At 47.2% G+C, this 71,425-nt stretch overlaps 1 protein-coding gene across 2 annotated transcripts; it reads left to right on the top strand.

The window, feature by feature from the left end:
- Window positions 1-21,716: 21,716 nt before the first annotated feature.
- Window positions 21,717-67,219, top strand: STK35 (serine/threonine kinase 35). 2 transcript variants are annotated; one of them, XM_082670303.1, is made up of 4 exons: window positions 21,717-22,241; window positions 22,832-23,432; window positions 36,370-37,119; window positions 62,683-67,219. In XM_082670303.1, the coding sequence occupies exons 1-3, from the start codon at window positions 21,936-21,938 to the stop codon at window positions 37,080-37,082; spliced, it is 1,620 nt and encodes a 539-aa protein (XP_082526429.1). In that variant the 5' UTR covers window positions 21,717-21,935; the 3' UTR covers window positions 37,083-37,119; window positions 62,683-67,219. The 2 variants fall into 2 exon arrangements, with proteins under 2 accessions (XP_082526429.1, XP_082526428.1); XM_082670302.1 differs by lacking the exon at window positions 62,683-67,219 and having other exon boundaries at window positions 36,370-37,308.
- Window positions 67,220-71,425: the final 4,206 nt, after the last annotated feature.

Here is a 71,425-nt window from a genome sequence, read left to right as displayed (position 1 = left end):
TTTAGAGAAGAGCTATCACCTATCCTTCTCAGACTCTTCCAAAATATAGCAGAGGGAGGAACACTCCCCAACTCATTCTACGAGGCCACCATCACCCTGATACCAAAACCAGACAAGGATGTCACAAAGAAAGAAAACTACAGGCCAATATCACTGATGAACATAGATGCAAAGATCCTCAACAAAATACTAGCAAACAGAATCCAACAGCACATTAAACGGATCATACACCATGATCAAGTGGGGTTTATTCCAGGAATGCAAGGATTCTTCAATATACGCAAATCAATCAACGTGATACACCATATTAACAAATTGAAGGAGAAAAACCATATGATCATCTCAATAGATGCAGAGAAAGCTTTTGACAAAATTCAACACCAATTTATGATAAAAACCCTGCAGAAAGTAGGCATAGAGGGAACTTTCCTCAACATAATAAAGGCTATATATGACAAACCCACAGCCAATATCGTCCTCAATGGTGTAAAACTGAAAGCATTTCCACTAAGATCAGGAACAAGACAAGGTTGCCCACTCTCACCACTCTTATTCAACATAGTTTTGGAAGTTTTAGCCACAGCAATCAGAGAAGAAAAGGAAATAAAAGGAATCCAAATCGGAAAAGAAGAAGTAAAGCTGTCACTCTTTGCAGATGACATGATACTATACATAGAGAATCCTAAAGATGCTACCAGAAAACTACTAGAGCTAATCAATGAATTTGGTAAAGTGGCAGGATACAAAATTAATCCACAGAAATCTCTGGCATTCCTATACACTAAGGATGAAAAATCTGAAAGTGAAATCAAGAAAACACTCCCATTTACCATTGCAACAAAAAGAATAAAATACCTAGGAATAAACCTACCTAAGGAGACAAAAGACCTGTATGCAGAAAATTATAAGACACTGATGAAAGAAATTAAAGATGATACAAATAGATGGAGAGATATACCATGTTCTTGGATTGGAAGAATCAACATTGTGAAAATGACTCTACTACCCAAAGCAATCTACAGATTCAATGCAATCCCTATGAAACTACCACTGGCATTTTTCACAGAACTAGAACAAAAAATTTCACAATTTGTATGGAAACACAAAAGACCCCGAATAGCCAAAGCAATCTTGAGAACGAAAAATGGAGCTGGAGGAATCAGGCTTCCTGACTTCAGACTATACTACAAAGCTACAGTAATCAAGACAGTATGGTACTGGCACAAAAACAGAAATATAGATCAATGGAACAGGATAGAAAGCCCAGAGATAAACCCACGCACATATGGTCACCTTATCTTTGACAAAGGAGGCAGAAATGTACAGTGGAGAAAGGACAGCCTATTCAATAAGTGGTGCTGGGAAAACTGGACAGCTACATGTAAAAGTATGAGATTAGATCACTCCCTAACACCATACACAAAAATAAGCTCAAAATGGATTAAAGACCTAAATGTAAGGCCAGAAACTATCAAACTCTTAGAGGAAAACATAGGCAGAACACTCTATGACATAAATCACAGCAAGGTCCTTTTTGACCCACCTCCTAAAGAAATGGAAATAAAAACAAAAGTAAACAAATGGGACCTAATGAAACTTAAAAGCTTTTGCGCAGCAAAGGAAACCATAAACAAGACCAAAAGACAACCCTCAGAATGGGAGAAAATATTTGCAAATGAAGCAACTGACAAAGGATTAATCTCCAAAATTTATAAGCAGCTCATGCAGCTTAATAACAAAAAAACCAAACAACCCAATCCAAAAATGGGCAGAAGACCTAAATAGACATTTCTCCAAAGAAGATATACAGAGTGCCAACAAACACATGAAAGAATGCTCAACATCACTAATCATTAGAGAAATGCAAATCAAAACTACAATGAGATATCATCTCACACCAGTCAGAATGGCCATCATCAAAAAATCCAGAAACAATAAATGCTGGAGAGGGTGTGGAGAAAAGGGAACCCTCTTACACTGTTGGTGGCAATGTAAATTGATACAGCCACTATGGAGAACAGTATGGAGATTCCTTAAAAAGCTACAAATAGAACTACCATATGACCCAGCAATCCCACTACTGGGCATATACCCTGAGAAAACCATAATTCAAAAAGAGTCATGTACCAAAATGTTCATTGCAGCTCTACTTACAATAGCCCAGAGATGGAAACAACCTAAGTGTCCATCATCGGATGAATGGATAAAGAAGATGTGGCACATATATACAATGGAATATTACTCAGCCATAAAAAGAGACGAAATTGAGCTATTTGTAATGAGGTGGATAGACCTAGAGTCTGTCATACAGAGTGAAGTAAGTCAGAAAGAGAGAGACAAATACCGTATGCTAACACATATATATGGAATTTAAGAAAAAAAAATGTCATGAAAAACCTAGGGGTGAAACAGGAATAAAGACACAGACTTACTAGAGAATGGACTTGAGGCTATGGGGAGGGGGAAGGGTAAACGGTGACAAAGCGATAAAGAGGCATGGACATATATACACTACCAAACGTAAGGTAGATAGCTAGTGGGAAGCAGCCGCATAGCACAGGGAGATCAGCTCGGTGCTTTGTGACCGCCTGGAGGGGTGGGATAGGGAGGGTGGGAGGGAGGGAGATGCAGGCGGGAAGAGATATGGGAATATATGTATATATATAACTGATTCATTTTGTTATGGGGCAGAAACTAACATACCATTGTAAAGCAATTATACTCCAATAAAGATGTTAAAAAAAAAAAAACTATATATGTTAGGCTGTAAGATGCTTAGCATTACTTCCAGATCATCCAACCAATTAAATTGGTTGCTAAACGTTTGCTTAGGGTATAGTGACATGGCCTCTCCCTCTGCTACCAACAGCCAAGGTGCACAAACCCTCTGTTATCAGTTGATTTTTTTATTGTATCTTCTTTTATTTGATTCATCTACTGGTACATAATTTTTATCATTTGCTTCATTGGTACATAATTTTTATCATTTGCTTTTAGAAAGAGAGAAATAAAAACAATTGTATAGGGATTGTGTTCGGAAGCATATGGCAGAAAATATGAGAAAAGAGGCATGAACAACTGAAAGGCTTTTATGTCTCATGTAGCAAGGAGCCCTAGGTATGCCTCCTCTTTCCTTCTTTACTCTCTGTCACAGTGCAAAGACTTTCATCTTCAGCTTTGTTGCCTCAGAATTGTTTGATGTTTGCTGTACCTCTAGGCAACACGTCAATGTTCCAGACAGGAAGAATGGACAAGGGACAAAAAGGCCAAACAGGTCAAGAAAGTGGGATCTGTTCCCCTACAAAAGCCTTCCTGGGCGTCTCACACAGTGACTTCTACTGCACTTATCAGCCAGAATCCCTCGGTACTAGAGGGTCTGGGTCACTTGCTTGATTTTTCAATACTTCTACATGTAATTCTGAGCTATCGATTTTATTTGGGATAAAATGTGAGACATTTGTCTCCCAAGTAATTTGGTTTAAAATGTTCTATTGAGTTTTAGGGATGTAAATATAAATGCCTTCCTATACAAACATTTGCCCCCAAAAAGTTGCTATTGAGACACTATCAAGTTTGTGTGTTATAAATGAAGAGTCATTCTACTGGGAAAACATTAACCAGGGAAACATTCTGCAGGATATGCCTTAATACTATGGAGGTTTTCTCTTACATACAACTCTACTTTATTTTTGGCAACAGTTACATAGTAGACATGTCATTGTGTATGCCATAATGGATGTAAACTGTTCTCTATCGTTGGACATTTAGAATGTTTCCAATTTTTCACAATTATAAACAAAACTGCATTGAACATCTTTGTACAAGCATCCTTACACATTTGTCCAGTTACTTCTCTGAGATAAATTAAACCCTTGATATGAAATGGCTGGGCTGAAGTTTCTACAAATTAAAATTTTTTGATCCATATTGCCAAATTGCCCTCCAGAAAGGTTGTACCAACTCCACTATGTCTCCATTGCTGGAGCAATGAACGTGCATTACAGTGGCACGCTGGCCCACTAGATGGGAAGGAGGATGGATGGCTCTGTTAACATTGCGTTTGGAAGCAGAGAGCTTCATAGTTCAGGTGCCAATTACATTTGGAAATGAGATTAGCACATGGAATCTTCCCACTCATCTCTCTGGAGTTTCAAGATTCCATTCCTGGGCAGATGAAACAATAAAACAAAACTGGTGAAATGAAGTTAATGTGGACCCATGACATTTACACTGATAAATGTTCCCATTTAGGACAGACTTTCAGGGTAGCTTGCTCAGCTCTGACTTGAAGGAGTGTCAACATCACACTCAGTCCCCAATTTTTCCCAATCACTGACCCTTTCTTCCTAAAACACACATGTTGATCCCATCAGCTCCCTTCATAAAGTATGTTATGATGCCCCACCCCAAATGTTCTTCAGAATGATGCCTAACATCCTAATAGAACAAGTGCTGTTGTTCACTACATAGTAATAACAACAGCATCACTACATAGTACTACACTACATAGTAACAACACATAGTAATTCACTACAGCATCAAGAATAATATAAAAGTTAGCGCTTACATAATGGGGAGTTATTGCTTAGTGAAAACAGAGTTTCAGTTTGGGATGATGAGAAAGTTCTGAAGATGGATGGTGGTAATGGTTGCACAACAATGTGAATGTACTTAATGCCTCTGAATTGGACACTTAAGGATGGTTCAAATGATAAATTCTATGTTATGTATATTTTACCACAATGGAAAAAAAAAAAATCACTGACTTCCAGTTTCCAGTCCAGCATGTAAGGAACTCAGAAGTTGTCACTCTGTCCTAACAGAAAGTAAAAAGCTGAAAAATCGACTCTTAGGTCTGTAAGAGAAATGAGGTCACAGGGCAAATTTCAGTCCCCATAATTGGAGAAAGAGGTAGATACAGAGAGTCGAACTTACTGGAGCAGAAACCTCCACAGAACCAGTGCCAGGGTAGGAAAACCTGAACCGTAATCGACAGATTGCTGGAAGCTCAGCATGCATAAGACTGAGAGATACAAACGCTAGGGGAGGAGCCCCCACACTTCATGAGTTTCACCGCTGGGAGCTCAGCCAGGCTCTCACAGTGAATATTGGAATTTCAGTGAATATGGGAGAGAAATCCCTTCATGATTCTGGCAGGGGGAGAGGAAATATACTGTATTTTAAAAGATGCCAGAGCATTCTCTTCTTCTTAACAGAAGACCAGCCTTCGAGAGAAAGTATTTTACCAGAGCCTAACCTATTGGGGTTTTATCAGAGGCTATTTGACCTGGGGGAAGGGAAATACCCAACTCCAGCCCTCTCTACACATTCTGCCCCATCTAAGGGAGGGAGGGAAAAACTGAGACGTGCTTATGAAGCTCACAGCCAGAGACATGGGCTCACTAGAAGACTGAGACATAATTGTAGGACTATAGAACGCTTCCTCTCCTGCCACGTTACCACCACTTCGCTAAAAACCTGTTTACCAGGTTCCTTTTATCCAGCCTGACTTTCAACAAAAAAATTACAAGGCATACTAAAAGGCAAAAACACAGTTTGATGAGACAGACAAAATGTCAGAACCCGACTCAGAAAGAGAAGGGATGCTGGAATGGCCAGACTGGGAATATAGAATAACTTTGATCAATATGCTAAGGGCTCTAATGGAAAAAGTAGACCACATGCAAGAACAGATGGGCAATGTAAGCAGAGAGATGGAAATTCTAAGAAATAATGAAAAAGAAATGTTAGAGATTAAAACCTCTGTAACAGAAATGAAGTGGTCTCTGCCTTCCATGAAGACTGAAAACATGAGAAATTCTCCAAATATAGAGAAAGGGTTCAGATGCAGGGTGGCCCCCAAATAAAAATAAAATGTCTATTCCACATATCATGTGGTTTAGGGCTGGAATGACTCAGACACTTCACACCCTTCTCCTGACAGATGTTAGCATCTGGTGCTGAATCAGAGGGGGGAGGTGTTGCCTTGACCTTGATTTCCCTTTACCAAGTTTAAGTTCATGTTCGCAGTATTCAAAACAGCCTCAGTAAGCCTAGCCTTAGTAGGTAACCTAAGGACAGAGGCAAAAAGAGTTTTAATAATTGCCCTATCTTCCCCTGTTTCTTTTTCCAGCCAGCTCACTCTGCCTTCTGCTGAGCTTTAAAGTGTAACTCAAAGACCTGAGCTGATCTACTCCTGAGCACTCATCCAGCCCAGCTCTCAGCTCAATTAACAAGTGCTCTATACTGGGACTGGGCAAGCAGGTGCTGCCGGGATATTATTACTCAGCTCTCCAGCTAGGCTGTTGGGAGAAGAGGGGATTTTGCATCCAGAGGCAGTAGACACATCCCCTTAAAGGAGATGAGGAAGGTGTACAGAGGTCTGAGGATGCACCAAGGGATCACCCAACCCAGAAGGGAGGTTGGGGTCAGGGGAGACTTCCTAGAAAACCCAATGTTTCTGATGAGTCTAGAAGGAAGACTAGGAATTAATTCCACTATAAAGGTAAAGTTGATCCAGTCAAAGTACCTGTGTGGGCAGAGTTCCCGAGGTGTAAGAGGGCAAAATACACTCAAGGAATGAGCGCCACAAGAGAGCTTAGAAATCCAATCAATAAGTGGCGCATCACTTCTTAGTGCATCTCAGACCCCCAGGGGATCTGGTGGGTTCTACCCCAGACTTGAGCCCATATGCACACACTGACACCCGCTGTCCAGGGATACCCAGTTAAGACCCTTTACATAAGTCAATCCTTCATTCACAGATGCCCAAACAGGCCAAGAGAATGTCAAAATGGCAGTCACAGCAAAGCACTGCCTCTCAGGCAGTATTTCCCTTGGTCTCTCTTGTTCATACTGGAAACTTACCTCAAGTGACTAATGATCTTTATTTTAAAGTGAAGCAGGTGAAAGCTGACTAAAAGCTTGGCAAGCATGAAGAGGGCATGAAACTGATGTGATTCACTGTAGGGTAAGTAAGTGGCCAGCCAGATTTTTCCGAGAAGACTCAAATATCACAATAGCCAGTCTTTTCTCTGGGGCAGTTGGGTTTCTTTATAAAGTGAAGCTCAAATCCCCTGCTTGCTGCAGCGGGGTGGGGTGCGCAGGGCTTGTTGCTTAATCAGCCTAGGTGTAAATATTCTGGAGCTCGGCTGGGAACAGACTGGGGGTGTCATCATTCAGGAGGCAGCTTTTTAGTCAACCCATAAGTCTAGTCCAGCCCCCACCATGCCCCTGCCCCCACCTTTTCCCTATACGGTGGCCACTAAATCTGGGACCTCTTGGGTTCAATTTCTCTAGAGCTTCGATCCCAGGTATCCTCTGAAGGGTGAGTGCCTGACTGCAAGGGGTCAAGATACCCCACAACAGAGACTTTGGGTCAATTCTCCTGCTTCATCTCCACCTCCTGCCCTACCTGGTTCTCCCAGCTCCTGAGCCTTCCGGGATTCTGGGGTGAATAGGCTCTTCCTCGATATATGCCCCTCCTTAGACTGGATGGTTTGACCCTCCTCCATTTTGTCAAATCTCTTGCCACTCCCCAACCCAGTTCCTGTCTCCATTTATTGTCTCAGGGTTGGAGCTGTCTCCTGGTTTCATCAAAGATAGAGAGGGTGTTTGCATGTTCTCCTTGTGTCCGGTGTGGCTTTTATAAGAAGAGAACAGGATAGAAACAAGACTCAGCCACTCTTGAATATGATTAATAGTACAGAACTGCACACTTAAGAACAGTGAAGATGCTAAATTTAATGTTATGTGTTTTTTTGCCGAAATTAAAAACAAAACAAAAGTCAGCCATCTTAAAACCAGAAGTCTCCCCATTGAGTTTTCTGCGAATTTTGAAAAACAAACACAACAAACATTTCCTTGAAAATCTATTTACATATAGAATGTGGATATTTTGGTTCCTTCTATACAGTTTATTGAGACAATTAAAGGGAATATCTAAAGCTGTGGTTCTCAAAGTGTGGTCTTCAGACCAGTAGCATCAGCATCACTTGGAAATTTGTTAGAAATGCAAATTCTCAGGTCCTACGCTAGACCTACTAAATCAGAAATTCTGCAATCTGTGTTTTAAAAGGCTCTCGGTAACTAAATATTGAGTATCAGTTTTGTGACGGTTGATGTATAGTTAAAATTTGAGAATCACTCATCTAGAGCAATATGGGGGGGAAAGAATGAAATTAAGCATAGGCTGAACATCAAAGGAAGGATCTAACTCCATCACATGGAGAAAAGGTAAATGGAATGATGAAAGGGTAGGAGGAGGTAATTAATGGACTGACGACAATGTGCCAGATACCTTGCTTGCCAGTTTACATACATCTCATTTAATCCTCAGTTTCCTTGAAAAGAAAGAATTATCCCCCCATTTTACAGATAAGAAAACTGAGGCTTAGGAAAGGTAACTTAGCTAGTTAAGGAGGATTTCAATCAAGGTCTGCCTGATTTCTTAGGTCCTTCTCTTTATTTTCCATACTTCCCTCTTTTAAAACTCACCCCATCACTGAGAGTATCTCTGGCTATGGGAGACAAAGGAAAGCAACAAGACTTCCCCTCTGCTTGGTAAAATCCTATCCATTCTCCAAAGCAGAACTCAAATGTCATCTCTTCTGGGAAGTCTTCCAGAACTACCTTGCTCAAAGTTAACCTTTCCATAGCACTTTGCACATACCTGTCTTGGAGTACCTCATACACCTTATTGTAGTTCTTGAATCTTTGGTTCCAGGATCCCTTAGAAATTATTGACATTCATAGGCAAATGAACCTTGACCTAAACCTCACAACTTAACAAAAAAATTAATCAAAATGGATTAAAGATTGGATGTAAAATGTTACACTACAAAACTTTTAGAGAAAAAAAATAGGAGAAAATCTTTAGGACCTAGGGCTAGGTGAAGTGTTCTTAGACTTAATACCAAAAGCATGATCCATAAAGGAAAAAAAAAAGATAAATTGTATCATTTAAAAATGAAAACCCTTTGTTCTGAGAAAGAGCCTGTGAAGAGGACAAAAACACTGGGAGAAAATGTTTGCAGACCACATAACTGACAACGGCCTGGTATCTAGAATACATAAAGAACTCTCAAAACTCAAGAGTGAAAACAAACAATCCAATCAGAAAATGGGCAAAAGACATGGACAGACATTGCACTGTAAAGGATATACAGCTGGCAAACAAGCATATGAAAATATTTTCAACATCATTACCATCAGGAAATGCAAATTAAAATCACAATGAGGTATCACTACACAACTATTGGAATGGGTAAAAGAATAAATACTAATAACACCAAATGCTGGTGAGGATGCAGAGAAACCAGAAACTCATAAAGTGCTGGTAGGAATGTAAAATGGTTCAGCCACTCTGGAAGACGTACAGTGACTTCTTACAAAATTAAGCATGTGCTTACCATACTACCCAGCAATTGTACTTTGGGGCACTTATCCCAGAGAAGTAAAAACTTACATTCATACAAAAACCTGTCCATGAATGTTCATAACAACTTTATTCATAATAGCCAGAAATCAGAAACAATCCTAATGTCCTTCCACAGGAGAACAATTAAACAAACGGTGGTGCCTCCATGCCTAGAACACTCCTCAGCCGTTGCAGGGAACACACTAGTGATACATGCAACAACATGGATGGATCGCGAGGGAACTATGCTGAGTGAGAGGGCCAACCTCAAAAGGTTACAGAGTGAATTATTCCACTTATATAATATTCTTGAACTGACAAAATAATAGAGCGGGAGAATAGGGGTTAGGGAGCGGAGAGGGAAGGAGGTGGCTGTGGCTACAGGAAGGCAGCACGAGGGATCCTTGCGAGGGAACTACTGCTCTGTATCTTGACTCTGGTAGAGGTCGCGCAAATGTACACATGCAATAGAGTTGCACAGAATTAAACACACACACACATACATGTAAAACTGGTGATATCTGGATAAGATGGGTGGATTGTATCACTGCCAATTTCCTCTTTGTGATATTGTACTAAAGTTATGCATGATGTTACCACCGGGGGAGACGGGGTGAAGGGTACACAGATCTCTCCATATTATTTCTTATAATTGCACGTGAATCTACAGTGATCTCAAAATGAAAAGTTTAAATAAAGAACTGAGGGCCACAAAGAGATTTTCATTTATGTAGGCTATATCAACTGGTATTTACTATATTTGAAATTAAAATAGAAACTTTTTTTTTTTTTTTTTGCAGTACGCGGGCCTCTCACTGTTGTGGCCTCTCCCGCTGCGGAGCACAGGCTCCAGACGCGCAGGCTCAGCGGCCATGGCTCACGGGCCCAGCCTCTCCGCGGCATGTGGGATCTTCCCGGACTGGGGCACGAACCCGTGTCCCCTGCATCGGCAGGTGGACTCTCAACCACGGTGCCACGAGGGAAGCCCTGTCCGTATTCTTATTAAAATAATACGGCTTCGCTAAAAGTGTCTCTTGAAAGGAAAGAGAAGATTGTTGCCAGGCAAGTGGAGGAACACAGAGCACCTGAAGGCATTGCATTAGGTAAGATGGTCAATTGTGATCATGCAAACCTCAGGTAACACTGAGCTAAATAAAATGGAAGTTTATCTTTTTCTGTTTTCACAGTCTAGGCTAAGTGGTCTTCTGGCTTCTGTGGTCACCCCACAGTGTCAGGGTCCCAGATGCATCCCTCCTGATGCTCCACCACACCTGAGGCCCAGCCCTCACCTGTTTTCGTGGTTCAGAACCACCACGTCTGCCTTCCAGCCGGTGGAAGTAGGCAAGCAGAAGGCTGGGTGGGCATGCTCCTTCCTTCAGAGGGTACAATTCGGAAGTTGCACACTTCATAAACCGTCTGCCAGAACATAGTTTCAAGGGAGTCTGGGAAATGCAATTTTAAAATGCGAGCTTTGGCATTTCCCTGGTGGTCCAGTGGTTAAGACTCCACGCTTCTACTGCAGGGGGCATGGGTTTGATCCCTGGTCAGGGAACTAAGATCCCACATGCCGCGTGGAGCGACCAAAAAGAGAGAGAGAAAAAAAAGAATAAAATGCGAGCTTCTATTGCTCTATAAGAAATTGGGGGACAGCTAGAGGTTTCTGTTCCAAGCACAGAGGTGAGAAAGTGGAGGGAGGTTTGAGAAGCCAGTAGCTAGGTGTGTTTAGAAGTTGTGGGACACAGAAGGAAATATAGTAGGAAAGGTGGGTTGGAGCCACATGGTGGAAAGGGGCCACTTCATTCTGTAAGGCAGTGGTTTCAAACTTGAGTGCACAACAGCATCACCCGAGGGCTTGTTGAAGCTTAGCCCCGCCTGCAGAGTGTCTGATTTAATAGGTCTGCAGAGGAGCCTGAAAATGTACATTCCTAACCAGTTCGAGGGGATGCTGGCACTGCTAGTCCAAGAACTTTGATAAATGTGGAACCACAGAAAGTTTTAGAGAGGAGAGCAAGATGACAAGGCCTGTATTTCAAAAAGCTGATTCTGTTACAACGACAGGGAACAAGCTGTACTAGAGCTTCCCAGAGCACTAGAGCTTCTCACCCTCTTGATCCTTAATGTTCCTGAGAAACTTCACTCAAGAAAACCAGGGATGATAAAGAGCCTGCAAAGCAGAGTTCACAGGAATCCAGTGCCCAAGGGCCACTCTCACACCTGAGTTTTTCCATCAGTAATAATAATGAGGACCATTTACCTATCCAGGGTGCCAGATGGCACAGATTGAAAAGTCGGACCACGTCCCAAGGCTGTGGGGATTCATGGACTCGCCTACACCATGGGTTGGAGAGAAAATTGGTACAACTCCTGAAAGGCAATGTGACAATCAAACCAGAAATCTAAATGCCTATACCCTTTGACCCAATGGTTCCATTTCCAAGAATTGAGTCTACAGATACACTCGTGTTTGTGTGCAAAAGACAGGTTATTCAATGCCCATTGTGCTGGCAAGGGATGGGGAAAAACCTGAATGTCACCCACAGAGGGCTGGTTAAATAAACCATGGTGCATCCAAAAATGGAGAAATGGGCAGCCCTTAAAAATGACAAGTTAGGGGCTTCCCTGGTGGCGCAGTGGCTGAGAGTCCGCCTGCCGATGCAAGGCACACGGGTTCAAGCCCTGGTCTGGGAAGATCCCACATGCCGCAGAGCAACTAAGCCCGTGTGCCACAACTACTGAACCTGTGCTCTAGAGCCCATGAGCCACAACTACTGAGCCCGTGCGCCTAGAGCCTGTGCTCTGCAACAAGAGAAGCCACCTCAACAAGCCCACGCACTGCAACGAAGAGTCGCCCCGCTCGCTGCAACTAGAGAAAGCCCACACGCAGCTACGAGGACCCAACGCAGCCAAAATAAAAATGTGTGTGAGTGTGTGTATATATATAAATACATATATATTTATATATATACACATTTGTGGGACTTCCCTGGTGGTCCAGTGGGTAAGACTACTCCACACTCCCAATGCAGGGGGCCCGGGGTTTGATCCCTGGTCAGGGAACTAGATCCCACATGCGTGCTCCAACTAAAGGTCCCGCATGCCACAACTAAGAGCCAGCACAGCCAAAATTAATTAATTAATTAAAAACAAATATACCTATTAAATATATATATACACATTTGTATACATGTATATATGGTTATATATGCAGAGCACATCTTTGAAAGGATTCTGAGAAACAGTCTGCCTTTCAGGATAGGAATTGGAATGGAAGTCCAGGTTGAGAAGGAAACTTACTTTTTACTGTAAACTTTTTTGTTTGATTTTTTTCAACCTGGTATATGCATTACTTTTCTAAATAAGTAAACATAGAAGCAGTGCCATGTGCTTTACATGCTTTATCTCACTAAGTTTTCAGAAAACCTAGAAGGGAAGTACTTTTGCTATTCACAAGGTACAGGGAGGTTAAATTATTTGGGGGAGGGGCCGAGGGGGGATAGAAGGAACCTTGATTTGTAAGGTTTGCCAGTTTCCATGGTGTAAATACTCCCTACCTGGCTGATTTCCAGCTGCTGCTGTGATGTCACTGAGCAGTGCTGGGGAGAGATGTGCACGAACAGCTCTCAGGAGCCTGGGAGAAGCAGCTTCAGCACAGCCTTGTAGGAGAACTTGCACCCCCAAACAAGCTACCATTGACTCTTCCCACCTCATACCTGAAGGGGTTGTCTTTCAAGAACAAAACAAATGTAAGCAAATATGCCACTTCAGGACCTAAGAGCAGCTTCCAGGGATCTTTATAGACGCTGGGGCATTTGTTTATGGTATAAACAACCTGCCTTGTTTTACAATAAATTTGAAACAGAAACCCAGAAATTAAAATTAAGCATCTGGGTTTTATATTTGCAAATTGCTTTGCCATTCTCTTTATGAAATACTGCACACAGCTATACAAGCATAAGGCAATAGAAGAACAATAAATTAATCAGTGTTAGTGTTCTGTCAACACAGCCCCACATTCTTATCAGGGCCAGCAATCTAAATTAGGAAAGTGGTTTAGAAACTTACCCGGTGCTTTTATGGGAGAGGGTGGGTGAGAGGATCAGACAGACTGGGGTTCAAGTTGTGTTCCAGTTCTGCCACTTGTGAGGTGCCTCGGGCAAGTCACCCCACCTCTGAGTTTCAAGTTACTCATGTGTTAAGTGAGGATAGTGCCCACTATACAGATCTGTACAGGCAAGTTTGCCAAGTTTAACAGATAAGGTTAATGTGTCGTTTACACCTGGATATAAGGCAGGATGGTTTTCCCCAAAAATTATCCCTCAGAAGAAAGTGGGAGTTGCCTTATATTTAAGTTCTTACGAAGCCTCACAGTCTTTCATATTCCCTAGACTCTCTCAATAACTTTAAACAACGAAGTATTGTTTGCAAAAGACCAATTTATAGAAGTCACCTGAAGGAAGGGGTTTAAAAAAAAAAAAAACCCAGTTTTTGACACAGATGTAGTCATTATACTAGGGGCTGATCTCATACCCCTTGTAAAGATGCAAGCCTTATAAAGAGGACTTTAAAAGTAATCCATTAAATGTTAGGATGTTGGGATCACAAATATAAACCAATAGGGCAAACAGAAGAACAACACTGTCCGAAGACTGAGTGAACTGGGACTTTAAGGATAAAATATGTCAATGACAGCATTATATAAAGGCTCAGAAAGTGCTGGATCACAAACAAATTAGGAGTGAAATGTATGTGATCTAGAAAGTGAGTTGGGTGATTCAGAAACTATCCCTAGTGATAATAAAGATATGAGATCAAAGATGCACAGGACAAGATGAAATAAAGCTGTTTCGTAAAGTGTCAGATTAGGAAAAAACCCAATATTTCTAAATTAATATATTAGTTATTAATATATAATATATTTAAATAACAGTATTTAAATAATATATTAATAATCTTGAAAGCATGTGCATACCTAAAATAATAAATTAAATATTATACATAGACATTTGATTATTTCATCTACAGCCTTAAGAATTTATATATTCAAGACGGCCCTCCAAATATTTTCTTTTTTGCAACCTTCTCACTGTGAAATATGGGAGGATATTTTATATCCCCACTTTATATTGGGGATCACCTAACATTGAGACATGTATGTACAAACACTTAAAACCCACAAAGCTCTGTGTGGTTTGTGACAGGTACTGTTACAGTTGTTAATATTATTTTTATCACGATTGCTCTCCCACAAGCTGGGCTATTTGGTTGTGCTGTTCTAAGCATTACCTGGATTGGAATTTCCTGATCATCCACATCCTACCTGTGTGATCTTGGGCAAGTTGCCTAAACTCTCTGTGCCTCAGTTTCCTCATCTATAATACAGAGATAATAATATCAATAGTATCTCAGAGGGTTAAGAATTCAGTAAGTTAGTATATGTAAGAAGTGTATGAATCAGTGCCTAGTAAGTACTTCTTAATTGTTTGTTGGAATCATTATTTTCACCAATGGAAAACTATAACTATTTAGAAACATAGCAGTTTTCCTCACAACACCAGATTTTACCAGCAGAGAACTTGTCTTATTCATCTCTGGATCCCCAACTCACACACAGGGCCTAATGCCCACTAAATGTTGGTTGAACCAATAATAGTAAGTTCTATAGAGGAAGAGAGACAGTGTATAATGTTCAGGCCCTGCATAGCACCTGGTTCCATTAGTTGAAAGAGGAAATTTTGAGTGTTGATACCTATGGCGCAGCCTCATTTCTCTCTGGCCAACCAAAATCTAAAGGAAAGTCACAGTGCAATAGAGCCAGAAAAGACTGAGCACTGGCTGCTTCTTTCTGGTCCTCACAAGACTCTATGTTCCTCCATCACAGGAACTGGGTTTCATTCATCTCAGTCCCTAATCCAGCAAACAGTAGGAACTTAATCAGTACTCACTGAGCAAATGAGCGATGAGATGCAGTCTGCATTATTGCACATTCTTTTTAAACTGAATTTTATTGTTTTTTCATATCTACAAAAAAGTACTTAAAAACTAATACCAAAAATATGTACGTAAAACGTTCAAATAATACAGAAGTGTTGAAAGAATCACCTAAAGAGAATTCTTCTTGGCATCTAGAGTATTATTTATCCAAATATTTCCTTTATGTATGTAGAAACTAACACGTAAGTACATGTAACATGTAAGTACCACGAGCTTTGGAATCAGGTATGCCTTGGTTTGAAACCAAGCTCCATCACTTCTTAGTGCTATGGCCTTGAAAAAGTCACATAACCTCTCTGTGCCTCAGTTTCTATGGAAAATGGAGATAATAATGAAACTTACCCTACAGTGTATTGGAATAAATAAATTAATACGTACAGAGCACTTAGGACAGCTCCCAATACAGAAAAACAACTCAATGAAGGCTAGCAACTATTTATATATATTTAAACAAAATTTGAGGTTATACTATAGATCCTAGTTTACATTTGCTTTTTATATAACAATAAGTTGTGAATACTTGTTCACAACATATACAATATGTTGTGAATACTTGTTCTGTAGCATATACAGAGCTAACTCCTTTTTGATGGCTACATTATATGCAAATATGTGGCTGTATGTAACTAATCCCATCTCTGGCACTTGAGTATTTCTAATATTTTATTATTACAAATGACCACAATAAAAATTCTTGCAGCACATATATTTTCCACTAATGGGTAAGTATTTCTATAGGATAAATCCTAGAAATGAGATTGCTGGTTCAAAGTGTATGGATTTTTAAATATATTAATAGACAAATTTTCAAATTGCCTTCCTAAAAGGCTGTATGCTTCATACTTTGATCAATGAGTGTACTTTGGTGCCTTATGGTTGTGTACCTTTCAACCAGATTCCCCAATAGTTTATTTTGAATGTCCCAGTAGTTATAGAATCAAGGACTTTGCCCTGCTAGCTCACTGTATTCCTTTACCTTTCTAAAAACCATAAACAACTAAGAACTTAGCAACCAATTTTCTGCAGCAAATACTCAGATGATAGCCTGACAAAGAATTTCTATGACATTCCAGAAGGGAGAGGAGGAAAGGTTGGAATTTCGGAGCCCTGAAGTGGCTGATGGGAAGAACATGTGAAATGAGAACAATCCGTTAAGTTTGGGAAACAGGGTGGCTGTATCTGCTTCCATCTTTGTTTTCTGTGACTCAGACCCTTGTTAAATAAACAAGAGGCCCTCTCTGTTGAGTCTCAGTGGGTGCAATATCTCTAGTGTGGTGTCCCCAGGGTGTGATTTGGGTACTTAACTACTTGTTAATCGCTTCTAGGCGATTCAAGGACAAGAGGAGCACCTCATGGCCAGAAGCTGAACAGCGCCACCAAGCTGACAGGCTGTTTCAGTGGTGGCCAAAGCCCACACCCACTCTTATTTTTAATTTCAATTTCAATCCAAGTAATAAATATACATAATGTTTAAGAGTTAATTACTACTACGAGTTAGATACTATTACAAAGCTTATAACAAAAATCCCCTTTCTCACCACTAAGTCCCATCCCATGAAGCAATAACTCATTCTATGTTTACTTCTTTATACCTGACTATGGTGTCACTTCAAGATTTTCAAATTTTAGACCTTTTCTATTAACTTACAGCTATGGAGAATAAAAATTTAGTCTCTCCCTCCCTCTCTCTCTCACACACACACACACACACACACACACACACACACACACACACACACATACCCTCCTGCTCCAATTTTCCCAAAATAATTATATCATAATTTCTGGTTAAATCAATGTACTGTTCTTACATTATAATGACAGTGTAATATTATTTCCAGCTGAGTGTTGTAGTTTATGATGATTACAATGTTCTTCTTACAAATTGTCTTTGTTTTCTTGGCTTTAATAATCACCTTGGCTTATTTGCTTAGTTTTCTGTGAGTAGCTCCAATCCATCCTCAAATTCTTTGCCAGAACTCCAATCCTCTACAATTGCCTCAGCTTTGCGCTCAGTCTAGGGGCAGTATAGTGTAATGCAGTGGTTCTCAAAGTGTGCTTCCCAGACCAACAACGTTAGCATCAGCATCACCTGGGACCTAGTGAGGCATGAAAATAATCAAGCCCTACCCAGGACTTACTGGTTAGCCGCTCTGGGGGTGGGGTCCAGCAATCTAGGTGATGCTGAGGTGCACTTGAGCTGGAGAACCGCGGTTTGTGTAAAAGTTAAGAGTTTGGGCACCAAAACCCAAGGCTGCTGGGGATCAGATTTCAGCGATTCCACTTGCTTGTAATGTGACAGCTTCCAAGTTCAATCTTCCCATTCATAAAATGGGGTCAACCGTATCTCCCTGTAATTGTTGTGAGCTTTGGGCTGTTAGGAAGCATGACAGGCTCCAGTTTTTCTTGCGGACAGCCCTCCTGGAGCCTCTGAAATCCAGTTCTATCATGCGAGGGGAGTTCAAGCCAATGGCATAGCCTCCCCACAGCCCTCCCCAGCGTCCCCCACTCAGAGTACACCCTCCACTGAGGCACCCACCTCAAGCTTCCATCCTTCAGAACATCCACAGCCCCTCTGAGGTCCCCCTCCCATACCCCATATCAGCTTCTCTCCCCTTAACCCCTTCCCATCCTCAGCTCCCCTGCTACAACCGCCATTTCAGACGATTCTCTGCCAGGGCCCGGTGCCACCTCCAGCCCCCAACCCTCAACTCCCAAGCCCCCTCCTCATTCCCACTACCCTCTGACCCAGCCCACTGGAGCAGTCTCAGCCTTCTCCCAGCTTCCATCCCTTCCACACTCCTCCACTCACCCAACCTTTCCTTCCCAGCCCAGAGCCTACTGCTTTCCCAGAGAACCCCTCCCCCCACCTCAGGGCCAGCTGCCCCTTGGGCGTTCTTACCCACTGAAGTAGTGGGGATGGGAAGGGAGCATCACCATTCTGCTTCCACTACTCTTCCCTATTCCCTGCGCTGCAGTCACACTGGCCGCTTTGGGTGCTACATCTCAGGGCCTTTGCACCTGCTCTTCCCCCTGACATGGAATGTTCTTCTAGTTGGTATGCATTACTGCTCCTTAGCAGTAATTCCCACCCAAAGGTGACCACTGATATGATTTCTGCAGCCACAGATCAGTGTAGCTTGCCTTTACATTAATGGAATCAAATAGTATGTACTCTTTTTCCCCATTTTTTTTACAACTTTATTGAGGTAAAGCTGCAAAAATGATGTACAAAAACTGCACTTATTTAAAGTGTACAGTGTACACTCTGAAGTGTTTTGAACATATTCCCCCCTTGAAAGTATCACAAGGTAATTTCAAGATAACGAACATATCCATCCCCTCAAAAAGTTTCTCAAGTCCCTTTGTATTCCATCCCCTCTCCCCCACCCCAACTACTAATCTGCTTTCTGTCACCATAAATTCGTTTGCATTTTCAAGAATTGTATATAGAATCATCCAGTATATACCCTTTTGTTCCTGACTTCTTTCACTTAGCATAATTATTTTGATTCATCCATGTTGTATCAATACTTCATTCCTTTTTTTTTTCCCCCCACTGAACAGCATTTCTTGGTACAAAAATACCACAATTTGGTTATCCCTTCATTTATTGATGAACATTGGAGTGTTTTCCAGTTTGGGACTTATAGAAAAAGCCACTATAAACATCCTTATGCAAGTGTATTAGTGAACACAGGTTTTCATTTATCTTGGGTAAATACCTAGGCATGCAATTACTGGGCTATAGGGTAGATATATATTTAACTTTATAAGAAACCGCCAAACCTTTTTTCTCCAAAGTGGTTGTACCATTTCACATTCTCACCCATTGGCTTAAATTTGACATCAGTCATGTTCCTGACAGCTTCTGTACTTACTCCCTCTGCCTGAAATGCCTTTCCACTAGTTTTAGCATGGCTGGCTTGAGGTCTCAGCTTGTGTCACTGTTATAGATTTAGTTGTTATAGACTGGTATAGACTTAATTCCCCCCTTCCCACCATTGCCAAAATCATATGTGGAATTCACAACCCCCAGTACCTTAGAATGTATCAATAATACATTTGGGGATAAAGTCTTTAAAGGGGTGATTAAGTTAAATGAGCCAGTTAGGGTAGGCCCTAATCCAATACGACTGTGTCCTTATAAGAAGAGGAAAAGATATCCCCACAGAGAAAATGTCTTATGAGGACACAGCCAGAAGGCAAGCCGTCTACAAACTAAGGACAGAGGTCTCAGGAGAAACCAAACCTGCCAACACTCTGATCTTGGACTTCTAGCCTCCACAGCTGTGAGAAAATAAATTCCGTTAAGCCACCCAGTCAGTGGTATTTTGTTATGGCAGCCCTAGCAAACTAATACAGAGGCCTTTCAATCAGCATTTTGTAACCATGGGAGTAACTGACTCAGGCAAGAACCATAAATGAATGCTAAAACCAGTGGGTGAGAGTCTGATGAAGAACAGGGTAGTCTCAAAATATCTTCCCACAAGACACTTAATAATTACAAAGGGAAAAATAGTAACTTTTCAGTGTAGTACCTTGGCAGACACCACCTTAACCAAATGATCAAAGTGAACATCATCAGTATTGGAATAAAAATATGCCATGTGCCTCCTGATGTGGTACACTGAGGACACAACTCCTTTCAGTGCCATTCCTACCAAAAATGCATAACCTAATTCTAATCATGAGAAAATACCAGACAAATCTAAACTTAGGGACATCTACAAAATAACTCACCAGTACTCTTCAAAAATGTTAAGGTCAGGGCTTCCCTGGTGGCGCAGTGGTTGAGAGTCCGCCTGCCGATGCAGGGGACACAGGTTCGTGCCCCGGTCCGGGGAGATCCCACATGCCGCGGAGCGGCTAGGCCCGTGAGCCATGGCCGCTGAGCCTGCGCGTCCGGAGGCTGTGCTCCGCAACGGGAGAGGCCACAACAGTGAGACGCCCGTGTACCGCAAAAAAAAAAAAAAAAAAAAAAGTTAAGGTCATAAAGGACAAAGAAAAGCTGAATAATTAACTGCCTTTCTAGAGTAAAGGAAACTCTGGAGTCATGACAACTAAATGCAAAGTGATCCTGACTGGATCGTAGGAAATAGCTATATTATTGGGACAATTAGCAAAATTTAAATATGGAAGACATATTAAAGAATTGCATTATTGTCAAAATTCTTGATTTTGATAATTGTACTGAGATTTTGCAAGAGAATATCCATGTTCTTAGGAAGAACACACAGAAATATTTAGGAATGAAAGGGGAATGATGTCTGAAATTTAGTCTAAAGTGGTTTTGGGGGAAAAGAAAATACAAAAACATATTATATATAATACATACACAAACAAATACACAAGAGAGAATATGATAATGCAAATGTAGTAAAATATAACAAATTATTATTATGGTTAAAAATATGAGATTCTTTACTATTCTTGTAATTTATATGTAAATTTGAAATTTTATCCAAAAAAAGTTAAGTTTTTAGTGACCACACTAACAAAGTGGCCTGTTCCCAACCCCCAGGCACTCTTTAGCTCATTCTTTTCCTCTATTACACTTACATTGTCAAAAATGATCCTATGTATTTATTTAATAATATCTAACATTTAATGTGTGCAAGGCCCTGTCCTATTCTAAGCGCTTTAACTGTCTAACCTCAGTGAATCCTTCAACTACTGTTCTTCCCATATTACAGATGAGGACAAGAGACACTTAAGAAAGTGTTATTTGCACAAAGTCACCCATATGATTTGACGAGGCACAGAACCTCAACTAAGGTAGAGACTGTCTTGTTCGCCGCTCTTTCCCCAACAATTTAGAACAAAAACGGTGCCTAGCACATTACAGTGCTCAATATCTGTAGATTCAGTTTACAAATATGGAGCACCTACTCGGCACTGAGGTACAAAGCAGTAACAAAATATTTAAAGATTCATGTCTAAATGGAGCTTACATTCAGCACTCTCAGCCCTGCACCCAATTAGCCACTTCAGATTTATATCAAAATCTAAATATTTATATATTAATATTTATTTATATATTAATATTTTATATAATATATATATTTTTTATTTGGGGCTATCAACCCTGGGAGGCAAGGCCGAGTCTACCCATTTTTCAGAAGGGGAAACTGAGGCTCCAAGTGGGGCAATGTTTTGCCCAGGATCAAGCGGCTTAATAGGAGACTGGGCGTGGATTCCATCCCAGTGCGGGCGGTTCCCAGGCAAGACCTATGAATCAATTAAACCGACCAATCCAATCAACCAATCAGTATTTATTAGGGCCTACTGGGTACAGCTCCTCTTCATGCAGCGCAGGCAAGGAAGAGAGGAGGTTGCGGTGCGCAGGCGGCTGCGGAGACCGGAGGCCGCTGCCCGATCGCGGGAATTTGGCGCCAGTTTTTTGTTGGTTGGGTGTTCTCGCCTGTGATTGGGCCCCGGCCCCGCGTGGGCTCACCCGGCTGCTACTGGTCGGCCGACCTTGGCAGGACCCCGGCGGCGCAGTACTCGGCTGGCCTCCCGGCGGATGGGCCACCAGGAGCCCCCGCTGGCCCGAGTGCGGGCGGGACGTGCGGCTTATATAAAAAGGTTACGTAAAGGGCTCAGCTGGCGCGAACACGTGGAGAGCCGCGGGAGCCCTGACGCCCAGTTGTCCCTCGAGAGCACCGCTGCCGTCACCCGTACAGCAACAGGCTCTGTCGCACGCCCGACCCGGGCCACGGTCTCTCGCCCGGCTAGGTACCCGAAGCAGCCCTGGCCCGGAGCGGACCACCCCCAGCTGGGGGCCTTAGAGGGGAAACGCGCTGCCCGGAAGTGGAAGGGCGCAGGCCAGGTAAGGGCGCGGTCCGCGGAGTGAAAGCTAGCACCCAAACTGGAACTACGCCCGCCGCCTCGGGCGTCTGGGGAGGGCAGTTGGGCCCCCGGTTGGGCGCGCTCAGGGACTCCGGACTTTCAAGCCAACCCCTTACACCCGCAGCCCGGCGGGACTTGGGTCGATCCGCTGGGCTCCGCTCCGGCTTAATTCAATGGACTGTTTACACCCGGGAGAACACAGGGCGGGACGCGGGGAGGGGCATCCCAGAGGGAGCCAAGCGGAAAAAAGATCTCCACAGTCCGAATTTCTTCTTAAGGGCGATTTTCATAAGTCACGAAAGCTGCGAGTCCTTGTTTCTCGTATTGCTATACAATAAGTTAACTGAAAAGGCGGGGAGTTTCTGCTTTTCTTTCCGGCCCCCCCTCTGAGCCAGTGCCCCGTGGTTTCGTCTTTCCCGCTTTCCCCTCCCCTCCCCCGTTCAGTCAGCAGCCGTGCCTTCCGTCTTAAAGGGGCCGTGGCGGCCGGAGGAGGTGGTGGGACGCCCTGAGGCCTGCGCTGCTTGCCTCCCGGCCTTGGCCTGGTCGTTTAACCGATTCTTTCGCCCGCAGGTCACAATCCAGGGTCCCGCTCCTCCGCGTCCCGGGGCCGGACGGAGGGATGAGGCAGGGGGGTCCCGGGCAGCGCCGTTGCTGCTCCCCCCGCCGCCCGCAGCCATGGAAACGGGGGAGGAGGACGGCGCCCGCAGAGGTACACAAAGCCCCGAGCGGAAAAGGCGAAGCCCAGTGCCGCGGGCGCTCAGCGCGAAGCTGAGGCCGGCGGCTGTGGCCCAGGCCATGGATCCGGTGGCGGCCGAGGCCCCGGGCGAGGCCTACCTGGCGCGGCGGCGGCCGGAGGGCGGCGGCGGGTCGGCGCGGCCGCGCTACAGCCTTTTGGCGGAGATCGGGCGCGGCAGCTACGGCGTGGTGTACGAGGCAGTGGCCGGGCGCAGCGGGGCCCGGGTGGCGGTCAAGAAGATCCGCTGCGACGCCCCCGAGAACGTGGAGCTGGCGCTAGCCGAATTCTGGGCCCTGACCAGCCTCAAGCGGCGCCACCAAAACGTCGTGCAGTTTGAGGAGTGCGTCCTGCAGCGCAACGGGCTAGCCCAGCGCATGAGCCACGGCAACAAGAGCTCACAGCTTTACCTGCGCCTGGTGGAAACCTCGCTCAAAGGTAGGAATGCCGAGGGCCGCCCTGGCCACGCATGGCCTGGACCCACGAATCTGCTGGGCTCGGCCCAAACTGACCCCTAGACCCTGGTCCCGGTTCTGTCGCCCTGGACCCGACACACCCTCCTTTCCGGGGCAGATATTCGGGCCGCCCTCTCCTCTCCGGATCCATGATTAGTCCCCGGCACTAATGTTAGCTGGTATTTTAATAACAAGGGCTCATTAAGTGCTAACCATTGTCGTAGGAAGTGCTCCATAAGTGTGAACCATTACTATGAAACGTGTAGCACTTTTAAGGTCGGACTTGGGAGTGGAGGGCGTTGGGTTCAGAGTCGGTGGAAGAACTGCCGAGCCCCCTCACACTCTAGGGCCTCTTCTGTTTCCCTCCCAAAGCAAACAAAAAAACTTTGCTGGACCCACCCACACCCGCTCCCTGTCTGGTTCCAAAAATCCTGACACCCTCCGGCTCCACCCGGCTAACGCTTGTTTCCCGGTCTTCCTTTTCCTCTGAGACCCCCCCCCACCCCCCACCAGCCCTTCATCCCAGGGCAGTCAAGCAAACCGGCAGTTTTCAGCCTAGGTCCTCTAGGGGCCTGCAGAATAATAACTCCACAGGTGGGTCGAGAGCTGTCACACAACACACCTAACATCTTTTTCTTCCCTTTTACAGCCACCCTCTGAGGCTGGCTTCCAAGTGGTTTTATTTATAGGGACGATGGGGCTCAGTGAAGCAAGGGGATTTTGCAGTCCTGGGAGGGCTAGTCCTGGTTTCGGGGTTTTAACTGCAGTTAGGGAGTGTGTGCATCCTGAGTGCTCACGTGCCTTGTTCAAACTACAAGTAGCCAAGGGTCTGTTCATAGAAGAGAGAGCCAGTGGACTAGGAAGGCCTGAGGAGACTTCCTCAGGGGAGAAGTTGCTAATCTGAGACCCAGCTCTGCCCTAGATCTCTTACAGAGTGACTTGAGGTATAACTTGAAAAGTAAATCCTCTTCTCTTTCTATAAGTGGAGAAACTAAGGTTTAGAGGTGAACGAACCTAAGTTGATGAAGGTTAATCAGCTTGTAAGGGAGGTATGGTTGTACTCCTGGTTTGTTTACAATTTTTCATAGCTTAAGCGATGTGAACTCAGATCTGTCTTGATTCAAGGCCTCAATCCTTTTAAAAGGTGTAATGGTTTCCTCCCTCCCCAAAGGATGATCTAGATCTGACCTTAGTAAGAGCAGGTAGGATTTGGGGTGGGGTTGGATAGGGCGTTTTGTTTGGAGCTTTTGCCTGACTATAAGATCCTCCAGGCCCATCCCAAGAGAACTCCTGGTCCTGTTTCAGGTCAGTTGTTTGACAGCGGATTGAGGACATGCTCAATATTACCCGGGGTCCTTTTTCAAAATAGGCTTCTACTTTTTATGCCCATCCCTGCCCCATCCATCCTGAAAAGCCCACCCTCTCTCCAGGGTAAATATATTTGTTTTGAAAAGACTTTCCAGGAGATTCTTTCAGCTTACCTGTATTCTACAGGCTCTTCACTTCACTCTCAGACTGTCTTTTCTGTGGTTAATGAATGGTCTGGACTTCCAACTTACATGACTGCCTTGGGATGTAGGAGTTTGCTTTTCCAAAGGATCCTCTTCTATCCTCAGCTCATTGATACCAGTTTTGAAACTTCAACCTGGGTTGGAAGTCTTTGCTTTGTGTCCCTACGTATACTGTTCAAACTTTCCTCACTTGTAGAATTTGTCAAAACTCCGCAGTAAACAGTGGCAGCATAACACAGGCTTTGGGGTTAGACTCACTTTTAGTCATAGTTTGTCTCAGCTGACTGCATGGGACAAGTTGTTTCAAACCTGTGGGGAGCATTCCTTTACTAATAGGGTGAGGGTTCCTCTGTCATAGGGTTGCTGTGCAGCCTGGGAATGTCAACAAGTGCTCCAGATGAGGAGAAATTTGCTGCTTCAGTAAGTTCAGGCTACGTTTTGAATCTTCTTCCACTGTCATCCCCTTCGAAATTCACAATGTTCCTGTTCAAGTTTCCCAAACTTGACCATGGAACACATTCTGTTTCCTGTACTGTAGGCAGCGCCAAGTTGACAGAAACACTGGTATTTTCTTCCTCCCTTTGTGAACTAAAACTGAGGCCTAAAAGAAACGAAGTATTTTGCTTTAGCCCACATACTTAATATGTCCCTTTTAGTTATTTGGAGTCTTAAATATATGAGCCTCTACTATGGGTCAGTTAGTATTCTGGGCTTAGGGAGAGAGCAGTAAAGACGATGCATGTTGCCTCTGCTTATAAACTGATATTCAGATTTACGTGTCAAGTGTAAAGTTAACAAGCAGTTAATAGGCGTTAAGCTTTTTGCTATCAGTATTAAAGTGGAGAACAAATATCCAAATTACTCCAGGTTAAGTTTTCCTGACTTCAGCTCCCAAAATTTAGCAGTCCTGATATGCCGCCGGGGCAGATTCCTTCTAGTTTGCAAGTAATCTGGTTCAGCTCTGTCTGTAAACAGATGCGGTCACCTCTTGCCCCGACTCCTGCAATTTAGGATAATTTTGAATAGACTGAAAAGTGTTAATCTGCCTTAAAGTCTCAATGAACCAAATCCACAAACTTTTACTGAGGTCCCTATGGTGGTATTTGCAGAGGAAAAAAAAAAACTCTTTGTCCCAAAGGAATTAATTTGAAGTTTGAGGACATGTAGAAGACTCAAATGCTAATCAAGGTCATGGAAGAAAAGGCAAGTTGGCTCATTAATGGCTTTGTTCTGTGTTGTACATATTAACAAGAATGAGAATCAGGAGTTAGCCAGAAGTTAGCAGAGAAGGTGGGCTTTGAAAGAAGGGGGCCTAGGAACACATGAATAGGTAGAGAAGAGACTGCTATTTATTTCACAGTTTGGCCAAATAGAGAACAAATAGAGAATGGTTGTCTGTCTCCTTTCTCCTCCCCCCTCTCCAAGTATCAACTCCACTAGAAGGCATTTCTCTAGTTTTAAAAAATTATGTATGAATAAACCAATATCAAAAAAGGGGTAAGGGGACTTCTTAATGCAGTTCTTCATCTTCTCCACTTAAATAGACTTCTGTGTCTTATGTCCTTCCTTTCTCTCTGAACAAAGACCAAAAAGTCCTACCCAGAGCATTAAATAGAGAACAGAAGTTTCAGACAGTCAGTAGTGAGCCATCTTAGATGTCTGATCTGGCCTTCTGTTTCACAGGGAAGGAAATTGAAGCCCAGAAAAGAGACAGGACTTGCCCCAGATGAGTTAGTGGTAGTATTCAAACCAGTCTCCCAGGCTTTTTTAAACCAGATTAACAATCCTGTAAATTATTTGGTTGATGGGTTGGTGGCTTTGTTTAACTTTTAAGAACTTTTAATTAAAAAAGGGTTAACAGTTTGCTTTTATCCCCTTGTTTCCATTGCCAAAGGACCCTGTCCTGATTGCACCTAAAACTGAATTCAAGATTACTGCCACTTAGACAGCAGGCATGCCAGAGCTCATTGTCAAACTCAGAAATTCTGATGCTCTCTACAAAGTGCACACTGATCCTTATACAAATAGCAGCAAATAAAGACAAAAAAAAAAAAAATCCACAACAAACTGTCAAGGCTCATAAAACTGAATAATTAGAAGTTTGGAAAAGCCAGGAACCTAGCTTATCCCAACTTGGTAAAACGTGACATGTTCCGCTTGACCAGTTATTTGACGTTTGCTGTACTCAAGATACCTGGAGGGGCTTTCACATGGGTGGGAATCTTGGCCCTTGCGAGGCAGTCTTGTCTGCACGCCGATGCACGGTGTGACTGTGAGCCATACACTGCACTAGAAGAAGCTATGCAGTTTCCTCCACGAGGCATGCAGAAGGCTTGGCCATGACAGTCGTGCAAGGTCATGAGTGGTGGGTGTCCCAGAAAACAGTAGAGGTTCCCTCTGGGAGCATAGAGGCCTGGGGAAGCAAGGAAGGAGGTAGACCTCAGGAAGCTGAGGGGGAGCCAGTGTCTTAGTGGATGGGTTGTTGGCCTGCAAACTCCTCTCAGCCCATTGAGAGCCCAGGGAAATCTTGGGCTCAGAGCTGGGTGCCCCCTTCCCAGGATGCTGGAAAGCACCTCTGAATTCTCTACTGCAGCTTTGGGGTCTCAGAGTTTAGAGATCCCTGGGTAAAGGCAGGGAGCTGAATGGTAGTCTTCGGCTACCCTGACCTAGATATAAAGGCAGCATTTAGGGTCCCGGGAAATGAATGGGATACAGTAGAACATTGGTATTGACTGGGAGTCGGAAGGTCTTAGTCCCAGTTTCACCCTGTTAATAAAAGCTAAAACTCACTGATTGCTGTGTGCCAAGAGCTGTTCTAAAGGCTTTATGCCTCTTAACTGTTTCAGTCTTCGTAACCACCTTTTGAAGTCAATACTATAATTATCCCTATTTTACGAGTGAGACAACTTGAGGCGCTGAGGTTAGTGACATTGCCCGATGTATAGCAGCTAAGCAGAACCAAGCCAGGCTCCAAGCCCCGGCATTCTGGATTGAGTCCGCTTTCCTTCACAGCTGCGCTGCACTCTTGGGACAGGTGGCTTAAGTTCTGGGCTCTCCTGTTTTTCTTGTTGTTAAATGGGTGTAATCATATTTTACTCAGAAGCTAATGGCTACTATCTATTTTCAATTATGTGTTAACCAGTACTTGTGGCACTGCTGATTTCTACTGGTGCCTCCCCTAGGTCTCAGCTGCCAGGGACCCTCTGCCTCCTTTCTGTTCTGCTCTCGATTGTCTTGGGACAACCACACAGACTTTCCTTTTCTCTTGCTACTGACAGACTGCTTTCCTTCTGTGTGCATTGGGGGTTTTAGATACCAGCCCCAGGAGATAGAAGCAACACTTACTTGAGAGCTTTGATTAATTGGCATTGTATTGGGTAGGGCTTTTTACAGTGTAAGTACACTCTCAAAGAGAGGTTAGCTTCCCAATAGAACATCAGTTTATTTTCAGCTCGAACTTGGCTTTTGGTGGTATTTAGCCACGGGCCCTCCTCAGTAACTCACAAATTCTGGATGCTTACATAGTTGTCTTAATCTAAACATTCTTCATGCCCTATACTAGAATGTTCTCTGATATTTCTCTGTTTTAAGCCTCTCCAGCTAACAGTTCTCATCTTGATTCATTTCACCCAGTTATTGATCACCTACTCAATGTGTGTGAGGTGCATTGCGGGAGCCCAGAGACATGGTCTCGTTCCGCTGTGGTGCCCAGTCTAAGGGAGGAGGTGGGCACAGCACAACCAATGATACTTCACTGCAGCCCGTGAGAGGTGCTTTAGGGGGGACAGCTGGCAGGAATGTGGACTAAGTTTAGAGGAGGGAAGGAGGAGTTGTAAAAGGGTAAACCAGAAGTGAGCCTGGCACGCAGTAAGGCTAGGCATGTGGCATGTGGCACATGGAGAGAGAAACAACCAGGACTGCCCTACTCCCCAGTCTGCCTGGCCAGTGGAATCTGCATTTTTAACAAGAGCCTTGCAATGTTCCAAGTCCTAATAGCTAACCTTAGATTTTTATGGTTCATCCTCTCATTTAATCCTCTCCACTTTAGGTTGGAGTTTTTGTAACCTGGTTTTACACACAAGAAAATCAAGATCCATTAAGTCAAGTAACTTGTCCATTCCCACAGTGGTGAAAGGTCAGGCTCTAGGTTTATATCCAGTTGTCTTTGCAATTTTTAACATGATTAACACCCAGTAGTTGTCTGCTCTGGTGTCCAGGCACCTTGCAAGAGGCTTCGTATGTCACAATTAAGCCTCCCAACAGCCCATTGAGGTAAGTGTCTCTTCCCAATTTATGGAAAATGAAATATTCATGGGGTCTTTTTTAGCAGTTTGCCCAGGGTCACATTAGCCATGAAAGTGTGGGAGTGGGTGGTTTTGACCCCAGGCCTGGCTGGCTCCTTCTCCTTTCCCCCTGGGCCTGAGAGTTCCTAACTGGCCTCTTGGCCTCTACAGGACACTGCATCTTGCCCTGGCAGCCACCCTGAGCGGGTGTGTTCTGTAGTGCACAAAGACATTTGATTAATGAAGTACTTTGAATTGAACACACCCTGTGGTGTTGACACTGGACCCAGCCTCTTTATAGTGACACAGCTCAAGGTCATTGAGGCTGGGAGGAGGGCTTGGTCTATGTGCTCATTTTGGGAGAATGTGCTGAATGGTCCTCATCTTCAGCATCTTCTCAGGACTGATCTTCTGAACCACTTCTTTAGTTAAAAGTTGTATATTAAAATTTTTATTTAATCAGCAGGGATAGCTATGGTCATAACAAATTCAAACCTCATTTCTGGATTCCTTTATAATATTTTCTTAAACATAACTTTCAAATTTTATATCTTATGTCTCACTTCACATTAAACATGCTTATGATGTGTTATGTGATCTTCTCTTTTGGCTTTTTAAGTAAATTTTGTTTAAGTAAAACATGGCCCTTTAAGCATTCAGCTAAGTGGCAATGCCATTATTAACCATTAATTACTTGTGGACAGTTGTTCTAACTCCTTACTTGTACTGTGCTGTGTGGAATACCAGTTCTGTGTGTCTTTAGTGCTTGGTGTGCCCTTTTGTTGCTGGTAGTGGTAGGTTTTTGTTTTTGTTTTGCCTTTTTGGTACTCTTCTTTTAGAATAAATTCCTGGAGTGGGATTTTTATGTCGTGTTGAGCATTTTGAAGACTTGTGATAAATATTGCTGAATTGTTTATCTCAGCATGCTTATCAAAATCATAATTAATCCTCTGTGAAAAATGAATCAGTGAGTTATGTGGTTGGCCTATCAATACTGGAGACTTAAGGAACATTGAACTCCTTGGGGGCGTCCATAAGAGTACTTAAGGAGGAACTGTCACAGTGGGAAGTGGAACATCCAGGTGTTAACTTCTGCTGCAGGCAATGAGAGGCAGCAGTAAAGCATCAGGGTTAGGAATCCAGGCTGTGGAGACTCTGGGGTCTGCCTCTGTGAGACTGTAGTGAGACCGAAGGCAAGTTATTTAATCTTTGAGCCTCAGTTTCCTCACTTGTGAAAGGGTCATGTACGTAGATGCAAGTTGGGAGTAAGAAGAGAGGATTGGCTTCTTCCTTCCTTCCATCACATGTGAAGTGACGAGTTGCTCAGTTCTGTTGATTCTAAACCTCCAAGACCTTTCTCCCATCCCCTTCCTGCCTCCTCCCTGGCCAGCCCTCACTTCTTCAGCTTTCAGGACCTCCTGATGCATCTCTTGGCCTCTAGTCTGTCTTCCACTTCTAACTCCTCTTGCCTCCAGAGGGAACCTGTTTCGTCGATTCTCAGACGTGTTCTTCCACATGTTAACATCTCTGAAATCAGAACTCAGTCAGTGGCAAACCAGAGTGTTGTCAACAGCTTGGATGTCTTACCTAAACGGTACATCTAACTTTACATTGGTGACTTATTAGTTTCAATAAGCAGCTTATCTTTCTAAAATACTTCAAGAACTTTTAGTCACTTCCCATTTCTTAGAGTTCACATTCTTGTAGTCTGCCAGATACCATTATGAGCAGACTCCAGCTTCACCTCCAGCCTCATTTCTCCCCATCTCCTACCACATCTCTTCTGTGATTACCCCAGGTTACGTGGGTCCCTCGCTGCACGCTTACACCCCCCTGTGTCGTGTGCTCACTCTCTTCACCCCAGGAAACACAGTGCATGAGCTGTTTACTCTCAGCCTGCCCTTCTCTCGTCCTAACCACCCTTCCCTACCCCTCAGGCAGAGCTGCCTCCTCTTCCTTATTCTCGTAGCTGCAGTCATTCTGCTTCCAATGGCTGGAAGCCTTCATAAGGGCAGAGGCTTTTGCTCATCGCATGTTTGGGGTCTGCCAAGCAGTGCATGCTCTAGCATAACTGTGTACTTATACTAGAGCATAGCAGATGCCAGCCATTATATAGGGGAGGGATAAACAACAAGGTTCTGCTGTACAGCACAGGGAGCTGTGTTCACTATCCTGTGGCAAACCATAATGGAAAAGAACATGTACATGTATAACTGTGTCACTTTGCTGTACAGCAGAGATCGGCACAACATTGTAAATCAACTATATTTCAATATAAAAAAAAAGTCGAATTTCTGGAGGATGCTTGGAAATAGGCTTATAAAATTCTGAGTATTTTGTATCCCTTTCCAGGAAGTGCCTGCCTTTCCACAGCTCATACTGACTTACCGTCATGCTGAGCCTCCTGACCTCAAGTTTCTGAATACAGCCCATTTTGTTGGGAGACTTCAGCCACTGCTTATGCCCATGAGTAATGAGATGCGAGGCACCTGCTTGATTTTTTTTTAACTTTATTTTTTAAAATTTATTTATTTGGCAGCGCCGGGACTTAGTTGCAGCACTTGGGATCTTGATTGCCGAGTGTGGGATCTTTTAGTTACAGCATGTGGGACCTAGTTCCCTGACCAGGGATCGAACCCAGGGATCACTCCTGCATTGGGAGCACCAAGTCTTAGCCACTGGACCACCAGGGAAGTCCCTTGCTTGATTTTTTTTTTTTTTGTTTCCCTTTGAACTGTGGCATAGGATATGTTTTGAAATACAGAGTTTATTTTGTGGTCTTCTGGCTACTGGACTTGGGAAAGGTAATAAAACGCCCCTGAAGGTAGGCCTGCCGCTGATCAAAGTGCATTTCTTTGCCCCCTGTAACCTGGGAGTTAGCACATTCTGGTGGAGGGATGTGGCTGTGCAGGATCGCACCTTACCAACCACTCACGGCTGTGATAAATAGTTCCTGGAACCCGGTGGGCTCTCAAAGGTTGATTTGCCACAAATCCTTATCACCTTCAAATAACACTCTCTTTTCTACAGCTCTGGGCAGCTAAATTTTCAGCCCTTTTTAGTCTTACAGAACTGTCAGATTTATACCAAACAAGGGAATTATAAAACTTAAGTAAATTTTGTTTGTTTCTATCAGTTCAAAAAACTGAATTTCATGTGAGGATTCTCCTAGTGTCTGCATCTGTTTGTTCCAGTTTTACATCCCAAAACTGGGGAAGTAACCACAGGGTGGCTTCAGTGACCCACTGGGGTCGCTGTGAAACAGACCTGAGCTGAAACTCCACTGGTCACCTGACCTCTATTGGCCCCCTACCCTGACTGGACCATGGTGACGTTTTGAGTCTCCAGGAATTTGTGTCAGCTTAGAACCAGTGTTCGATAATCCCTGGAAGTTTGACCATTTTCCCTTCCCCAGTGCGCAGTCACCCTGGTAAATAATGAGACTTGGGCTTTGGCAGGTCAGAAGAGGAAAGTTACCTGGGAAATCAGGCACATGTCGAGTAGGTTAGCTTTCAGGCTGGGTCCTAAGGTACACATTCAGATGCACCTGCACAGATGTGGGGAGAGGGGTCACCTTTTACGTAGAGAGGTCACCCCAAATAAAAGTGGCCTGCTCTGGCTAGAATATGGATTTTAGCTATTACAGCCTGAGAAATGTGATATCATCATCCATTTTCATTTTCTGATCTCAGTTTCATCTTTTGCCTAACGTGTGAAAGCTGTATTCTCTGGCCTCCAGCACTGAGAGTATTGAAATCCGTGACTTGCTAGGACTTGGCTGGGGTCTGGTGGGAATGATGATGTAGGAGATGGTAAAGGATGTGATTCCCCCAAAGTACCTTATACTCTGCCGACTGTGACTTAACTCAGGAGTATGTGGTGTAAGTGTCATTCTCATTTGATGGATGAGAAGACTGAGTCTCAGAGGTTCAGGGACTTGCCCCAGGTTCTAGCTATCTTCCCATCATACTCAGTCTCGAAACCACCCAGTAAACCGGGGGCAGAATTGGGGTCTCAAGCTAGACTCCTGTCTTCTGGTCTTCTATTACTCTTCTGTTACTGTGTGCTCTTCTACTACTTGCTTCTCAACAGAAATGCACCCAGTGCGTTGAGTGCCGCATTCCCTCCTTCCATCTGGCTGTGATGAGAGGTAGCTGAGAGGCCCAGTAGACAATCTGCCTGAAGGAAAGGGCTGGAATTCTTACATGTCTCTTATGTTTTTTGTGGGCAGTTGGGATTCCTTCATGAAAACACATACTGCAGCTTCTCATGAAATAAGCCCAAGGTCCTACCCTGTGCAAAGTGCTTTTTGTCTCTGGGACAAGTAGCTACGTCCCCCACTTTCCATTCTGTCATGCTCACTGATGCTTTGTCTGCTTCCTGTCCAGTTCTGTCATCTCTACAAACAGCCCCCTTCTTTGGCGTCTCCTGACCTTAGCTCATTCCCCAGAGCAAGTCCCTCGATCCCAGGTCTCATCTACCCACTCACTCACTGACTGAGGGCACTTTTTTAGCTTTTTTTTTTCTTTCCCTGGATTCTCATAACCTGGACTTATATGTAGTCTGTTTTACAGAGTTGTTGTCTTTTTATTTCAATTGCCATAGTTACCAACTTTGTGTATAAAATAATCATCATTCCCCACCCTTTATTTCCCCACCAGAAGTTTCACTGTTTTCTGATGTGGCCTTTGCAGAAGGAATTTGATGCCTTTTTAATAGTTTCCTTTCTGGCTCTACCACCCCCAAACATTTCTTGCTCTCCTTTTTATGGGTCTTTACTCGGGAGTCTAGGTTGATTGATCAGGGCTCAGATCACCACTTCATTTTGCAGTCTTTTATTTATTTATTTATTTTTAATTTATTTTTGGCTGCGTTGCGTCTTTGTTGCTGCATGCGGGCTTTCTCTAGTTGCAGTGAGCGGGGGCTACTCTTCGTTGCAGTGCATGGGCTTCTTATGGTGGTGGCTTCTCTTGTTGCGGAGCATGGGCTCTAGGCACAGCGGGCTTCAGTAGTTCCGGCTCAAGGTCTTAGTTGCTCAGCGGCCTGTGGGATCTTCCTGGACCAGGACTTGAACCCGTGTCCCCTGAATTGGCAAGCAGATTCTTAACCACTGTGCCACCAGGGAAGTCCCTGGGGTCCTTTTAGATAGAACCTCAGCCTACTGGAGCAGATGACCTAGAAAGAGGATTATGAGATGGGAAACAACTGATTTAAAAAAAAAAAAATCTGCCCTAAACTAGTTCTACCTGTATGACTTTTGATTGTGAGCAGTGTAAACAAATTATATAATTACAGGGGAAATGTGGTCTGTCAGATCGTGGTCAAAAACCTAAAGCTGGGCTTCCCTGGTGGCACAGTGGTTGAGAGTCCGCCTGCCGACGCAGGGGACACGGGTTCGTGCCCCGGTCCAGGAGGATCACGCGTGCCGCGGAGCGGCTGGGCCCGTGAGCCATGGCCTCTGGGCCTGTGCGTCCGGAGCCTGTGCTCCGCAACGGGAGAGGCCACAACAGTGAGAGGCCCGCGTACCACAAAAAAAACAAAACAAAACAAAACAGAAAAACCTAAAGCTTTTGCCTTGTCCGTCTAGTCATCTTCTTGGATCAACCTAGAACTTCCAGACCACTGGCTTTTTGTAGGCTGTGTTCCTTGGTAATTTCGGGGCTTAGCAACATCTCATCTGGATCACCCATTCTCTTTGTAATAAAGTAAATGACTAGTGAAAGAAACCCTCTGGCAGAGGCTGTGTGAGGGGTTGCAGCCTTCATTTTTGGTAGAATGGAGACACTGTACGGGGGATCAGAGGACTTTTCCTCAGGGTCTGGCTCAGTCACGAATGATCCATGTGACCACCTGGGGCTGACCCAGCCTCATCAGCAAGATGAGACACCTGCCTACTTAGGCTCAAGCTTTTTGGGCTCTTGCAGTCACCAAATAACTTCATGCTAAGGCTTCAGTGTACCGTTAATTGCTTTATAAAGTGTATTGGGATTTGTTTGGAGATGCCAGTCAGCAGCTTTCCTGGAGTTTCTGTGGTTCAAAAGGAAAGACTTTCTGAGGAAGGCAGAGCTGGAGTTTCAAGTTTCCACATAACTTGATGACATCTTACATCCACTTCAGACTTCCTATGTACACCTCTCTGGTCCGTTTATTCCTGTGCCTCGTTATCCATCCCATCTCAGCCTAGAGTTTCCTTCTGGCTTCTCCCTGCTGATTTACTGCCTGTCTCTTAGGGGTCACTCAAGTCCTGCCCCTTCGGACTTCTTTAGATCTGGTGACTCCTACCCACCCTTCACTGTTCGTAAAACTTGACCTTGATGCAGATGCACAGCTAATGATGCTTGCTGTTTTAAACATCCGTTATCTCCTTCAAACTAAACTTCATAGAGATGGGCCTGTCACTTATCTAACTTGTGCTAGGCATGTGGTGGGCTACCAGAAAACACTGAGTTGGAGTGTGTCTGAAATAAACTTGTAGTGCCATTCTAGTTGCATCGGCAAGAATCCCTACACTAGGCAGGAAGGAAGGAAGGGAGGGAAGGTCTTTGGCTTAGCATGGAGTAACAGACATTTGACGGTCTTCTCACATATTTTCCCTCGTCTCAGCAGCAGCCCTGGGAGACGTGGGTGGTATGGTGCTGGCTGTTTGGAGACAGTATAATGAAACACAGTGGCGCTGCAGTCATGGATTTGAGTCTGTTAACTCTTAAGTCGCTGTGAGCCTCAGGTTCTTCATTTTATTAGATGGGGCTATTTCTTCCTACCTCCTCGGGTGGTAGTAAATATTAAATTGAACGTCAGGTGCCAGTGTTGGTACTCTGTGTTACACATGGCCATTTACAGGTGAAGAACGAAAAGTGGAAACTGGGAAAGGTGAACTAAGTTGCCTCCTGGCTAATCATCAGTAAACCAGGGTTCCCTTATCTTGTTATCACTTGACTCACCCTGTATGAGTAGAGATGGGCCTTGTTGTGCAGAGTTGGCTCCGTGCCAGTTATGCTGGTCCTCTTGGATTGGAGCGATCGTCATCACTGTCACTCCTACTCTAATATGCTACAGCCCTTTAGTCTACAAGTGGTGTGACTGTGTCCATCTCACTTGGGCTCTTTCTGGTCTTCCCTTGATTTAGGAGAAAGGATCCTGGGTTATGCTGAGGAGCCCTGCTATCTCTGGTTTGTCATGGAGTTCTGTGAAGGTGGAGACCTGAATCAGTATGTCCTGTCCCGGAGGCCGGACCCAGCCACCAACAAGAGCTTCATGCTACAGCTCACGAGCGCCATTGCCTTCCTGCACAAAAACCACATCGTGCACAGGGACCTAAAGCCAGACAACATCCTCATCACAGAGCGGTCTGGCACCCCCATCCTCAAGGTGGCAGACTTTGGACTAAGCAAGGTCTGTGCTGGGCTGGCCCCCCGAGGTAAAGAGGGCAATCAAGACAACAAAAATGTGAATGTGAATAAATACTGGCTGTCCTCAGCCTGTGGCTCAGACTTCTACATGGCCCCTGAAGTCTGGGAGGGACACTACACAGCCAAGGCTGACATCTTTGCCCTGGGCATTATCATCTGGGCAATGATAGAAAGAATCACTTTCATTGACTCTGAGACCAAGAAGGAGCTCCTGGGGACCTATATCAAACAGGGGACTGAGATCGTCCCTGTTGGTGAGGCGCTGCTAGAAAACCCAAAGATGGAGTTGCACATCCCCCAGAAACGCAGGACTTCCATGTCTGAGGGGATCAAGCAGCTCTTGAAAGATATGTTAGCTGCTAACCCACAGGACCGGCCTGATGCCTTTGAACTTGAAACCAGAATGGACCAGGTCACATGTGCTGCTTAAAATTCAGGGCAAAGCATCTTGGGTGTTTTTAAACTAGGTGAGTGTACTTCTTTTTGTTCTGCATGCACACTTCCTGGACTACTGGATTCTTCAATCTGAGCCCAGGGAGATGGGGGGTATGGAGTTGGGGGCAAATGCAGCGTTGAAGAGAACTAAGTGCTGGTTACCAAAGATTCCTCCCAAGTCTCAATGAAGAAATTGAGGGGTTATTTGAGTACAAATGAGAAAGTCTAGGGAAGTTTTGAGTAGACATTGCATTTGAGCTGAGTCTCTTAAGTTTTTTAGAAATACTTTCTCATCAATAAATGCTTACTGTAGAAAATGTGCAAAAGAAGTACGGCCTTTTTTTCAGCATATAAACACTGTCCCCAATTTGTATCCTTCCTACTCGCACATCCAATTCTGCATAGTTTAGATCATGCTCTTTTAGGTTTAGTTTCCTGCTCTTCCATTCAGCTCTAACCCAAGCATTTTCCATGTCATACTTTGAAAGCATGGCCTTCAGTACTTGACATTCTATTATAGGTACAGTAACGTAACCATTCTCCCACTTCAGATAGCACATGTCCATTTCTCCATTTTAGATACTATAAACAGTGTGTGAGTGACTATTCTTTTAGAGAAATCTTTGCTTATTTAACAGATTGATTGTGGGCTTTCATTTGTCAAGTACCGTGCTAGGCTCTGGGATAACAGTGGTAAGCAAAATCAGAAAACATACCCCATCCTCATGACTTCTGCGGCTTAGTCAAGGAGAGAAACATTAAATCAGTATTTATCATAGTTGCTTTGCAACGAACGTAAGGAAATTGACCTTTCAGGGAATAGTGCCCAGAAGCAAGGGTAGGGAATTGGAAGCTGAGGGGAGCATCCCAGGTAAAAGGCCTAGCCTCTGCAAGGGACCTGAAGCCAGCGGGAGCCTAGCATATTGGAGAGCCTCCAGCAGTTTGGAGTAGTGAAGGATGTAGTAGACAGGTGGTAGTTGGGGAGGACAGTGGCCTGCTGGAGCGTGGATAGAGCTGAGGTGGATAATCCAAAAGTGTGTACCAGGAACAGCACTGGTAGTTCAGTTGGACCAGAGTCTGAGATGTGAGCAAGGGAAATAAGACTAGAAATAAGGTGAAACATGGGACCCTGGAATTTGACCTTGACTTAGTAGGCATTTGGGAGCCATATGCAAAGCAGAGCAGAGCAATGTAGCATTAAGAGCTTCAGCATGTGTAAGCTGATTTGAACCGGAGATTGGGAGACCAGTTGGACCAATTATTTGATTCACGCTAGTAAGGGATGTTGTTGAACCTAAATGTAGTAGCACTGAGGATAGAGGAGTGCTTGGATCTTTGGGGCAGAATTGGCAAGGCAACTGGCCAATATTGAAGTAGAAGGAAGTAATAGATGTTGGGAGATTAATGTCAGTAGATATACATGCTGGCTAGCGTATTGGTCAGGTTTGATTCATTTTCCTTAAAGGGAATGGAAAAGAAAAGAACATTGAATACTTACCATGAATGCTAGGTATTTTCACATGTACCATTTTGTTTCACCTTTGCAACCCTGCAAGGGTTAAGTCATTTACCCACGATCCTACTAATTTAAGGGCAGGTATATCTTAACTCATGTTCCTTCTCCCCCCCAGCCCCTTTTTTCTTAGTATCAAGATGGCAAACTGGAAATAAGCTAGACTTAGATTTTGCTGAAGGCTTGAGAGGAGGTGATAGGGGGTGGAAGCAGATCCCAGTGGTCATGAGGAAGGAGCCTCAGCACCTGGGGCACAGAGCCCTCCATTACCTAGGTGGGTTCTTAGTCCCTTCTTTCCCTTCATCACCCTCACATTTCTGGTTGGTATTGGTTAATGCTGATTTGAGCCTGGTTATGCTTCAGTATTCAGTGAACTTACTTCTCAAATGAGTCACTCCAGGTTTAATTCTTCCATTCCACAAACATGATCTTCCAGGTGCCAGGCCAGTTTGTCCTACTGCCCAGTGAGTAAGAGAACAGCGTTCTTAAAGCTAGGTTTGGGGTAGTACCATGTTCGAGCCTAAAAAGCGTTGGCTAGACAGTATTTTAATTGTATTTCATGCTGTCACTTTCCATTTCCATCTCATCTTTTCTACTTTAAAAAAACCTCTTAGAATTCAAGTTTGCCCTGGGGTAGAAAGAAGGTTGTCATTGGAAGAGGGATCTGAATTTGGGTTAGGATTATGGGGTTGTCATAACTAATTGAAATCATGGCTCCCACTTGGACATCCACACTTGGGATTTGTGCTTTGTTGCAGGGCAAAGTTAAAGTTAAAGCTTAATAGCAGTGATTGCTTCAGGTAGGAGAAATAGGTGACCTTGGGATGAGAAAAGATCAGAAACATAGTTACGGCCAAGTGTCCCAGACTCTGACAACTAATGAGGACAGTGCTTGGTCAGTTGGTACCTATGCTGCCCTGTCCTAGCTGGGCACTTAGAACTGTGGGCCGGGTCCAGGGCCCTGGTCTTTGTGACCAGGAGCTGAGCCTTGTAGTGCCAGAGGTTCAAATCAGTTGTGGTATAAATGAGTATTTGGCTGGTTAGAGAATCAGAGGCTTGAGCTGGGAGGAACTATTGAGTCTAAACTCCCCTCTCTCCCAATCAAGCTTTATAGATGGAGAAGCTAATTCCATATATTCATTCAACACATTTATTGAGAAACTATTTGCCAGGGACTATTTCAGGCACAGAAGATACATTAGTGAGCAAAACCAACAAAAATTCTTACAGTTGTAGAGCTTACATCTACTGGGGAGACAGACATAACTTAGCTGTGGGTTAGTGGAGGGATATAGACCAGGATAAGGGAGATCAGAATGCAGGGAGGTGAGGGATGGAGGTATACTTCCAAGTGGAAGAGATCAGGGATGGTCTTAAGACAGTGACCTTTGAGCAAAGGTTAGAAGGAGTAGAGGGAGTGAACCATGAGGATTTCTGGAGGAAAAACATCCCAGACAGAGGCAATAGCCATTATAATAGCTTGAAGGCTAGATAGAGTGAGCAGGGAGGAGAGTATAGGAAAAGAAGCTAGAGAGGTAATTAGGAGTCAACTAGAATAGCCCTTGTAGGCCACTGTGAGGATTTTGGCTTTTAATCTTCTGGTCATTGGTGTGTTTTCAGCTGTATGATGTTTGATCTTTTGAAAGGATCACTGTACCTGCTGTGCTAAAAGTAAACTGAAGGGAGCAAGTGAGGGGACAAGATGGGAGGCTACTATGATAACCCAGGTGAGAGATAATGGTGGCTTTGAACAGTGGAACAGGGGAGGTAATGATTGGATTTTGGGTGAATTTTGAAGTCAACCAACACGGTTTCATGCTAGATTGAACATAAGATGTGAGAGAGAGGGATTAAGGACGACTACAAGTTCTTGGCCTTGGAAGCCATTGGAAGGATAGAGAGGATCAAATGAGATGGGGAAGAACAGATTTGACTGGAGAAAGTTAGGTCTTGGTCATCTGAAAGTTTGGAATGCCTGTTTAGAATCCAAGTACAGAAGTTGAGGGACTTCCCTGGTGGTCCAGTGGTTAGGACTCCACACTTCCACTGCAGGGTGCATTGGTTCCATCCCTGGTCAGGGAACTAAGATCCTGCATACCCATGCAGCTCGGCAGAAAAAGAAAAATAATCACTGGTGACCAAGTACAGAGGTCGAGTAGGCTGTTGTATGAGTCTAGAATTCAGAGGAGAGAATGGTCTAGAGGTACAAATTTTGAGATGACCAAGGTTCTAAAGTGGGCATAGAGAAGATTTCAAAGCAAAACAGCTTGGAGAGAAGGAAAGGAAGCCAGAGGTATAGGAGACCTGGGCATGGTGTCCTGGAAGCCAGGTGGAGAAAAGACCTCAGGAGGAGGAAGGAATCAGCCGTGGCGTGTTCTATAGGTAGGCTGAGTGAGATGAGATGAGACTGGCCACTGACCATTGGATTTAGCGATTGGGAAGTCATTAGTGTTCGTGAGCAATTTTGGTGGCTCATAATGAGGAGAACCCTAACTAGAGTGGGTTTCAGAGAGAATGAAGGGGTGGAATTGGAGACCGTGAGAGAGTAGGCCAACGATTCTCAAAGCTTTTGGTCTGAAGGCCCCATTGCACTCCTGAAATTGAGGATTCCAGAGTTTTTGTTTTGGGTTATATCTACGGGTATTGGTATTAGAAATTAAAACTGAGAAATGTTTTAAACATTCCTTTCAAATGAATAGTAATTCAGTTACATATTAACATACATAATTTATGAAAAATGACTTTTCAAAAACGTATTTAGTGAGTAGAGTGGCATTGTTTTATATTTTTGCAAATCTTAACAACTGCCTTGATAGTCAGCTGGATTCTTATTTGCTTTTGCTTTGTAGACTGGTGCTATGTCACTCATCATGTAACTTCTGGAAAACTTCACAGTACACTTGTGAGAGAATGAAAGTGGAAAAGGCAAATAACTATGAAAAGTTTTGGCTTCGTGTACTGCTGAGCTACAAACCACATTTTGATGCCTCTTCCTGAGGAATTTTACTGTGAAGGGGAGCTGAGAAGTAGGGAGAGACCTAGAAAAAAGGGACTTATTCAAGGTCCCAAATGAAGGGGCAGAACTTGTGTGTCCTGATTCCTGGCCAGCTTTCCTATGAAACTTTTTGTCGTGGGTCAGACTCTAGCTGCATAAAGGAAACCCAGTCGTTCCCAGTAACAGCGTGATGAAGGAATGGTGAAGGAACGCCTCAGCAATCTAGGATTGTAGATTTCAGAGTAATGTTTAAATTGGGGCTAAATGGTTTCAGTTTTTTGCAACCATGAATGGAATTGCACTTTGGGTTGGAAACATGGGATTCCTCTGAAAGGAGTGTTGCCTCGTGGACTGTCCAGAATCGAGTCCCACTTCTGTGCTTTACTGGTTCTGTGACCTCAGGCAAGTTATTTTACCTCTCTGGGTTTCATCATCCATAAAGTGGAGTAGATCATACTTATCTGATTGAGGTTGTTGGGGGAGTTGCAAGAGGCTGTGAAAGTGCCCCGTAGAAACAGTCTAAGTGAGATGCTGGACGGCACAGTCTTAGATGCACGCTTGGGCTTGAGGTGGAAGCACTGTCTTCCGTTCCTCTGAAGATGGTGGTCTTTAGTTGCCTTGTTTCTGAGGATTGCCAAATAGCTTTCTTCTTTGAAACAAAGCTATAGTCAAGGCAACTCTGTCCAATTGCTTGTTCCAGAAAAATGTCTCTGTTTTTAAAGGTTACTCAGTGAGGGGTCCTAGCTCTCTCTTACTTGTCACTTTTTGAAGATGTTTAATAATCCCTAATGGTTCCTACCATCCATCCAAAAGCCTTACCCAAAGCAGGAAGCCAACCAGACTGATGTTCCAGGTACCACTGCCCACATGTTACCGGGGAGGTTGCTGTGGGATAAGGGACTCTGCATTCATGGCCAAGTTTGCTGTCTAATACACAAACCTCAGTTACCTAGGGCCTTTTGAAGCCAGGGCCTTGAATGATGTTTATTTGGAGTGGGCAGCTCAGGTCTGCTGAAGGAAATCAGATGTTGTTGTGACCTAAGGGGTCACAGAGAATGTTCTTTGTACCATATGCGATCTTGGTAGCTGCCCAACATCAGAAAGAAATCGGGCCTAATTTCTTGTTGAAGTAATAAATGATATATTATTCCCTGGCCTAGGGTCCAAAGATGTGGCTCTGGGCTAACATGTTGGGTATCCAGTTGGCCCCTTGACCTGGGCTTCAGATTTTGTTTCTGTTTTATGAGATCTGAGGTTTTTTAACGTGAGGATTCCTAAACCCCTAGTCGAACCCCTTTGCTGGAGATTCAAAAGCTTTTTCAGCTCATCTCACGGGCAGCAAGCAGCACATATGCTTACACTGAAGCTGTAGAAACCAATTCAGGTCATTCGCTTCCTTTCGGCTGGAATTATACCCAAATTGTGTCACATTATAGGTATCGAGTTAATCAAAAGTAAGACTAAAAACTTAAAAATGGGGGGGAAATGTTTAGTTAATGTGGTTTGTTTTAAACAACAGAGTCTTCAAAACAGAATCTGGAGTAGGGGGGCGGGTGATGGTAAATTTTTAAAAGATTTTAAGTGCGAAATTGGGAACCCAAGACTAGAGAGGTCTCCAGGCCCCATCTCTGAGTGTGCCTTCCTGACCCAGCCATCGGAACTAACCCAGGAACACATAAGACAGGCCTTTCTCTCACAGGACTGCCCTCCCTGTGGGAAGCGGCAGGATGAGACCATGGGTGAGACCTAGCTTCTGAGAATGTAAGACCCCCACTTGGAGCCTCACCTCCTGAGTCTAGAAGGCTAAGGCTTTGATGGAGGGCAACAGTGCCAGAGATGATGATAATTAATGGACATCCCTGGGCTGGGTGCTTTATGACCATTATTTCATTTACTGCTTTTCAAGTAAGTTCCTGAAGCTCTCAGAGCTAGTAAGGGTCAAAGCCTAGATTTCAACCCAGGCCCAAGTCCATGGCTGTAACCAGTATGGTGTATTGCCTCATGGAATTGCCTGTAAATCTCAAATGTTTTCAAAATTCAACAAACAGTTGAGCCTCACGTATATTGCGCGGCACTAGATGGGGCCGGAAATGCATTCTGAGTTGAGTAAGGTGGGCCGGAGGAGCCTGGCACTTAGTTGGTTTCCAGTTGGGAGGTTGTTTCTTCTACTCTGAGAAGGTTCAGAGTGTGCTGGCAAACACCTAGGTAGCCCAAAGGACAGCGATGGAGGAAGACTTCCCGGAGAGGGTGTGACTGCCGAAGAGACCCAAGTCAGAAGTCTGATTCTCACAGCCCAGAGGCTCATCCCTCTTAGTGTCTGGTGGAGCCTTGAACTGCCCAAAGGGAGGATGGGAGGAGCAGAACAGGGAAGTGCCAGCCTCACCTTGAAGTGGATGATTAGGTCCTTGGAAAGAACGGAAGTTTTAGTTAGATTTGGGGGCGGGGGTGTTGGTATTCAGCCAGTGACTGTTAATTCTTAGATCCAAGCAGAACTAGAACTGCTGAGCATCTTTTGAGTCCCTGTCTATAACTGGAGGCCCCAGCCTTGCTTCTACCCTGTCTCACTAGACTTCACGGGGCTGTGTGAGAGCAGAGGGTTGTGGGTTTGCTGCTCTTTTCCCTGGGAATGTAAAGCTCAGCGTTCACTGAAGACCTGGCAGTTCTAGGAACCATTGGTGTGCAGGCCATCCCTTGGTTCTGGGTCTGTCTACTGGTGTTTCTTGGGAGATCCCCCAGGTGGGGAAGGCTGGTATTTGTAAGGCCAGGTAGCTCCCTGGGCGCCAGCTTTTGCCCCCGCTGTTGCCCTCTCTGTCTGTCACTCCTGCTGTCTCAACACAAGGAAACTGAGCTGTCTGTTATGTAATGGGGCTGGTTGCCCACAAGGATAATCTGTCCCTTGAAGCTCTGCAGGACATCAAAGCATTCATGAGGGGACAGGCCTGCCCCAGGGCTGTTGTTGCTCACATTCTCCTCCTCCCTGGCATCCTTGGCTCCTGTCAGCCTAGGCAGCATCCCTTTGGGCAAATCAGAATAGCGCCTGTAATCCTCCAGCTGTGAGCAAAGCTGCCTGACGGTTGGGGTCTTTCCAACTCCCATTTTCTCTTACGCTAGGGACACAGATACTCCCTCCAACAATAACAGCTCTGGTTCTAAAAACCTGTTTTGAGGGGCCCTCTGACTTGTGCAGGGCAGAGGCCCTGCCCTTTTATCTCCAGCCCTGAATTAAGTACTTTTACATAGAGTATCTTATTATCACATCATCTGCGTAAGTGTTCTGTTATCTGCCATCATTGTGCAGATGAGGAAGCTGAGAATCATTTTGACACAGTTTTCAGAGGCAGGATTTGAAACCTGATAGCTGACTGGAAATTCCACTGTTCTATCCTGCCTCCTACAGCTTCTTTGAAAGCAGCTTTTGATGGGTTTATAGGTGGGTTCCCCCTCCTATTATCTCCACACGAGAGGCCCCCAGGTATTAGTGTCGGTGCTGCCCGTGGGCATCTTTCAGAGTCTGACAGTCTCGGCACAGCACACCGCAGCAGGGCCACCTTCTGCTCCTTCAGGTGAGATCACCTGTGTGTTGATTCCTCTTGTGTCACACTGATACAGCCTCAAACATGGGCAGGCGAGGCAAGGCTGGGATGGTGAGGCACCCACATAACCAAGGGCCGGGTGACAGTGGCAGAAGGCACACAAGCAGGCAGAGGTTAAAATTCCCAAAAGGTTGGAAAGCGGGAGACCCAAAGTGCATCCCCTTTGGGGGCAGCAGGAAAGCACTGGCACCGAGGGGGTGCTGACAGGACAGTCTATGTACCAGGACAAGGAAGGGCTCTGATGTGACCCAAAGGCACCCTGTTGTCTCTGTTCCCCGGGACCTGGCAGAAGCCCGTTCTGAGTGAGCTTAGCCTGGACACTTAAGGTTGATGAGGATCCAAAGCAAAATGGCAGGGTTGCTGGGTTTCTCCCTGACCCATCTTCCAGCTCATTTATTGACTCTTGGCCAAAGCCGAGGGCTTTCATGATTCGTCCCTGTTGTTGATGTGGCTGCCTGCAGCCCTGCGTTGAAAGATTCTGAGGCCAAGTCAGATTTGGTGAGCAGGAGCCCTCGTATGACAGGCGCTTGCCCAGCGGTGGTCTTGGTAGTGTAGACCCCAGTGCTGTCCTCTAGGAGCTCACAGGTTAGCTGTGGACCTAAGACAACATTTAGTTGTAGAAATACAGGAAGCCTGGAGAGAGTGGAGGGAAAGCTTCCTGGAGAAGGTGGTGCCTTGGGCTGGTTCTTGAAGATAGGTTTAGGGGCACCTTGTAAGCCAGGTGGTGAGTGAGGAGGTCACATCTCAGGGATTGTGTGAAACTCGCCCTGGCACACTGAGGCTTTGTTGGGTACAGGACTCAGCTGGTAAGGGGAGAGGGGACTGTCGTTGTAGTGAAGTCCCGTCGGAGGGGCATTCAAGATGAGGACCTGGAGAGAATGCCCAGGGTTCTGTCTTGATAAACTAGGGCAGCAACATATAAGCTCCCAGCCGCTCTTTTCATTTCTACTAGTGAGTCTTCTGTGATTTTACAGAATCAAAGGAAATGGAGACCTCCTCCAGCATTTCTAGGATTCAGAGGCATGCAGGCCTTAAAACTGCCGGCAAAGTTTAAAATAAATCAATACCGTAAAATACTGCAGTGAATTTCCCAACTTTAAAGGAATTACGCTTTCAGTTACAGGTGCCAGGGGAAAGCTGTAACTCAGCCTGCATTGTACACAGGTCAGAATTCTGTATTTTGTTTCTTTGTAAAAGGAAGTGATGTCTAGGGACTCAGGAGGAGTGGATTAGAGCCACCCAGGCACACCTTAGGGCATAATGAAGAAGATGAAAATGCTTCTATTTTCCCAGGCTGCATAAAGGAGCCAGAAGTGGGGCCTGGGCAGGTAATCTTATGAATGGTAGGTAACCTTGGCTTTTTATAATTCCAAGGCCTGGCACTGGAGCAGTAGTGGAAGGCAGGTGGGCTCTGGTACATCATGTTGGATTTTGGTATTGACCCTCTGTTCCAGTGGGAAAGACACAGATGATGTGAGCCAATTGACTCATTCCGTGTTTACTTCCATCCTTTTGTAAAAAGGAAGCCCTTAAATGTCATGTACAGCACCCTTTTGTTTTTTTCCTGCTTTTTTCGTACATGTCTAAGGCATGTCCTCCCAGAGAGTTCCAGTCTAGGGCAAAGCTAAGGCATGGACTGAAAAAAGGGTAGTGCTGTCAGATCTTGGCAGAATACATGGGCCTTTCCAGCCCAGCCCAGCCTTGTACCAGACATAAGGAGAGCTGGAAGTGACAACTAAAGACTCATTTGTTGTTAGTAACCAGATTGCAGGCTTGGATGTGATGAATGTTTGGAAGGAGCCCTTGGTTTCATGGGACAGCGGAAATGAGTGTGAATGTACCACACCCGAGACCAAAGAACAGGGTGACTTTCACCTTCCAAAAAAAAATTGCTTGGGAGTTTAGGCCAGTTGCCTAAACTGAAATCCAGATGGCACCACTGAGGTGATCCAGAGAGCCTCCTCCCTCCCCGACCCTGAGCATCTCGGGGCATGGGCACCAACCAGGTGTAGCATGGAGAGCCTTCGGGAGCACATCACTCCAGCCCAGTGTTTTGGAAGTCCTATAGCAGGGGGACACCTGTCCCCAGAAGTCCAGTTTCCCACCTACTCTTAGAATTTCGTTGAGATGGTCATACGATAGTGATGACATAGGCAGACCCAGATGTGCATCTTCAGAATCCACAGACTCATGTTACACACCCTGGGTAAAGTTTAGAAAGACTGCTTCCATTTTATCAGTGGAAGGAACTGAGGGTGTCAGGAGTAAGAAGTTTTCTACTTAACAGATCCAGAGTCTATCCTGTGACCTTGAAGACATCAACATGCTATTGCCACATTCCTCCCTGCTCCCCCTCACCAGCTCGCACCCCCCCCCCAGCACACACACGGTGACCACGACAAACTTCAGCACTGTTGGTTCTCAAAGTATGGTCCCCAGACTGGCAGCATCTCCAGGAAACTTCTTAAAAATAACGTATTTCTGGGCTTCCCTGGTGGCTCAGTCGTTGAGAGTCCTCCTGCCAATGCAGGGGACACGGGTTTATGACCCGGTCCGGGAAGATCCCACATGCCACGGAGAGGCTGGGCCCGTGAGCCATGGCCGCTGAGCCTGCGCATCCGGAGCCCGTGCTCCGCAACGGAAGAGGCCACAACAGTGAGAGGCCCGCGTACCGCAAAAAAAAAAAAAAAAAAAAAAAAAAAAAACATATTTCTGACGCCACCTCAGACCTACAGAGCTGGAAGCTGGGGGTGAGTGTTTCAACAGGAACCTCCAGGTGATGCTGATGGCACGCTCAGGTTTGAAAACTGCCCTGGCAGAAGAGGGTAAAGACACCATCTGCCTAGCATCCTACAGTTCTACCCTTAGAAAGCTTGCATCGAGGCCTGAGAACTAGGAGGGCCTGCCAGCTTCTAATTGGGGCTCTATCTTCTGTACTTACGTAGCACGGGGCTTTGGACAGGTCACGCCCTGTAGGTTGTTGTTTCCTCATCCAGAAAACCAGAGTATAAAAGGTGGTCCTCTTTCCCCTCGTCCCTCAGCCCCGGTGCGTTCAAGTTCCACAGTGGGTGTGGTTCTAGGACGGGGACTCCTCTAATTCTTGCTTAGCTTCTGCCTTGTGCATTTGTCTTGAGGATGAGGTGAGGCCCTGTGGCCATCTGCTCCTGGGGGGAGGAGGAGGAGGAAAACAATTGAACTTCTCCTTGGGCTTCCCAGGCCCTGGGGAAGTGGGCTTCTAAGCCATGATAACAGTGAGCGTGTAGGGGTGCCCTCCGGAGAGTCATTCAGAGACATAACAGATCCCTGCGAGGCCGCTGTGATAGGACAGGAGGTCACTGTTAGAGGAAGGGGAAGTTGAGGGGCAGCAGGCATAGGAAAGGGGGAAGCAGTGGGGTTGGAGTTGGGCTTACGTCTCTGAGTGGAGTCTTAGACGTGGCTTTGAACCAGACTGGGAAACTTCACTTATTCTTTCCAGGCATGTATTAAGTACCTACTGTGTGCCTGGTGTGGGCCATGGAGATAAATATTGCTCCCAGCCTCAGTCCATCTAAACCTTAGGCATCTCTCTGAGTCTTGGAGTCCTCGTTTATAAAGTGAGGTTGCCAGCACTTAACCCATGGGCTTTTTGTGAGTAAATGAAAAATTCATGTAAAACTAGCCTAGGGGTGCTGGGTATGCAGTAGGTACTCCACAGCTGTTGAGTCCTGCCGTTCTTTCATACCAGTTGTTGGCCATACTGGTAACAGAGCTAGAAGTTGTATCTCAGAATATATGCAGGTTCTTGGCTCCCCCTCACCCCCCCCAAAAAAAACACTGAACGTAAAGCGCCTTCATGGGCACGGAGTGACCTCCATAGACCCAGGGTTGCCTTCACAGCCTTTATTTGATGGCTGAGTCTTGCTGTGTTTTGTTCTAACCCCCTTTGTAATCAGCTTCTCATTAGTTGACTGATGTATCTTACTCTTCTGAGTCTGTATTTGCATATTCATTCTGCTGTAATTATGTCTCAAGGACATAACATTTTGTTTTTGTATTTACTTTTGCTTTTTAGAGCTGAAAACCTGTGCTGTCACATGGGCAGGCTGGTGGTTCTGCCAAAGAGCAGCTTTCTAGCGCTGGCATCTCACTGGTTTTGTTTTTTTTTAATAGTTACATAACATTAGAACCATGATTGCTGGCTATAAAATTGATTTTGAGAGCCACTTTAATTTGTAAATTGGGAAGTACTTTCTATTTGGGGTTAAGGAAAGGAGTACAGGGGACGGAGGTAGAGGGAGAAGGTCTCTACCAGGAGCAGAGGGGTGGCCCTTCCCTTAAGGTCAGTCCTTCAGCTGTCCTGCCGTGCCTTGGTTTGAATTCTGTATAGGCCTTGGGGTGGAGGATGGCCCCACCTGCCTTCCACCAGATCTCCTTTCAGGAACCCAGGAGAGTCCTTTTCTGCCCTTGTTTAGCGAATGGTTAAGGAGAGCTTTTGCGGAGAGCTTTTGCAGCTTGCTGGGGATCTTGCATGCACTTGTTTCTGTGTAGGATCAAGCCTGCTACAGCCTGGAGCCTTTATCATCTGTAAGGCATGGTGGGGAGGTGCCAGGGAGCACTTTCTCTTACCTAAACTTACTGAGCCCGGGCTGTTTGCCAGGTTCATACTCTTCCCGTTTACTGTCTCGTTGAATGCTCACGTGCATCCTAGGTACGGCGTCCGCCCTGCTCCCACTCCAGAGAGTGATTTGCCCCACTGGCCACGTGGCTAGCGCGTGCCAGCTCCAGGCTAAAGCTCGGGTGTCCGTGCTCTTTTCCATCGAGCTTCCAAAGATGTTGCAGCACGGTACTGTCTCAGTGCTCCCAGGAGCTCAGAGGACCGAGTACTGGCTTTCTGTTGAAGAAGTAAGTAACAGCAACCTGTAGGACGTGTGACTTAAGATGGCCCTTGAAGAATGGAGAGCAGACAAGGGTCTTCTAAGCAGGAGACACAATGTGAGCAAAAGCAGAACACTGAGAATTTGTGGAAAGAGCAGATCTTTGGTTTGGTTCACGCAGAGGCTCAAGTTGGAGAGTGAAGTAGCGCCAAGTTGCCAAGAGCCTTGACTGTCAGCCTAAGAAAGGTGAACTTCATCCTACAGAAAAGGTGGCGGTGATGTACAAGGCTGGAGTTTTGGCAGATAAGTTGGTCACAATGAGGGGAGAGCTGTAAGCCCCCTAGGGGAGGGAGATAAGATGCTGCACCTGACAGTGCCGGTCTCCAGAAGGTGCAAGACTGCACTGGCACCTGCCCGAGCACAGGAGGGGAGAAGGGGCCACCACTGACCAGGGCGATTACAGACCCTGTGCTTCCATTTTTGCTTTTGAATCTGATATGCTGATTAACCTAGGTTTGAATCACCTCTCTGCCTCTTATCAGCAGGGTGCCTTGGGCAAGTCATCTAACTTTTCTGGGCCCCCATTTCCTAATCCATTAAATGATGCTCCTTTAACAGTGATGCTCACTGTATGCTGTTGTAAGGACAAAATGCACAAGAAACAAAGTACCCAGTGCAACTCCTAACACACAGCGGGAGTTCAGTAAAATGGTGGCTGCCTCTGTGTAGCTCCCTTGTTCTATTTTTGCCGGATCTCATAGGTTAATCATTCGTTTCTGCTTCACTTCTCACTAACAATTTGCAGTGCCCTTCTTTTCCCTAAGAGAGCGCCAAACCCCTTAGCAAGTGCCCCCAGTGAGTTCCCCTCAGCACACTGGGCTTTGGACTGCTTGCTGTAACCAGAGTCCATATGGTCTCCTTCGGCCCCAACCACTCTGGGCATGACCTTGTTTGAGCCACGCCGTTCACAACCACAAATTGTCCTGTCCCCATATAGAGGAGCCACCTCTCCCCTTTAGCTCTGACAACTCCTTAGACATCTTCCTCCTGGCTAAGGGCCCAAGAGATCTCTCCCAGCAGCCCAGCCTCCCCCTAGGCCCTTTCTCTGCTAATCACAGCAGCCGCAGCTGAACCCCAGTCTCTTTGGGGGCCAGCTGAGGCTGTTGGCAGCCTTCATTTCATCCCCACACTTAATAAGTTGAGGAAGAGAATTAGGGTATCCCCGCAGCTGACTGCCAATTACCAGGGCTGTTTCTGGAGACAAAAAGTTCCCCCTTAGTTTGTCTTGAGTGAGTTCCACCCATACCTGTTTACCAACTGAGTTGGTTAAGGGACACACCAACCCCCAGGCCCTGACAGCCTGGTGACTTCCCAAGGCCAAAAAGACTGGGTTTAATTGGATCTGCATCCTCAGACGTAGATGGTGACTCAGCGTGCAGATCCCCAGAGACCTCCAAATCTCAGAATCTTAGGTCTTGCCCAGTGATTCTTCTTTTTGTGCATTTGGCAGACTTAAATACTAGCATTTTGGGCAGCACACTTCAGGGATTCGGAAGGTTTAAAACAATATCAAGCAAGTCAGCAATGGTGACACCACGGCCACGGCTAAAATACGACCGAGTCTCCTTATCTAGGAGCTTCGCAGTGACTGCTTGCTGAAGTTTGCATAGAACCAGTCGCTGCCCTGACTGAACCTGGGACGTTCTAGAGATAAAGCTGCCATGTGTTTGCATCCACATGCCATCCTGGCTTTAAGCTCTGTCCACTCCCTGTCTCCCAGTGAGCCATGCCCTGCCGTATCCTGGGCCTGCCGCTTGCAGCCATGAGAGCCTGTGTCCTCGTTGTGCTGCGTGGGCTGCAGGTTGGGCTCAACTGACACACATAGAGCCCACCTCCTCTTGGTGACATTCGTCCACTTTAAGGGAGACTCAGGTTCTGCTTGAAAGCCTGTAGAAGAGGGACCTCACCATCCTGCTGTTCTGTTTGGAAGGGCCCTGGTGCAGGAGCTGGAGTCGCCCTCCCACCCTAACCCCCCATCACAGCGCCCAGGCCTCTTTTGCCTGGGAAGTCCGCATAGCACTCCTGTGCTGCCTTCTGGTTAGGGTGTTTCCTCAATCGAGAAGGAGCCTACAAAGCTCGTCTTGATTCTCAGTACTCCTTGGGTCCTGAGAATCTGAATGTTGAGGATATTCCCCCAGAAAAACTCACGTGACTTACACACACTGAGATGCTTCCTGTGCCTTCAAGGGGATTTCTGTGTGTGCATCCTTGGAGTTAGAAGGACCCTGGGTAAGGACCCCTGGTCCCAAGCCCCTCAGCACATGAAGAAACCAGGTCCCCAGAGAAGAGTGGGGAGAGCTCGATGAGACTGGAAGCCGGCTTTCCCACCCGTACTCTCAACACTGGGCGGGTCAGTGTCTCTTTTTAACAACAACAACAACAACAACAACAACAACAAAAAATATATATATATATATATATATATTTTTATGTATGTATGTATGGCTGCATTGGGTCTTCGTTGCTGCGCACAGGCTTTCTCTAGTTGTGGTGAGCGGGCACTACTCTTCATTGTGGTGCACAGGCTTCTCATTGCAGTGGCTTCTCTTGTTGAGGAGCACAGGCTCTAGGCGCATGGGCTTCAGTAGTTGCGGCGCGCAGGGTTAGTTGCTCCACGGCACATGGGATCTTCCCGGACCAGGGCTCGAACCCGTGTCCCCTGCATTGGCAGGCAGATTCTTAACCACTGCACCACCAGGGAAGTCCCAGTGTGTCTTAAGAGGCTGCCATGCGGGGGTACACTCCTCTGGTTGTGTCTGTGCTGTCACAGCCTGCATGACAGTGTGCCTTTCAGAGAACTCACTGGGCACTTGCTCTGGACGAGTATAAGTAGGTGAGGAGGATGTGAAAGATGGGAGGGGTGGCCTCTCAGGCAAAGGACAAGTCCTCTGGCTGCACAAGGGCAGGTGCTTAGTTCCTCATGGGGCTGCCCTGTCCTACTGCCTGTTTCCATAGTCCATGTCCTTCCATTGTGGAGAATGGGAGACCGCCAGGTATGAACTCCACCACCTCTTGAGCCCCTTGTCAGCTAAGGAGAGTTGTTGGACATTTCTGCCATTTTGCAGATGGCTGGGCGTGGAAGGAGGCCACAGTGGTTCTTTAACATCTGAGAAGTCCAAAGAGTTGAGGCCAAACCCAAGTCTTCCAGTCCTTCTCATTAACCTCTTACTGTGGCTGACTTAGACTGGGGACATTCTCTGAAGCCAGGCCGGCTCCAGCTAGCTGCAGCTGGATTTCAAGCTCCCTCTCCAGATGAAACAGTCTGTTTGCAGACTGCGGGCTGTGTCCTTCCCCTGTGAGGGCCAGCCTCCTGTGGGGAAGTGGGTACAAGGGGAGTCACGGAGGAGCCTCCTGGTTCTGTCACTGATAGGCTGTGTTGTGTCAGGAAAACCCTTCCTCCCCGTGTGCCCATTTCGCCCACTGGGCTCTGAGGGTAGGGTGGGGACACAGTGGAGCGCGGGAGAAAAATAGCGCCAGTGGGGGCTGGAGAGGCGGCCAACCTCCTGGGGTGGGGTGGCATCCCTCTGTGCACCTGGCTTGTTGGGATGTTTGGTAGGAACTCAACCAAAGGCAGGGGTTTTATAGCCATATTTTTATGTTAAACTCCTGTCTTGCTGAATGAATGATTCCGTGAAGTTTGTGAATTAACTTTTTTTTTTTTTTTTTTTGCGATACGTGGGCCTCTCACTGTTGTGGCCTCTCCCGTTGCGGAGCACAGGCTCCGGACACGCAGGCTCAGCGGCCATGGCTCACGGGCCCAGCCGCTCCGCGGCATGTGGGATCTTCCCAGACCGGGGCACGAACCCGCGTCCCCTGCATCGGCAGGCGGACTCTCAACCACTGCACCACCAGGGAAGCCTGTGAATTAACTTTTTATTGCCATATGCTAACTCCCAATTCCTATCAGTCACCCAGTATTCGAGCTCCTTCTGTGCTTGGCAACCTGAGAGTCTTCAGAGGAGCAGAGGGTTGTCCCTGTCCCCCAGGAAGCTTGTAGTTAGGGGGTGGTGAGAGGACGCGCAGCATGGTTAGTGGGGGGTCTGTGGTCTTCCTGTTCCTACTCACCAGAGAACAGAGAAGAGTCCCTACCGAGGCTGGGCCCCTGGGAATGCTTCCTGGAGGAGGCATGCACCATCCGAGCTGACGGCAAGGGGAAGGGGCGTGCAACCAGACTCGCAGTTCCTGAGGCCCGAAGCAGGAAGGACACTGTCTCCTCCAGGGAAGACTAACATGAGGCCAATTTATCTTGTCTGGAATTTTTGCCTGAGCGAATGACTTGTGAGGTTTTTGGTTTTGGGGATGTGATTTAAGGCTGCCATCGCAGCTTGATTAAGTACCTCCTGCGTATCTCACTGACACCGTTACAAAGACTGTCACTGGGCTTCACACGCTGCAAGGTAGACATTTCCACATTGTAGGTTAAGAAAACAGACTTGATAAAGATGAGAGCTAGTAATTGGCTGAGCTGGGGTTTAAACCTTAGATCTTCCTATTCCAAAGCCCAAGCCCTTGACAGAGCACCAGACTACCTGTGCTCTTTGAATGGTACTCCCACCACACTGGGGACCTGCTCCTGCACTTCTGCCTTGTTTTGGTCCCCTGGTCAGGACTCAGAGACCGCAAACACAGCACCACGGCCTTCCAGGTTGTTGTCCCTATCTGCTGTGAAGCTCCTGCTGGGTAAGCTTCGGTGCTTTCTGACCTCCCATCCCTTACCCTAACGCCATTCCCCTTCTGTAAACCTGGAGACTGAAGGCACCATTATCCCATTTATAATGTCTACTTCATTTTCTTTTACCCTGATGACAGGACCTCGTATGCTGTGCCATGAGCCACCCACAGCACAGTCGTCCCTGGCTTTGCCCTGCTGTGAGCACCACTGTTGCTCAGCTGAGCCTTAGAGCAATGATGCACCAAGCTTGGCTCCCTGGCCTCAGTCCCTCTGACAGATTAGGGCAGACAGTAGTGCCAGAGCCGCTGATTCCCCCAGGGTGGTATGTTGGTATCTGAGTATGAAAAGCCAGCTGTCTGGTGTATGAAACAAATGAAAAATGACTCATTTTGAAGCTAATCTTGCTTAGAAGGAGAGGCCTGCCCCCTGTGACCCTGAGATTACCTTGCCTCTGGGCTTCTGCAGCATGATATGCTGAAAATAAATAACCTGAGCCTCAGTTTGCTCATCTGTAAAATGGGGATAATTCCTACATGGTCCTTTGCCTGGACAAAGGAGGCTTTGCATATCAGGCCTTGCATAGTGTCTAGTTTATCACAGGCATCATTAACCACAGTGATAAGACCAGGCTGTATGTTAGGGGAGCTTAGGTAAGGGTGAGTTCTTGGCTTCCCACCCAGTAAACCACGACTTGAGTATGCCAGTCAGATGACTTTCTTTCCTGTTAAATAGGTGAGAGGCAGAGAGGAATAGAGAAAACTAGACTTTAGATTTGAATCCCAGTTAACCATTTACTACCCATTTAACCTTTTGCAACTTGCTAAGTAACTTCTGAGACTAAAATTCCTCATCCGTGGGGAGAGCCTTGTTCATGGATAGATGTGTCTGTATAAAGTAAAGAGTATTGTGAGGACTCTTGCTCAGCGTTCCTGCTTACCCTAGCACAGACCACAAACTCGAGTGCCACCCTGAAGCCTGCAGGAGCCCTCGTGAGGAGCACCAGTGGTCACCTGGGGAACTGGCCCACCCTTTGAACCAGTAGCTGTGACACTTCTGTGCGAAGCCACAGAAAATTGGTCCTCTCAAACAGCCAGGTGGTATTTCTGATTTCTAGGTCCCTGGACTTCAAAAAATCCACCTTTAGGGGACCTCCCTGGCGGTCCAGTGGTTAAGACTTCGCCTTCCAATGTCCCACATGCCTCACGGCCAAAAAACCAAAACATAAAACTGAAGCGATATTGTAACAAATTCAATAAGGATTTTAAAACTGGTCCACATCAAAAAAAAAAAAAAATCCACCTTTAGGCCTGAGCAGGTCGAAAGGTGCTGAGGATGCTTCTGCTCCCATCTGGCTGTCCTTGGGGCATTATGGTAAAGGTGTGGCAGTGGAGAGCTACCCTTCCCTTCCCCCTCCACCATCACCTTCACTGCCCTCATTCTTAAATCTCCCATTTTGAAAACACAGGAGAGAAAGTTCCTGAATTAAACTTTGACTCCGGATAAGTTATACATAGTTGAGTGTGTGACCCCGCTAGAAACCAAAAAGACCATCAACGTAACTAATAACAAGGTAGAGCTCCCTGACTGCCCCACTGCTGGGGATCCTCATTCCTTACAGCTGACCCCAGAGCGGAACTGGCAGCATCCCCATTTGCTAGGAAGGAAAAGGAGGCTCGGATGATGTAAACTGCTAGTGAGCGGCAGAGCTCAAATCTGAACCCAGGACTGTTCACCACAGCCTGCACTGGAGTAAAAGTGCAGAGTTAAAGCTTAGCTGTGGGATTTCCCTGGTGGCACAGTGGTTAAGAATCTGCCTGCCAATGCAGGGGACACGGGTTCGAGCCCTGATCCAGGAAGATCTCACATGCCGCGGAGCGACTAAGCCCATGTGCCACAACTACTGAGCCTGCGCTCTAGAGCCCACGAGCCACAACTACTGAGCCCGCGTGCCACCACTACTGAAGCCCACGCACCTAGAGCCTGTGCTCCACAACAAGAGAAGCCACTGCAATGAAAAGCCCTTGCACTGCAACAAAGAGTAGCCCCCGCTCGCCACAACTAGAGAAAGCCTGCACACAGCAATGAAGACCCAATGCAGCCAAAATAAATAACTTAAAAAAAAATAAAAATAAAATAAAGCTTAGCTGTGGCTCCCAGAGATTTTTAAATCCTGTGGTTGCCAAACTTACACATTTTGAAGGACAGTACAATTTCAAAGCCGGGGGTGGGGGTAGGAGATGGAAGAACAGTTTTTTAAACCACTCCCATATACTTTCATCGTCATTTCATCAAAGAAATGACATTTTGACCAAGGTAGGAAGGCCATACTTTTAGAATGAAGGGTAATCTTTTGTTCACCCAGCCATTCCCAGTCTGCGAGCTGAAGACATGGGGAGGGAGTTGGCCGTGGGAGCCCATTGGGTCCCCAGCCCCATGGCTGCCTGCTCCCACCTCAGCTTTCCCCAGCCTCTGTTCTCCAACCTGCTGATGGCCTTAATGGGAGCAGTTTGGTTCCTCAGTCTCCTTGGACAGAAGGGACAACTGCTTGGCTGGCAGAGGAACTTGCCAGAAGACTGCTCACCACCTGGTTGGCACTGCATCCCCCTTTGTGCTCTGGACCCCAGACCCATGCAGAGGTACTTCAGCCAAGCCTTCTGGAAGCCTTCTCTGAGGGAATCTGTTTATAGGTGAAGGGATTAAATGGGTTTTAAACTCCACTTAAGCTCTTTTTGTCTCTCTAGGAAGGGATTTTACATTACAAAGTTACATGTTAAAAGCAGGAGCTTTGGAGTGAGTCAGACCTAGGTTCAACCCTTTTTTCTACCACTTACTAGCCATGCACATCTTGTCTCTGAACTTTAATTTCCTCATCTCTAGAACTGGGGCAACAGCAGCTCCTACCTAGTAGGGTGGTTGAGTGAGATGAGGCAGTAGATGTAAAACACTTGGGTCCATGACACAGCCCACAACTACTGAGCCTGCGCACCACAACTACTGAAACCCATGCGCCTAGAGCCTGTGCTCCTCAACAAGAGAAGCCACTGCAATGAGAAGCCCGTGCACCACAATGAAGAGTAGCCCCCGCTCGCCACAACTAGAGAAAGCCTGTGCGCAGCAACGAAGACCCAATGCAGCCAAAGATAAATATATATATATATATATATATATACACATATAAATTTTTTTTTTTTTTTTTTAAAGAGACACTGACCCGCCCAGTGTTGAGAGTACAGGTAGGAAAGCCGGCTTCCAGTCTCATCGAGCTCTCCCCACTCTTCTCTGGGGACCTGGTTTTGTCATGTGCTGAGGGGCTTGGGACCAGGGGTCCTTACCCAGGGTCCTTCTAACTCCAAGGATGCACACACAGCAATCCCCTTGAAGGCACAGGAAGCATCTCAGTGTGTGTAAGTCACGTGAGTTTTTCTGGGGGAATATCCTCAACATTCAGATTCTCAGGACCCAAGGAGTACTGAGAATCAAGACGAGCTTTGTAGGCTCCTTCTCGATTGAGGAAACACCCTAACCAGAAGGCAGCACAGGAGTGCTATGCGGGCTTCCCAGGCAAAAGAGGCCTGGGCGCTGTGATGGGGGGTTAGGGAGGGAGGGCGACTCTAGCTCCTGCACCAGGGCCCTTCCAAACAGAACAGCAGGATGGTGAGGTCCCTCTTCTACAGGCTTTCAAGCAGAACCTGAGTCTCCCTTAAAGTGGACGAATGTCACCAAGAGGAGGTGGGCTCTATGTGTGTCAGCTGAGCCCAACCTGCAGCCCACGCAGCACAACGAGGACACAGGCTCTCATGGCTGCAAGCGGCAGGCCCAGGATACGGCAGGGCATGGCTCACTGGGAGACAATGGATAAAGGTAGGACACTTTTATATGTAACAACTTGGTAAGGCTGTCAGCCCTCCTACACAGCCTTACCAGGTTGTTACATAGAAAAGTGTCCTACCTTTATCCATTGTAGAACATGCCTGCACATATTCAATGCTGAGTAAGTGATTGCTGTTACGATCATCATAGAGAAATAAGGAGCTCGGATGTACTGAGGGAACTTAGTCCGAGAGCTGAAATAAGAAAGGGAAGCATTTGCCAGCACCTTCCTGGACACCTTTCCCGCAGGGGACCATCTCAAATGCAGGCTGTTAGAGCCACGGCAGAGCCGGCTCTGGAAGCACTAAATGGAGGCTCGTAGTAGAAAGGCTGTGGGCAGTGAGGCCGGAGAAGATGGGGCTGAGTGCCAGTCCTGCTGCTCTGGTGTGGGGCAAGTGGCTCCATCTCTGAGCCTGTTCACTCGTTAACTCCTCGCTGGATGAGCTTGTCAGGCAGGTGAGAGATGGGAGTGCACTACAGGCGTCACCTGCAGGTTAACCACATCACTGCTTTTCATTGTGCTCAGAGGGGTGGCTTTGCCCTCTAGGAGGGCTCTGTGCTCAGAAGTCAGCGTTCCAACTGAAAGGGACATGGCAAATCCTGACTGACGCCGGCAATCAGGCAGTCGAGCCATAGCCCAGGCAGTCGGAGTGGAGGTGTGGCATCTACTAGGACGAAGGGCAAGGGCCCACTGGGCTGGGACCTAAACCATTCATTGTTCCAGCGGGTGCCTGGGAGGGCCTGCTGCTGCTTTACCCCAGAGCCACGTGGTCTGAGCCCTTCCTACAGCCCTGGGGCTGTAGAAAGCCCCACCCTGCCCACCCACCCCCCACCCCCCTTCCAGGGAGGTCGCAGCTATTGGCTCCCTGGGGGAAGGTACACCTTCTCTAATGGAAGACGGGAAAGGAATGCAAAGCCGGGGTTCTCTCTGGAAGAAGGAACCCTATTTCTCTTGTCCCTGCCCACTGGGCAGAAGGAGGCGAACCTGTCCTGAGGCGTCCTACCAGGAGGGCCAGAGCCAGTGCCAAAGCTGGAGGGAGGGAGTGTGGAGGAGCCTGTGGGAAATGTCAGCCGCTTCCTGGCAGGGGAGCCAGGGTTAGAGTGGTCATGACGCTGGTGTCAGGCACTCTGGCAGTGCTGGATGCTTGGTGTGACCTTTTGCAGGCACAGTCTGTTCTGCTAGTTTATTATGTAAAGAGACTTCTGCCTCCCTGTCGACACCGCTTTTCTGCTGCCGTGCGTCACCTTCCTGCTGTGATGGTCATCCGTTTGAGGTTGTCCTCAGCTTGGGTCCAACCAGGGGAGGTAGGAAAGCAGTGTTAAACAGGTCATAACTGGTTCCAAAGATTATCTTAGCAAATCACACATGACCATACAACTTCCCGGGCCTTTCTTCTTTCTCACAAGCACTTAGCATCTTAGATGGTGAGGTTCCCCCAAGCCCTCCCTCCCCCAATCTTCTGGTTGCTCTGCTTCATCTACTGAAAGCAACAGGGAGAAGGCCCTTAGGCCTGCTGAATAAAGCTAGGTTTGAGGTGGCTGCTGGACCGTCACAGGATGTGCTCATGATGATTGTATTTTTCCAAGTCAAAACTGGCATATAAGACCCACCAGTGGATGTTTGTTGAGGGGAATTAACAGGTAGGGAAACAGAAGCAGTAGAATAAAAGGCTGGGCCTGAGATCAAATACTTGGATCAAATACTTTTCCAATGCCTTTATCATCCATCCCCACTTGATTCCACACATGGACCCTGAGTCACCCCTCACCTGTGCAGTGGAGGAAGGAATCACACAGTCTAGCCTCTCGTCTGACAGGTGTGGAAGATTCTCCACTGTCCACTGTGTGTGGAAGAGGCCAAAGAAGAGCCTGGGTCTGGTCTCTGGGACCCCTCGCTACTCCAGAGACCTTTCTCATGGGGCTGCCAGCTTTCTTTATTCATTAAATACACTTTTTTTTCCCATTAAAAAGTGAAGTGTGGGGCTTCCCTGGTGGCGCAGTGGTTGAGAGTCCGCCTGCCGATGCAGGGGACACGGGTTCGTGCCCCGGTCCGGGAAGATCCCACATGCCGCGGAGCGGCTGGGCCCGTGAGCCATGGCCGCTGAGCCTGCGCGTCCGGAGCCTGTGCTCCGCAACGGGAGAGGCCGCAACAGTGAGAGGCCGCAACAGTGAGAGGCCCGCATACCGCAAAAAAAAAAAAAAAAATGCCACACAGCTTTCTCATTTCCTCTGTAATGTATCATTGAGTAGATGGGTCATTTGCTTTAATCTCTCATTTTTGGATTTGCGATTATTACCTCAATTTAAATACTACTTCAGTGGACATCTTTATTCATAAAGTCCTTTTCGTATTTAGGATAATCAGTTAGACTAGATTTCCAGAAGTGTAATTATAGGGTCTCAATCCATTTGAAGCTCTGAAAACGTTGCCAAATTGCTTCCTAGAAGGCTTTGTCACACTCCTCCAGTGGAGTGCGTGTCCTTGCCGTGGCACCTTCGCCCGGCTGGAAGCAGTTTGGATGGTTCACTGGCTGAGGACCGCGGCCTGTTAAGCCTGACACGTTCATAATTTCTGTTTGGGGACAAATGGCTGGGAGAGGATGGGATGTCGAGGAGTTGGGTCCTGCCGTGGGCCAGGTACTTCACAGTCGGTATTCCACTCAAACCTCGAAAACGAGCCCCCATTTCTCAGAGGAGGAAATGAAGGCTGACCGGGAGAAGTAAAACTGTCCAATATTGCAGTACCCTGCTGCCTCTCGTGAGGACTAGCCAGGCATCTCCCTGGGACCTGAGGATGACAGGCCAGTGTGATATGACTGTACAGGCGGCAGGCAATGGTGGGGAGGACGCAGGGCTGGGGGGGCATACCTGTCAGGCTGCAGCGAGCTTACTGAGCCTTGAAGCCAGTGGGGGGATTTCACACACACTGAGTAAGACTGTCTGATTAAGTCATTCAGGATGAGAGTGGGCACTTGGAAACTCTGATGAGACAATGGGTCGCCACGGAGCATTGCTGCCCTGGGTGGCCCGCCTGCCCAGTATTAGGGCTATACTTAGCTCTAATCAGGCTCAGACTGGGAAAGTTGGGCTGGGCAGGGTGGGGGCTGGCCCAGGGCTAATCTCTGCGGGTTCTTGTATTCTAGGCCTCCATTAGAACAGGTCCCTGAAAGGCTGGCCGCTGGTCTCGTTCTGAGGCCTGGCACCAAGGCCATTCCCAAATAATAGCTAATAACAGTACAGCCAGGCACTGTTGTAAGTTTTCCATGTATTAGTTCATTTGGTCCTTGTAGTAACCTGTGATGTGGTACAGGTGACAAGACCAAAGAACCAGAGGACTCAAATTTGCCCACAGTCCAGTGGCAGAGACTGTGGACTGGACCACAGTTCTGGCTGCAGCCTCCTTCCTAAGCACGGCAGTGCCCTGCAGTCTGGGGCCCAGCGGGCGGCTCAGAGACCAACACTATCCCTGCCTGTGGGACTCTGGCCCCTCTGTGACCTGGGGGGGTAGCCTAGTGCAGGTTCTCAGAGGCCTGAGCCTCACTTCTCTTGTCTCTGAAATGGGGTAAGAGGGTTGCTGTGAACTTCCAGTGCAGCATGATTGGTCACAGAGGGGGAGGGGGGGAGGGAACTCGGGCTGCCAAGGCTGCGGGGACGGAACGCTTGGGTCCTGGGGCATCTTTCTCCTAGCAGTGCGGGGAAGCCAGGACAGAGGGGTGGGGCTTGTGCTCGGATTTGTAGCGGGGGTCAGCGTGCCTGGAGTCTGGAGTCTGCCCCTCCAGGGACGTGACTTGGGGCGTGGTGCTTAAGCCGCACCACAGTTTATCTGAAAAGGGGGATAACATGTCCGTGGCGTGGTGGTTGTAGTGAGGCTGGATTCACTCCATAGAGAGCGCTTAGAACCCAGCTCCCCCGGCTCCCAGCACAGCACGGCTCCGGAGTTCATCGGGGTTGGGTGCTGGTACCTAGTGGGGGCTCTGGAGCTTGGAGGTGCCCCATGCCCACTGACCCACGTCCACTCTCCCTGCCTTCTGTCTTTCAGGTTGATCCTCGGGACCCACAGTCTCATCATGTCTCGCACAGAGGACGGCAGAGGGTGCGGGCGGTGGCTTGGCCGGTTGGCGACCTCCCAACAGCTGGATCTCCAGCAATGTGAAGCTTCTGTTTGGGTTTTCCCCCTCCTTTTAGTTGTGCTTAATTTTTTTATTTTTTATTTTTTTGTCTTCCTCCCCCCCCCCCTTTTTTAAAAAAATTTAAACGATTAAGACTTCAGAAGAACAGGAAGCTATGCTGTGGACAGGCATCAATTTCTTTAAAGAAACTCAATATGGACAAAGCATATGTATAAATTTCATTTTTAATTCTTATAAGGGGTTAGGGAGCTATTTTGTTTTTGTCCTTTATTTTTCCTGTCTCCTTTCTTTTACCCATCTCTTAGTTCTGCTTATAACACCTCACTTCCCCAGAGAAGGCCTGCCCCTCCATGGAGAATTTGGGGATTTCTCCTGGAATGGGGGACATGAAGCCAGAAGGAGGCCTCTGTGCTGCCTCCCCACCAGGTGCAGGAACTGCTGGACTCCCTGGTGGCCTGCTCCTGGCTGGCCCTTGGGCCTTGGAGATGATCAGAGGCCAAGAACCACCTGGAAGGGGAGGACCAGGGCTTGGCCAGGAGAACTCGAGAAAGAAGATCTGTATTTTGGGTTTGTCCTCTTTAAGCAGTTGGAAGCCCAGGGCCACACCAGGACTTACAGAGGGAATCCATTCCCTCTACTGCCCTTTAAAACCAGGAGTTCTGAGGGGGGAAGGGACAGAGGGTGATCATCTCGTACTTCCTGGCGTTTGAACGGCCAGCCCACCCCAGCTCTACAAGCCTACCTTTCTGTTAGTGATCTTCCTCCCAGAGGATGATTCCCAGAGAAAACTGTGTGCCAAACCTCTGCCTGGGACACAGGTGGGTCTTCGGCGGGCATCTGTCACTCCTGTGAGCTCAGCACCCATCACCTCCTGCCTCCTGGATCGTCGTCTTCCCAGATGTACCCGCCAGATGTCCAGGTCGTCAGACACCGCCTGAGTCCCCAAGACCCAGTTGTGACCATTGCCATAGGAACAGGGTGTCCTGAACCGGCTGCCACTGTCGTCTCCTCACAGTGAGGGGTGTGCCCTGCGTGCCGGCCCCGTGGTGTCACGTATGGTGACAGTGCCGAGCATCCTCTCCCTCACTGCAGGGACTTACTGTTAGGGGCTCCCCTCAGTGTAAATGTGTCTGATGGGAAAAGATGGACCTGGCTGACGGGGTGGACCATGGCCATTAGGTGCCTGTGGGCTTGTTGGCTGTGACCCTGTGACCCCACCTCCAGTGTCTGTCTGTAGCCTTTCTTCCGTTCTCCAACGACTCTTGCAACCTCCCTACTCCTGGGCTTCTGAAGCGGGGTGTCCTCTCCCCTTGCCAGGAGAAGGAGAGCTGTCCCTGTTGCCCCTCACCTGGCTTCTCACCCCATTACAGCAAAGCAAGGAAGGGAAAAGGAATTCTTTTGTGTTTAGTTGTTTTTGTTTGTTTTCTCTAAACCAGCATAGGATGGATAGGGGAGATGTTGGAGGGCATTTAAGTTGGTATGTGACCAAGGAGGGCTTCCCCCCAGAGCCGCAGCCCTTTGGCCCTGGGAGTTTAGGAGAGACCAGCACAGCATCAGCCCAGACTTGCAAACTCAGCAATATGTTTGCTCACATTCTTTCCGCCTTTTCTCAAGTCCTCTTCCTCCTCCTGGGCAGATGGCTAGCTGTGCTTAGCAGGATCCAGCAGGGCAGCAGGAGGTGACTAGGCCCTTCCCTCCCCTCCCTCAGCCGAAATTCTTTGTCATCACCTGTCTCTTGTCTCTTCCCTCTGACTTCTCAGACAACCTAGAGTCTACTCTGAGCTGCAGCTGGGAGAGCACATCCCCTAACTGCAGTGTGCACCCCTTCTCTGCCCCATCTCCCCGCCTTCCCTCTGGGGCAGCTGTCTGTCTGTCCATGAGCACGTGGGAAAAACAGTCCCCGGACTTGGCACCCTCACCTGTCCCTGGCCGCAGCCCACACTCTGAAGTCCTAGTGAGGGTTCAAGCCTAACAGGTTATTTACCTTTTGCTTATCCTTCCCTTCCGCCCTCCCCAGGTCTCTTAGCTCTGACTAAGGTCTTGGAGCTGTAGGTCACAGGTGGCCATACCTTTCGGGTGAGGTGGGCAGCCTCCACGTACCCTTGTCTTGCAGGACTCCCAGCCCGTCCTTGCTTGGTGGCAGGACCTCCTTCCCTAGCTCCTGAGGCCTACCTTGTTAGCCCCAAGTGCCTGTCTCTCTTCTCCCTCCCCTGTTCTCCACTTCATCCACCTTGGACACCCAGCACCCGGGTGGAAGTCAGCCCGAAGTCAAGGCTGGCTCTGCCCAGTCGGCAGACTAGCCTCGGTTAGGCCCAGGTAGCCGTCCTCTCCCTTAGCCACTGTTCACCTCTTCCCACTGGAGTCAGCCTTGTCATCTCTTCCTGCCTTTTACCTGGGTCTCGGGCCTGGCAGCCGCTCTGGGGAGCATCATCTCAGTGCCACCAATTTGTTAGTCCTGTCCAAGTTCTAGGAGTTTCCAACCCTTAAAATAGCAGTCAGTTATTCTTGTCTCCTGGGATCTGTGAAAAGGATAGCCTTTGGAGGGAGGATCTGGGCCTCAGCCCTACGGATCTGAGCTCCATTCCCCCTCAGTGAGAGGAATCAGCAAGACAGATCATAGTGCCTTATTCCATTGCCCTCCCCGCCCGGCCGCCTGGCTCAGTTGGCAGGACAAGGCTTCTTTCTCCCTCTTGGTGTTCATCTGCCACTCAAACTCTCACCCCTCGCCACAGATAGCCTCGTGGGAGGATGGATGCCCCGGTCTTTGCCCCATCCCTTCCTAAGAGCTGCAACCAGGCACGTGACCCCCAGCCACCACAGGGCGCTCACTAGCAGCTTCTGCTGAGGACAGGGCTGTGCTGCAGACAGGTGCACTCTCGGCCACCTCCTCCCCAGCACGTCCCACCTCTTACCTCCAGCCCAGAGGATGCAGTCTCTTCCTTGGAGACCAGCTCCATCTGACCCCCTCCTGGGCCCCAGGACTAAGGTCGCAGGCCTTAGCACCCTCTCATCCCAGAGGCACTGGGACAAGAGAATGGAATTCTTTCCTCTCACCCACATGTGGTTCGTGCCCCCATGGCTGCCTTTCTGAGGGAGTGTATTAAATGTTTACTTAAGAAATACCATGTTTACAGCTGGAGGAGAAACGTGCCCCATGCTGGGTGGAGATTTGACTCTCTGGACGGCGCCTGGCTCCTTTATGGCACTGCCAGTGGTGACCCCAGAGCGAATGAAGGCAGGGGACCGGGGCACAGGCCCTGCACCCCCTCTGCCCCCGACACTGCGGTGCTAAGACCACTCACCACCTTCCTCACAGCCTCATTCCCCGCCCCTCATTCTCTTCCTCCGGGATCTCGCTCCTTAACTTAGGCGTCTCCTAGAAAACCAGTGTTTGGAGCAATAAGATAATTTTTTTTTGCTTGAGTCTTTTTCTAAGAAAAGGAAAAGAGCGGGCATTGTGGGAATCTTCTTTCTTTTCCTGCTGTTGGCTGTTCACTTTTTTAGAAGACAGATCTTACTTGGGTGGATGTCTGGGTTTCAGCCTTAAGAAGCTTGGAGAGGTAGGAGTCGGGCCTCCACCCCTAACTCGGCTCCGCCGCCCGGGCTCCCAGCCCTACCCACCAAGTGCGCCACCCACCTTTGCTCCTCATGTGCCGCTCCCTCCCTGCCCATCCTGGGGGCACTGGTGGCTCTGCCTCTGAGTGGGGCTCAGGTTCTTGTTCCTTCCCTGTCCTGGGCCTGTCTGGGGGCCCAGCTGCTGGAGTCTCGTAGGACCTGGCAACCTGAGAAGAGCTGAGCTTACACTGCTCCGCTCTCCAGGCCCCTGGCTCGTGGCTGAGGCGCAGCCTTCGGGACAGTGCGGACTGTCTCTGATCCTGCCCTGCCAGGCTTAGATGGCCAGGGCTCCTGTCTGGAGAGATGCCCTGGGAGGCGGGGGACCAGGCTGATGTCAGCACCCGTAGCCGAGGGCTGAGTCCACTGCCAGCAGCTCCAGGAGTCCTTAGACGGGGGGTAATGGGAAGGAGGCCCCCGCGTCTTTTTCCCTGAGAGGCCGCAGGAGGAAGGGAGTTCATTTAGGGACATTTTAAAGAAATCGTCTTGTGTACCAGGCGCCTCTTTCCATCAGAGCAGGAGATAATGTTGCTGCAATGATTCATATTCGTGTGGGGCCAACTTGGGTGTGAGGGAGGGTTTAACCCAGGCACAAGGTTAGTTTCAAAGACTAGTTAATAAATCTATTTTCTTTATTTTCTTTTTTTGCACAGAAGCTGGTAATCTAGGACCTACGTGTGAACAACTTTATATATGAATATTTTTTGTACTTGGTTTACTTGGGTTGGTATGATACATTATATTTAAGTTCCTTGAACACTGTGGATCCCCCTAATGTGTATGAATGACTGAGGCTTTGTAAATTAAGGGACGTTTGTGTGAATAAAGTTATTTGATGGGGTCAAAGAAGCCATACGTGATTTGAAAAGAAGTGCTTTGTGGTTTTATCGCCTCCTGTTGGGAGGAGCTTGTTTGGGTCCTGGTTGCGTGAGCAGCAGGAGAAGAGGACACTCGGCTGCTTGATGAGAAGACGCCTGGTGGCCTTGGGTGGTCCTCCCCATCCACACCTGGGACAGGAAACCACACCAGGCCTGGTCTGCTCTCCCCAGGGGCCCAGGGCCCAGCCAGCATTGCCAGCCCCCCAGACATCCAAAGGCCCTTCCAGCCCCAGCTCTGTGCTTCTGCAAGTTCTGCCCTCAGGGATTTTTAATGTAGAGATGAGTCTCCCAACCATGGCAGCAAGGGCAAGGGGACATTTTTGGAAAGCTCAGCTGGGAGCCAGGCTCTCAAAGGAGCTGGACGAAACAGCTCTGTAGGTGAGGGGGTAGCACCCGTGTCTGGGGACCAGTGATTGGCCGGGGGGTGGGGGAGGGGCGCAGGGCAGAGCACATAGCCCATCTATCTCCCTCCGCCTGGCCAGCAGAAACCACATTCCATACGGAGTGAGGACTGGCTTTTATTAAAAGTCGGGCACTTCTGTTACCTTCGCTGGCCTGTGTGGTAGGTGCGGTGTGTGCCCCTTCGCTGAGGAGAAAACTAAAGCCCAGAGAAATCCAGACTGTTGAGTGCTTGGCGCACCAGGAAAAGCCACGTGCCACATGCCGGCTGGGACAGGCGCTTCAGCCTGGCTGCATGTCCCTTTCCTCGCGTACCCGTGTACAGTGGTGGTGGGTGATAACTACCTTCAGAGCAGCTGAGGGCTCATAAAAACCTAGTATTGGGCCCAGCACTTAATAGGCTCTCAACAAATGGTTCCATAGTTGCTTTTCCCAAAGAGGCAGGTTTGGGATTCTCCCGGAGCCTGCTGAACTCCAGACCCTGACTCCTGGCTCTGCACTGCCTCAGTAAAGCTTAAACGTCTGGAAAGGGTTGGTGTTTGACGTGGGACCCACCACCTGGGCTCTTCCGGAGGAGACTTGGTGAGCCCAGGAATAATAGAGCTGCAGGAGGACAGAGTCAGGACTTTGGAATGTAGGTTTAGAGGAGAAGATAAGACGGGGCTCCCTGCCTAATCTGAAAGTGAACAGGCTGCATTCCAGGCCCGGGCTTTGGTGTCCAGTGGCTGCTGGGGATGAAGCTTCTGGCAAAGGATACTTCTGTGCTTAGCCTGGGCAGTAGCCTGGAGCTAGGAGAACAACCCACAAGTACATTTTTTTTTAAATAACTGCTGAGGTAATTCACCCTTTTGAAGTGTACACGACAGCGGTTTTTAGCATATTCAGAGTTGTGCAACCATCACCACTGTCTAATTCCAGAACATTTTTATCGCCTCAAAAAAGAAACCCATGCCTATTTGCAGTCCTCCCCTCCCAAGCACTCTCCTCCCACCCCCCAGCCGTAGGCAACCAGTAATCTGCCTTTTGTGTCTATGGATTTGCCTGTTCTGGACATTCCATATAAATGGAATCACACAGTGTGTGGCCTTTTGTGTCTGGCCTCTTTCACTTCATCAAGTTTTCAGGCTCATCCACGTCATTAGCACATACCAGTGCATCGTTCCTTCTTATTGCTGAATAGTATTCCATTGCATGGAAATACCACATTTTATGTATCCACTCACCAGTTGATAGACATTGGGATTTTTTCCATTTTTTTTGGCTATTACAAATAATGCTAATATGAAGATTCATGTACAGGTTTTTATGTGGACCTGTGTTTTTAATGCTCTTCAGCACATACATACTTGGCAGTAGACTGACTACGTCATACGGTAAAGAAGCATAATTTCCGAGAAGCTGCCACATTGCTTTCCAAAGAGGGTGCACCATTTTACATTCCCACCAGCCATGTGCTAGGGTTTCACCTTCTCCACATCCTTGCCCACACTTGTTACTGTCTTTTGTGGTCGTCCTAGTGGGTGTTACAGATGTCTTCACCACTATACTGCTAACGGCGGGTAAGGGAGAATAGTAGATAGCTACTTTAGATTCAGATCCAGTCAGTGCTCCAGCAGGCGTGGGGTGCAGAGAACGTTCTGGACGTGCGTTCAGAGGACGCACGCTATCTCTGCTGTTTTGTTGGCTCCTTGACCTTGAGGCAGATCGCCTTTCTGACTTGATTTTCTCATCTGCAAAATAGTAAATATCCCCTTCATATGATGGTTGGCAGGACTGAAGGTTTTCACGCCACATACGTGGTGGGTGCTCCAGAGCATTTCCTTCTCTCCCCATGCCTTGGGCACTGTGGGGTTAATTAGGGCCGGGATCAGAAATGGAGGGGCTCTGAGGGGCTCACTGTGTGCCGGGTTTGGGCGTGGTGATGAGGAACGTGGGACGCATCACTGTGACACGGGGTCTCTCAAGGCCAGGCTCTACCGAGGAGAGAGTGCGTCACCCAGGCCCTGGAGGGAGGGATCTGGAGAGCTCCTCTCCCATGGAAGGAGAGGTCACGCATCCGGGCGGGCCCTCACTGCCTGTCCCCGCCGACCCTGCTCCCACAAGTCCCTCCGACTCCAGCCTCTGGCTCAGTCATTGGGTAGATAGCTGCTCCCAGCCACCTACTCGGTGCTTGTGAACCAGGTAGGCCCTGCGGGCCAGGAGCTCCAGATCCAGAGGAGGAAGGACTCAGAGAAGACAGGTGCACCATGGTGTGCCCGGCCTGAGACAGAGGGAATTTCCCAGGCTGTGGAGCGAGCGTGGTGGGAACGTGCTGGACGAGGTGAGTCCGGAGGCTTGATCCAACCTGCGCTTGGTCCAACCTGCTGTCTGACCCGGGCCCCCAGCCCTTTCCAGGCTGTGCTGCGGCCCCCAGCCTGCAGTGCCCTGACAGACTGCAGTGGGCACAGCACCCCAGCCTTTGTTAGTCTTTTGACTTGGAGAGTTGCTGCATCTTCCCACCTCCCAGGAGGTCTTTGCCTCATCGTATCCCCCCTGAGGACCCAAAGGAGGGCCTGTGGCATTGAGACCCACCCCTCAATCCAGCCTCCACACAGATTTCCTTTTAAATCATCAGAACAGGTCATGGCCCAAACCTGCTGAGGCTCCACTGCACTTAGGGGATCACCCAGACCCTCTCCTTGGCCTATAGGCCCTTCTCCATCTTCCTCCTCTAACTCCGCAGACCCTCTTGCTACCAGCGCCCCTCAGGCTCTACCCTCTAGCCATCTCAACCTTACTGCTGTCCTTTAAGCACACACAGGACATGTCCGTCTCAGGGCCTTTGCACTTGCTGTTCCTGCCGCCTGGAAGGCATTACTTCATTGCTTCATTTAGGTCTCTGCTCATGCACTTGAGAGGGCTCTCCTGGGCCCCTTATTTAAAGGAACGCCTCATCATCACCTCTCTCTCTTTAACGTGCTTTCTCTTTCCTTAGGGCAGTTACCACTAGCAGAAAGTTCTATGTTACGTACATGTATATAATACATACACAAGCGTGTCTGTGAATGTATGTAAATGATCTCCCCATCCTTAAACAGTGCCCGATGTGGCCCATAGTAGGCGTTCACTACATGTTTACATAGTACCTGCATGAGAGCACATCGCATCTGCAGGAACATGGCCCCGTGGAAGGAACTTGCTCAGGGGCCTGCAGGGCAGGAGCAGCCCCATCGCATGAGCCCCGGGCTCCTGAGCCCGTTCCACCCTCTTGGCCTGGCCTGCAACTCTTCTCCGTTCCTGAGGTTTAGTCACAGTCCATTTCATTCCTGTCAACCCTGAGAAGTGGAATGAAACCACCTACTTGAGAAGGAATCACCAGATGTGGATGATGATACTACTGGGCTTTAATTTCTTTCATCTGGAACAGGGATCCGCCAACTTTTTCTGTCAAGGGCCAAAAAGTAAGCACTTCAGCTCTCAGATTCTAATTCCCGGGGCTTCGCGGGCCCTGGGCCCCTGTTGCCGCCGCCCAGCTCTGCCGTTTTCCCACGCGAGCAGCCACGCACAGTAGGCAAGCAGGTGAGTGTGGCTGTGAGCCCATCAGACTTTAGTTGTGGACACTGGAGTTTGGATTTCATATGACTGGCACCACAATATCACAAAATATTATTTTTCTTCAACCATTTCAAAATGTAAAAACCACACATCCAGAGCAGTCTACGGCTGGGCCTGTGGTAGACAGCATGGCCTGGAACTGATGGGTCCAGCTCAGGGATGTGGCCCT

Source organism: Grampus griseus, assembly GCF_964374135.1.
Source record: "Grampus griseus genome assembly, chromosome: 14".
Lineage (NCBI taxonomy): Eukaryota > Metazoa > Chordata > Mammalia > Artiodactyla > Delphinidae > Grampus > Grampus griseus.
This window is presented reverse-complemented; position numbering and strand designations above follow the sequence as displayed.

What these genes read in the sequence shown, in the direction of transcription:
- STK35 (XM_082670303.1), top strand. Translation starts at nt 21,936, where the DNA reads ATGGGCCACCAGGAGCCCCCGCTGGCCCGAGTGCGGGCGGGACGTGCG. An exon ending in AGTGGAAGGGCGCAGGCCAG is followed by an intron (nt 22,242 to 22,831) that starts GTAAGGGCGCGG and finishes TTTCGCCCGCAG; the next exon opens with GTCACAATCCAGGGTCCCGC. An exon ending in GGTGGAAACCTCGCTCAAAG is followed by an intron (nt 23,433 to 36,369) that starts GTAGGAATGCCG and finishes CCCTTGATTTAG; the next exon opens with GAGAAAGGATCCTGGGTTAT.